At 49.5% G+C, this 69,008-nt stretch overlaps 4 protein-coding genes and 1 long non-coding RNA gene across 6 annotated transcripts in view; all 5 read right to left on the bottom strand.

The window, feature by feature from the left end:
• Positions 1-24,557: 24,557 nt before the first annotated feature.
• On the bottom strand, positions 24,558-26,209 carry HOXC4 (homeobox C4). The gene is made up of 2 exons (XM_086768871.1): positions 25,666-26,209; positions 24,558-25,065 (listed from the first exon to the last, which is right to left on the bottom strand). The coding sequence occupies exons 1-2, from the start codon at positions 26,207-26,209 to the stop codon at positions 24,719-24,721; spliced, it is 891 nt and encodes a 296-aa protein (XP_086624997.1). The 3' UTR covers positions 24,558-24,718.
• Positions 26,210-28,314: 2,105 nt separating this feature from the next.
• On the bottom strand, positions 28,315-43,117 carry LOC147597040 (uncharacterized). Its single transcript, XR_015261281.1, has 3 exons — positions 42,843-43,117; positions 40,120-40,206; positions 28,315-28,489 (listed from the first exon to the last, which is right to left on the bottom strand). It is a non-coding gene; the product is annotated as an uncharacterized LOC147597040 (long non-coding RNA).
• A 668-nt stretch (positions 43,118-43,785) lies between these two features.
• Positions 43,786-45,863, bottom strand: HOXC5 (homeobox C5). Its single transcript, XM_086768876.1, has 2 exons — positions 45,258-45,863; positions 43,786-44,489 (listed from the first exon to the last, which is right to left on the bottom strand). The coding sequence occupies exons 1-2, from the start codon at positions 45,694-45,696 to the stop codon at positions 44,275-44,277; spliced, it is 654 nt and encodes a 217-aa protein (XP_086625002.1). The 5' UTR covers positions 45,697-45,863; the 3' UTR covers positions 43,786-44,274.
• Positions 45,864-47,445: 1,582 nt separating this feature from the next.
• HOXC6 (homeobox C6) lies at positions 47,446-51,381 on the bottom strand. 2 transcript variants are annotated; one of them, XM_086768874.1, is made up of 2 exons: positions 50,107-51,381; positions 47,446-49,343 (listed from the first exon to the last, which is right to left on the bottom strand). In XM_086768874.1, the coding sequence occupies exons 1-2, from the start codon at positions 50,504-50,506 to the stop codon at positions 49,006-49,008; spliced, it is 738 nt and encodes a 245-aa protein (XP_086625000.1). In that variant the 5' UTR covers positions 50,507-51,381; the 3' UTR covers positions 47,446-49,005. The 2 variants fall into 2 exon arrangements, with proteins under 2 accessions (XP_086625000.1, XP_086625001.1); XM_086768875.1 differs by having other exon boundaries at positions 47,446-49,319.
• Positions 51,382-67,100: 15,719 nt separating this feature from the next.
• Positions 67,101-69,008, bottom strand: part of HOXC8 (homeobox C8) — a 4,473-nt gene continuing 2,565 nt past the window's right edge. The window contains exon 2 of the mRNA XM_010128442.2: positions 67,101-69,008. This exon is cut by the window's right edge and continues 68 nt beyond it. Within this exon, the coding sequence (XP_010126744.1) occupies positions 68,784-69,008 (225 nt within the window). The 3' untranslated portion in view covers positions 67,101-68,783.

Here is a 69,008-nt window from a genome sequence, read left to right as displayed (position 1 = left end):
GTCAATGGAAGGAGGCAAGAGACATATTTTGGGAATATTTTGGGAGATTCCTGGTGGGTTTGCAATGAGCACCTGAATTTGACACAAAGGTGCTGGTCTCTCTGCATTGACCATAAAGAGGAGTTTGGGCATGAAGCTCCTCATTTAGGCGTTTAGACTAACATTACACAGATGAAAAGTGTCCATGCGACTCGTTAACACAACAAAATCACACCCCCACCCAAAATAAAAATAGGCAAAGCAAGGACCCAACCTGTGCGATGCCACGGCTGTTTGTGCGAGGAGCATTGAGAGGAACCTGCAGAGATTCCCGCATGCGTAGGGTCGCCCACCAGCAGCCCACCGCCCGCCCGAGGCTGTGGAGGCACCAGACCCCAGGCACCTCCACCTCTTTCCAAAACCAGCTCGGCAAAGTCCCTCTGACGCAGAGGAAGAGCGTATCCCCTTGACTTTGTCCTTTTTCAGAGTCTGCTGACGTGTCAACAGCTAATCCTGCTGCTGTCGGCTTCATTTCTCTTGCAGAACGGCCAATTGGCAACCGATCAATACAGGGGAGAGTTAGTAGGACAGGAGCTAAATAAATCATTTCCTTTGGGAGGCAACGTGGAGAGGACAGAGAGCAGAGCACCTCATGGCCCCGCGGACAGGGTTGACCTAGAGCGTTTGCACCCCACGGTCTCGGTACATGTTTATGTGGTGAGCAGATTGGATGAAAAATCTGGGTAGAAATTAACTCAGCAAACCCCTGTCCCACCAGAGCTTTGCTGGAGATTCTCCATCGCCACGTCTTTGTATTCTGCGCAGCCTCACGCACGTCGGGCCGGCTCCACTCCGCTCCTTGAAGTGACGGAAAGCCTGGGGAGGGCTGGGTAGTTTCTTCCCAAACTAGTTGTGGGTTTTGCGTATTTAAACAGAAAATGTTGGCCTGGATGGGTTATCTCAGCTCCTTCCAGGGTCAATGGAGAAAGGTGGGCCCATCTCTCCCGTCCTATTCATCCCTTTGGAAGATGAATGCGTGGGTGCCCATCTCTCTCCAGGGACAGAAGGAGATCGAACCCGACACCGTGTCTTTGGTCGTGGGACATGAGGTGAAGTCAACCTGAAGGCCCTTCTCCCAGCTCCAAAGGGCGTTGGAGTGGGTCCTGCAGCGGGGTCGTGCCTGCAGGGGAACGCTCGGGCAGGCGGATCTGAATTAACTAAGGGTTTGGGTTTCAAGTGCATTAATTTAAAGTGCATTTGAAGAGCATGCAAAATGCATGCAAAGTGCACTTCGGTCCAAATGGAAGTGCTCCTCCATCAACGGAAGGTAATTTACTGCCTGTCCCCTGGCGTTTCGGGCAGGATCCATCTCTCTTTACCGTAGACGCCCGCAGGTTCGTTAGCGAAGATGAGCTTCTCAGCTCGGCTCCTCCTGAGGAGCATCTCCCTCGGCATCAGCAATTCCCCGCCGCGAACCACGGCTTACGGGACGCAGCAAATGGCTTCCCGCAGTTGCCCCTCTTTCCCGATTGGGGGTGGGAAGAGGATGGACAACGCCTTGGCGGACAGTTGGGCTGGTTGCCCACACTTTCCCGTATGGAAACTTGCCCTGGGAGGGGTCTCAAGATGCCAGTTGACTTCCAGGATGAGGAAAGGGGGATCCATCTCTTTGGGAGAACAGTTTGAGGAAGGAGCAGCCTCCAGAAGGTCAACGCTGCTCTGGATGGTGACCCGGAGCCCGTCCAAAGGAGACGCGTCCCATCCGAGGCAGAGCATCCCCTCGCAGCCCATTTTACGCCGCCACCTCCATCTCTCCCCACGTGGGAGAGGAGCTGTTGAGAGACGGGCAGGGGACAGCCGAGCCCCTGCCCTCGACCCGCCGGCTCTGCCGGCACCGCCGCCTTATTTACAGCCCCAAAATAAACAACTTCCCGTCTCGGAAAAATGCACGGCGCCCTCCCTCTTTTCCTCCGACCTCTCCCCAGCAAAGCAGCAGGCAGCAGCGTTGTTTAGAAAAGAAAACCCGTGTTTGGAGGTTTTTATGGGGCTCATGAATCTTACCGGGAAGCCAACCACCCCGGGCAGGCGGCTCCGAGAAGCTGAGCCGGAGCCGTGAAACATCGTTTTGCGAAATAAAGGTCGGCCCAAGGCGCTGACTCCATTAAAGCCAAGGGCCGGGTGCCAAAATCCAGGCTTTTAAACCCAAAACGCTCAGCTTGAAGCGAGTCCTCTCCTAAAACCTTGCAGTGAGCTGAAATCCCCCAGCTCAGGGAAGTTTTTGTAGGAAATTGGGGTGAAACGGCCCCTTTCCATTTTTTTTGACTAGGGATTTTCGAGGCAAATTTGGTCCTTTGAAGGGAAAAGCCGGGAACACCGCGGGAGCATCTCAAATAGCCGGGCGAAGCCCCGGCGTTGACGTGCAAAGCCAGCGGGGCTTTAAAAAGGCGAGCAAAAAAAAAACGGCGTGAGAGGTAAATCAGCGGGGGCGAGCCGCTTCCCGCGGCGACGTAACCGAAACTCCCGGCTTTCCAGGGCGAGAGAAAGGGTGGAAAATAGTTGAGCTCTCCTAAACCCCAGGACGCTGGAGTCAAAGATGAGCGTGAAACTCAGTAATCCTCAAACTGAGCCCAGTCCTGGACGGAGCCGCAGGGATGAGCCTGGGTCTGGCAAACGAAGAGAGCAAAGCCAATCACTCTAACGAGCAGCGACACGGGGTTTTTAGGAAGGATTTTTGGCTTTGAGCTCCAGGTTTTAAATCAATCTCTTCCCAGTAAAGGCCAGAGAGATGAGCACCACCGGGAAACGCGCAACTCCCCATTGGCCGAGCCGTGGTACCCGGCCGCCCGCTCCCAGCGGTGATTCCGGCGCGGCGCTGGGTGACGGGGACGGCCGCGATAAGCCCGGCCTCGCAGTTAAGCCTTGCCTTTCCCCTTCCAGCTCGACTTATCAAAAAGTGAGGCGAGCTCCCGGGGTGGGAAGGGATTGGGGCACTTTGGGCTGTTTTCCTGGGATTACGTGATTTGCGCCAGTTCTCTCCACTGACTCCAGAGGGAGCCTGGGCCAGCGAGGACGAAGGGTTTCTATCCCGACCGTAAAACCACGCGAAGGGAATTAAACGTCCCCAGCAAGGCCAGGACTAAACCGGCTGGGAACGCACGGGATATCCTACACCGGCACCCCGAAGCATCCTGCTCCGGCCGCGGCCGAACTCAGGATTTATCGGCCGTTTATACCCCATCCCCAATTACAAGTCCCGACCTCGTTAGCTGGACATGTTCACCTCCTCGAGATGATGATCATTTCCCCCTAAGAGCAGCAGGAGGGGGTGAAGCCCAGCCTCCTCTTCCTCCTTGCATCTTCAGAGATGAAAACCGCAGGGAGTGAGGAGCTGGCGGGGGGGACAGCGGGTGCCCCCGCATCCACGCCTCGAGCCCCCCAAAGTCTGTTTATTACGATTAATAAGCAACAAAAAGGAGAAGGCGTGGGGGGGTCGCTCCCGCCTGTTGCTAATTAACGTGGACAGGAGGCTGCAGGCGGCTCGCCCACGGCGCGTAACGAACGCGGCGCAACCCTTGGCATTATTTAATTTAAGAGGAGAATTAATACGGAGACAGAGGGCGATCGCCTCCGCCGCGCGGCTGGGGGGAGGATGCTCCATCCACCTCGCTTTATCCCGAAGAGCGTCTCAAAGGCGATGGGATTTGGGGGGATTGTTGCTGGGTTTGGGTCTTTTTTTTTTTTTTTTTTGAGATCGGTGGGGTGGAAGCCTGCGTCCTCCCCTCGCCGAATAAACGAAACCCGCGCGTCACCCTTCACGCGGCTCCGTCCTCTGATAAAGTCCCCCCCATCTTAATTCCATCTGTAAAGATTAAGCCGGCAACAGGAGCATCGGAGGGCTGGCGGCCGCCGCGTCTCCCCGGGGCGGGTGACAAATGACTTCGTGACAGTAATCGCCAAATTAGAATCCGCATCGCCAGCCCCCGCGCTCGCCCGGCGCAGCCGCCGCGCCGGGCTCCTCCCCGGCAGCGGGTGCAAGGAGAGGTCACGCCGCGGTCCGACGCCTCGCGTGCTAATGCGCCGCCGGGATTTCCAATAAAAAAAATATTTTTAAAAATTCAAAATCGAGTGTTTACTCATTCATTGTCCATTTTTTCTCTCAGTGGCTTCAGAGAGAGCACCCACAAATCCAGGTGAATGCCCGTTGCGTGAAGACGGAGCGCGAATGCGAGGGTTTGCAGCCGGGTGTTTCCCAAATTCGCAGCCCCGGCACCAGGGGAAGCCAAACCCCATGCCTCTCCCCGCGGCATTCCCAACTAAATTAGTAAGGAAGGCGAAAGTCACGCGCTTCCGGCCGGCTGTCCCCCTTTTCCTGCACCAGGATGGCCATACAACCCTGTCCGGATGCTTCCGCCTATGACGGGCCATGGATTTGGGCCATTTTCCTGGATTTTCAGCAACACACCCCGAGTCCCCCGTGGGTTCCTCACAGGATGGGATGTGGGATGCTCCACACACCCATCAGCAGCGTCGGCTGTCAGCACCCGCAGGAGGCTGGGATCTGCCCGGAAAAGGAGGAATTCAGGCGGAATCAGGGTTCACCCTGCCCCACTCACGAGGGGTCCCGGCTCCGCTGGCGTCCTGTGCCTCTCCAGGTGCCTTTGGGGGTGGCTGGTGCGTGGACGGGCGTGCAAAGGGAGGCGAGCCGGGACGACGCTGTGGCACTGAGACGCCTGCACCATCCCCGGCCGTGTGCACCGGCCTGCACCATCCTCGTCTTGCACGAGGACATCGTCTTGCACAGGGCTTTCACCTTGCACATGGCCATCATCTTGCATGTGTCCATTGTCTTGCACACGGCCATCGTCTTGCACGGGGTCATCATCTTGCACGTGGCCATTGTCTTGCACATGGCCATCGTCTTGCACGGGGTCATCATCTTGCGCGTGGCCATTGTCTTGCATGTGGTCATCGTCTTGCACGGAGTCATTGTCTTGCACTTGAGCTTTGTCTCGCCTGTGGTCATCATCTTGCACGTGACCACCATCCTGCACGTGGCCACCATCTTACACGTGAGCTTTGTCTTGCGCAGAGTCATCATCTTGCACGTGGGCTTTCCTTTCACCTGGCCATCACCTTGCACGTGCCCCTGTACACACACATGCAAGGGCTGGGAGCTCTCTCACCTCCTCCCTGCAGCCGTCGGATTTGCACGCCTGAGCACGAGGGTGCAAATCAGCCCCAGGGAGGGGTTGGTGGGTACAAATTTGGGGTCGTGGCAGGGCTGGGGGCAAGGCAGTGCCCTGCGCCCTCTGCCATCGGGCTCGTTAGCGCAGGGAGAAGCCGCCTGTGAGCGCTCGTTACCGTTGTGCGGCAGCGAGGCGCGAGCGCGAGTCCTGTTTGACCTTTCCGCCGTGCGAGGTGCAATCGAGTTAGCGCCGAGTTGTGATTTAATTCCCGGGACGGAGCCGTAATTCGCTTACGGCAGCCATTTTCCGGCGGGATTTCGTGCCGCCGAGCCGGGACGCTCGCCCCGGGGCTGCTCTTATCCCAGCAGCCAGGGTTTCTAAAAGCACGAGATGGTGCGAATCCCCCTGCCCCGTGCAAAAACGCACACGTGGGGGAAACGCACCTGGTGTGCTCATTTTGGATGGGGGGGTAACCAAATCCATCAGGGAGCTGCGTCATCACCCCACGGCATGGGGAAGGGTCCCCGTCCTCCAGCCCCCTCCCAGACACCGAGGAGGGGACGCGGCGACGGCGGGACGATCGCGCCAGGCCGGAGCGGGGCAGCGCGAGGCGGCGGCGGCCGAGGCCGGAGATGAAAAGGCCGGGAGGCCGCGGCGAGCGGGGGCTGTCGGGGTGATGAATGGGGGTGAGCGGAGGGTGAGGCCCCTCCTTCCCCCGCGCCGCAAGATGGCAAAGCCATTCCAAGAACAAGGGAGCAGTGTTCGCCCAGAAAGCCTCCTGCAAAAACGAAAATACACTTCATTCCCGGCAGCCTGCCGAGCCCAGGCTCCTCTCCTCGTTGCCGTGTTGGTTGGGTGTTGTTTGTTTGGTTTTTTCTCTTTTTTTTTTTTTTATTATTTTAATAAAAGTAAATAAGTGCGACGAGGACGCGTAAATGGCGGTGAGAATCGCACCGCGCTGCCGGGAGCTGCCGTGTTATTTCCATCTCTGTTTGCTTGGAAAATAAAAACCCACCGGGAGGAAGAGGAGAGGGGCTGGCGGGACTGGTGGGACTGGTGCAAGCTGGTTTTGGGGAGCCGGCGTAGGGGGCTCCCCGAATGGAACAAAACCTCAGGATCTGATTAAAGATTTTGGGTTTTTTTTTTTGCGAAGCAGCTGAACCCCATGGGTTTCTCTCTCTGCAGATGCTCATTTCCAGTTTCCCCTTCCCACCCTGCTGCATCCCCGGGGGGTTGCTGGGGGGGTCGGTGACCCCCAAGCCGCCCCCAAAGGGCCGGAGCGAGGTGGGAAGCGGCATCACCGGAGGGGCCGAGCACACGATACCAGTGGTTACGCCTCAGCTGTAGGGAATTTTTCATGCCGTAATAGGTTGGGAGCAATTTTCCCGGTTCCCACGGCCTTCCCGGATGGAGAAGCCGGGCAGATCCTCGCAAAATCCCTCCAGGCATGGGATCCGTGGGTGAATCCCGGGCAGCGAGCGGGGCCTGCCACGTACCGCATGGAGACGTGCGGCGTGCTCGGGAGCCGGATTGAAGCTCGTCTCCGCACGAATCATCGTTATAAGGAAATTTAATCGAGGTTAAAAAAGCCACGTAAGGCACAGGAGCGGGAGCTGGGTGGTTTTCCAGAAACTCCCGGCTTTGGGAGAGGTGGGTGGTGGGGGGTGATGAAGGATCCAGCATCAGCCGCATCGCAATGCCGCCCGTCTGCGGGTGCCGCCTGGGTACCGGGAACGGCGACGGCTTCGCTGGGACCTCCGTGACAAATCCTGAGCGCTCCCGAAATTCCGGGCGAGAAGAAGCTGTGGGAGCCGGCAAGCGGTGGAAGGGATTGGGGTGGGGGTTATCCAGGTGTGTCTGGTGGGATGTGCTCCTGCCCCTCAGGGTTTGGGGTGAAAAGAGCCCAAATTGGTCCCCAGGGAGAGGCTGGAAGGGGAAGGGTGACCTTGAGCCCACCAGTGCGGGGGGTCCCGGGCGAAGGCGCAGGGGGGCCTGCGGGTGTGGGGGGTTCTGCAGGGCACCCCCCTGCTCTGCCCCAAGGTTTTCCCCCTCCCGGCTGCTCCAGCTTGGGGGTCCTTCCCCTTTGAGGGTGACCTGGTCCCACGGCAGGGCGAGGTCCCTCTGCGCCCCCCCGGCCGGCGCAGTCGAGCCCCCACGCAGCCCATGAGGAGGGTGAGGAGAACACCTATAGAAAAGGGCCACATGAAACAGGAGACACGCAGAAACGGGGGGACACGCACCCCGCAGACACGCCACGTCACCCTGTAACCACCCCCCAGCTCCGTCCACGCAATGACCTGGCGCGTCTCCACCATTGGCACGTACGTAACGCTGCCCCTACACCTAAGGGTGGGATATAGGGGCCACCGGCACAAATCGGGGCGCACGCTGCCACGCCGCGTGTTGAGGGGTGTCTGCGAGCCCCCACGAATCATTCCTGGGCGCCCCTTGCTGCCTGCAAGCCCAGGGCCGTATGCACCCGCGGGGGACATACAGAGACACGTATGTACGGAGGCTGCCGTGCCACGCGCCCAAATCCGGCCCTCACGCCCGGTACCCGGGGCCACATCCTGCACCGCTTCTTTACCTCGGGGGGTAAATGGGGTGCGCGCACACGCACATGTGTGCACATGCGTGCGCACACGCGTGCACTGGCCCAGAAGGCGAGGAGCCGCCGCTTAAATTTGCATCTTATTCACATTCCAAGGGATCAGCAGAAAGCAGGCGGATGCTCGCTGCACGGAGTGAAAAAAAAAAAGAAAAAAAATATGTATGTGTATATATAAACCCCCCCGTCCAAGCTCTGGGGTGCGGGAGGAGGATGAGGCCGGGCTGGGGGGGAGGAAGGGCTGGGGTGGCGGCGGTGGGAGACGCTGGGCGCATTGGGAAGCGAGTCACGTCGGGTAATTTATGGGCGACGCTTCTGCGGGAGTTTAAGACCTCGGTGCCTTCCATAAACTATTTCACTTGTTTAAAACCCGCCGTGGCGGCGGGGGGGGGCCGGGAAGGAATTTGGGGGGCGGCGGGAGGTGGGGGGGCCAGATTATTTATATTCCCCTTGGGATTTAGGGCTGGGTGGGGGGGGCCTTGTCGCATCCCTGCCTCCGCTCAGCATCTCCCCTCCGACACCCAGCAGCACCCAGGGGGCTGGAGGTGGATTTTTGGGGTGCTGCCCCCCTCAGCTCCATCTCCCCCACCTCCAGCTGGTACCTGAAGCTGGAAATGAAGGGCGGGGAGTTGCGTTCTGGGTTAGAAAACCTTTGGCTGGCTGGGAAGGCGGCGGAGGGAGCGGGGAGGCATTTCCAGCAGTCACACTTGTCAGGCGAGAGCATCTTTTAGCCCTCAGGAGCAGCAAATCCCCGTGAACTCTGGGTGAACCAAGATTGAAGTCATAAATCAGCCCTACAAAAGCCTGCTGCTGGCTGCGGGTGCCGGGCTCCTACCTTTAACGCTTTCGCGGGCGAAGGAGGGGGAAAAAATGGAAAAAAAAAATTAAAAAAAAAATTAAAAAAATAAAATTCACGTTATCTCTGAGCGTGGGGGCCTGAGGATGAGGAGGGAGGGGGATGCTGGAGCCTTGGGAGGGTGAAACGAAGGGGACTCGGTGGGTAGGGGGGGTTTTGGGGTGCTGGGGGAGGGGGGACCCAAGGGAGGGAGGGGGAGGAGGAGGAGGAGGAGGTTGCGGAGAGGTGGGGGAGGAAGGAAAAGAGGTGGAAGGGGAGATGGAGGAGAAAAAAAAAAAAAGCATCGATTAGCGAAAGGAAATAGCTGGCGTAATGGATCTGGAGGAGAGGGCGCTGCGGCGGAGGGGCCATCGATCCCCTAATGGGAGAGAGAACGGGAGCGAGGGAAAAAGAAAAAAAAAATATATATTTATATACAAAAACCTATTAAAAATCGCGGGGAGCGCTGCGTGCGCACGGGCAAGGCGCGGGCTGCCTGCCCCTCGGCCGGCCCGCACCGCCCCCGGCCACGCGTGGGATTTTTTTTTATTGTAACCCCCCCGTCCCTTCATCAAAACTCATTGACCTGAGCATCCCTTAGGCTTGTAGGGGAAAACAAAAATTAAAAATAAAATAAAATAAAATAAAATACCGCTTCTCCCCAGCCTGGGATGCTCGGGGGGAACTTTCCCCCACCCGCGTCCGCGCTCTCGCGGTTAATCGGAGCTGACAAACAAGAAGATGGATAGGGTTTATGTTAATTCGCGATGCCCTTTTCCTCCAGAATTTCGCTGTAAGTTAATGTACACCGGAAACCCCAGCTCGCCCCGCTCGCTAATGGGCTGGGGGATTAGCTGCTGCTAACGCTGCATACCAATGGGCTTGTCTCTGCGGGCCGCCCCGAGATTTATGGCTCCTGCGCCTTCTGGAGCTGTAAACAAGGGAGAAAAAAAAAAAAAAAAACCCACTCCACGCACCGCTTACTACCTGGAGGAGCCTAAAAAAAAATAGAGGAGGGAGGCAGCGCGGCGCAAAACTTGAAATTTTTTTTATTTTTTTTTTCCCCCCTCTTTTTCAGGCTGAAAATTGCATTTTTGCAGCCCGGCTGAGGAGCGCGGCGCTGCAAATTGCCAGCTTGGGTTTGCAGAGATGAAGTGGGGGGGGCTCAGCCCCAGGGAATTTGGGATCCCCCCCTCCCCACAGCTCCCGGAGGAGCGCGCAGCCCCGCGCAGCCCGCGCTGGGGGTGAGTGGGGGGCTCGGGGGGGGGGGGTTGGGGGTGGAAGGGCCAAGAGGAGCTGCGCGGAGGTGCGAGCAAGGGGTTAGAGCAGCTCGGGTTTTATTTTAAATAATTATTTTAATTTTTTTTTTTCAATATGTTTTTATAGAGCAAGGAGGGAGCGGCAGTGGTTCCTCCTCCAGGCATTCCCGCTGCCCCCGGAAGAGGTTGCGGCTTAAAAAAAAAAAAAAAAAAAAAAAAGAAGAAGAAGAATGAACAACAACAACAACAAAAAAAAACTCGGAATGCAGCCAGAAAAAAAAAAAAAAAGAGCAATTTCGGGGAAAATCTTCGCTTTTCCGCCTTTTTCCTCCGGAGCCGCCGCCGCCGCGTTTGCAGCCGTCGGAGCGGAGCGAGGATGCCCGGTTTGGGTGGAAATTTTAAAGATTTGGTGAAGAGGTCGCTGAGCTAAAATGGGGGTTTTTGAGCGCTGCGGGCTGGTAGGTGCAAACCGCGTCCGTGTCGGGGGGGGGGTCGCTGGGTCTGGGGCTCCGCGAGGCCTTAAAAAACCCCAGTTTGGGGCAAAAAAAAAAAAAAACAAAAAACCAAAAAAAAACTGGAGGGTGCGACAGGAACGGAAACCTCGGTGAAGTTTCTACTGGTTTTTATTCTGCCTGGCCTGGGGGGGCTGTGGGAGCTGGCGTTCGGTTTCCCGGCAGAGTTGTGGGGTCTGGGGCGGCTGGAAAAGTAAATTTTAGGAGCGGGACTCGTAGGCGTCACTGCGGATGGATTTTATTTTATTTTCTGCATCGTGTGTCCTATGTGTTTTATGTTTTATCCGTTATCTGGTATCTATAACCTGTAATTATATATTAAGTATTTTATATTTTATATTTATGATATAATATATTATGTACCGTATGTTATATATTCACACGCGCAGTTTATATATAAATATTTTTAAAAACTAGAAAGCTGCTCGCATTGCACCGAGGGGAAAAAAAAAAAAATCCCAAAACTCACCAAAATACTCCAAGGAGAAGCCGGGAATTCGCAATTTTTACTCTTTTTAGAAAGCCGGGTTTTCAGGAAACCCTCTGCTCCCCTCCCTCTCTTCCTGACCAATAAATATTTTTAAAAAGGCCGCGGCCGGGTTATTTTAATCGCCGTTTAAAGCCCAAAAGCCTTATTTTGGGGGATGCGCAGAGCGCGCCTCCTCCCCGTTCACGTCGCCAGTTTGCTCTGGTTGCTCTGTAAAAGCGCTTTGCTTTTCTTGTTTAGGGGAAAGAGGGGATTTAAAAAAAAAAATAAATAAAATTGGGGGAAAAAAAAAAAAAACAAAACCGTGGCAGGGGAAGGGAGGCGAGCCCACGCGAGGGTCGCAGCCACACGGCGCGGTGGAAGCGCTCGCGTGGGATTCACGAAACGCCGAGAACCCCGCGCCCGGCCTCTGCTGCCCAGCGCGCTGCGCAGTTCAAAATTACCGCGCAGTGATGCGCCGACACTGATCGTCTCCGCGGGACCAGCGCGGCCGTCGCGCGGGTTTACGGCTGCCTCTGCCCTTCCACCTCCTCCGGCCCCCGCGCCTTAAATACCCCGCACCCCCCGCCCCGCGCCCCGCCCGGTGACCGGTTCGAGTCCCCGCTCCTCCCGCCCGCCCGGGGGGGCTCAGCCGAAAAGTCCTTTTTTCCTTCCTCCCTTCATTATTATTATTATCATTATTATTATTGTTGTTGTTATTATTGTTGGTTTTGTTACTGTTATTGTTTTAATGGTCTTAATTATGGTTTATTATATTGTTATTTATTTTATTATTCTTTATTATTATATTATTTATTATTATAATATTATTACTGCTGTTATTATTGCTAATACCATTACTATTACCATTGCTATTACAATTACTATTTATAATTATTACTATAACTATTGCTATTACTATTTATTATTATTTATTACTATTACTATTACCATTATCGTTACTATTATAATTTACTTACAATTTACTTATTATTTACTTAATACTTGCTATTATTCGTCCCTGTTATCATTATTATTGATATAATTATTATCGTTATTATTAATATAATAGTTATGGTTACTGTTGCTGTAATTATTATCGTTATTATCTCCCCAAAGCCGACTTCCGGAGCGTCTTTTCTTTCCAAGGGGAGCTGGGAATTCCCGAGCGGCTCTGGAGGAGGGGGGTGCCGGTCTCCGGGCCCAGCGCTGCTCTTTTTCCCGTTTCCTCCCCGTTTTGACATCCTTGATTAATAAACCTCAGCGTCCCCCGGGCTGGGGCGGTGATGGGGCTGGGCCGCCCCGCGCGGGTCGCCTGTCCCGCTGCGGCACGGCACAGCACGGGAAGGCGACATGCATGCGCGCACACTAGGCCCACACGCAGCGCAGGTGCACACGCGCGTGCACGCATGTGCAAGCACACATGTGTGCGCAGGCCGATTGCGCCCGCTCTTCTCCACTGAATTTACATTTCTTTGAGAATCGACGAGGCCTCGGGGGGAACCATGGCCACGGGGGGGGGTTAAAGGTTTTGGGGGAACCTCGGGCACAGCTTCAGCAGTAGAGGGGGGACACGAACCGGCAACCGTGTAGTCACGCAGGGGGAAACTGAGTCACGGCGGCTCTTCGGAGGGACCGAGTCGGGAACAGGCTTTTCCGGCAAGCGGCGTGAAACGGGGATTTGGGCCGTAAAAGGCGGATTGTGGGTACACGTGAGCTGGGATGCAGCACGCGCCGCCAACACGCCCTGGCCCGTGTGCACACGCGTGGCACGACTTCCCTGTGGATGAAACACACGCAACCACGCCCCCAGGTAGGAAAAGCCCACTGGTGCGTCCCCCAAAGCTGCCACGGAGCTTCATCCGTGCACTGGCACAGGCGTGGGGGCTTCATATGCCCCCCCCACCCACCAATAAAAAGGTGCAGCACATGCCAAGGCATCCCGGAGCCCCCAAGCAAAAGCAGCACGTGTGAACACACAGGTAACACGCACACACACGTGTGCACAAGCGTGCACAGAGCATGCGGCCCAAGCGCAGCGGATCCCCCCCAAAAACCCACCCCCCCTAAGCTGTGCACCCAAAGCAGCACCCCCGAAAGTGCAAATGTAGTTCAGCTCCCCCCACAAGTGCACACTCAGGGCAGCCCCTCCCCAAGGTGTCCAGACCCCCCCCCCCACGCACCCTACAAGGGGCACACGCCGTGTAGGACCCCCCCTCAACTCTCCATACATTGTGCACCCCCCCCCAATGCACCCCACAGGGTGCACCCACCCATGCAGACCACCCCCTGCCAAGGCGCACCACCACTCAGGACCTCCCCCCCAGGACGCTCCCATGGTGCAGACCCCCCCCCAAAATGCCCCCTCCAGCCCCTGTTATAGGGGGACACCTCCTAGGGACCCCCCCTCGTCCCCCAGGACCACTGCCCCTGGCCAATACCCCCCCCTTATCATCCGGGCACCCCCCAACCCCACCCCCGGAGTGGGGGGGGTTCTCCCAGAGCCCCGGGTGGGAGCAGCCCCTCCACAGGCCTGGCTGGGAGGGTCGTCAGCCCCCCCTCCTGCAGCCCCCCCCGCGGGGGGGTGCACCAGGAGCAGCTCAACATCGCCCGCTCCACCCCGCACGTGAGCACACGCGTGTGCCATAGTGTGTTTGCCCACCTGCCACACACAGGAACGTGCACTGCACGTGCACACACACGTGCATGGGACACGTGCATGTGTGCGTAGGGGTCACTCATGCAGACATGCTTGTGCAAGCAGGCAGGCGTGCACGCCAGATGTGTGCAGAGGTGTCGTGTACGCGCCTGTGTGCGAACATGCACGCACATGTGTGCAAAGGTGTCACGCTCCTCTGTTTAAACACATAAGCACACACACATGCGCAGGTATCACACCCGTGTGCAACCACACGTGTGCAGGTATCACACTCCTCTGTGCACACACGCACACGCGTGTGCTCAGGTATCACACTCACGTGCAAACACGCGTGTGCAGGTGTCCCACACGCCTCCCAGTCTCCAAAATGCTTTAGCGAGCCAGCAGCCCCCAGCACGCTGACCTCCACACGGTGGGGGATGTCCGGCCACTCTTGCCCCCCCCTGCACGGCACAGACACCCCTGCGCCCCACAGAAAGCCAATTACAGAAGACAATTAACGCAAACGGCGTTTCCCATCCCAATGCCCCCACCACGCTGGTGACAGACAGGCCACGCACCCCAAATAAATGGCTTTAAATTAAAAAGGGGCCCTAAATGAAGCATCCGGGTGGGGGGGGGCACGGACGGCCACGTTATTTCGATATGGCACGAGGGAGCGGAGCCCTCCCAGGCAATAAATCCTCTTTTCTGCTTTATTCCCCTCCCGCAACGAGGGCGGCGGAGCAAAACGAGGTGTCTCTATGGTGCATCCCCCCAAATTTAACCAGGGCTGCCCCAAAAGCTCTCAAATCACCTTTCTTTTGGGAGAAAAAAAAAAAAATTAAATCCTTAATTAAGAGCATCCAGCCATTAACGTTCCTTCCCTGTCCAGGAGATTTGGGCTCTCTCTCTCTCTCTTCCCCCTTGAGTTACATCTAGGGCTGGGGAAAAAAAAAAAAAAAGACAAGAAAAAGACCCCAAATCTCCTCCTCTCCTTCAGCAGCAGCACAATACGGTAGGTGAGCGCGTCGGGCTAATCAAGATAAATATCGTATGCATGGCAGGAGCGTGGCGGGGCCTGCTAACGAGGAGCGGGAAGGGGCCGGTGCTGGGATGCTCCACATCCGCATCGCCATGGTTACCGGGAGCCGCATCCTGCCCTCCAGAGCCGGGGTGCGGGGCTGGGGCGGGGGGGTGGTGGATCGCGCCCAGGCCCGGCCAGAACTTCCAAAACCAGGGCGAAGTGGGCGCAGGCGGGGGAAAGAAAGGCAAAATCCAGGCTTTAGCGGTGTGTAAATATTTCCCTTGGGGTGCTTTTGAGGATTTTCCAAACCAGAGCCAAAATCTCTCTTTTTTTTAATGATTTTTTGGGGGAGCTGTTACGGGAGACAATGGATTCCACCCCGGCTCGCCGCCTCCGGCCTCTCGCTGTGAGAACACGCCTGCGCCGACCGATTCTAAAGAAAAGAGAGTGTCGAGGTGTCGCCTTCCACCCTTCCCTCCCGCCCCACCCGTGGGCACCGTTTCCCCCACGCAGCCCCCGTGGGACACGGTGATGGGGGATCTGAAGGGATTTTGGGGAGGGGAGGGTGGGAAAAAATTGGGGGTCGGAGTGGGGAGAAGGTGAATAACCTGCAGGCCTGGAGGGTGGGTGACGAGCGGCGGTGCCGGGGGAGGGAAAAGGGCTTTAAAACATCTGCAGCGGGATTTACAGCTGGGCGCCGCCAGACACACGCATGATGCCTTTTCCAGGAATTCCCACGGGGAAAGACAGGCAGCATACGCGTGGGCCAGAGAGAGGGCCGGACTGGGCCCCGGGGTCAGCAGCGTGGCTGGGGGGGTCACAGCCCAGCACCCCCGGGGTGAGGGAGGGCGGCCGGACACGCGTGCGCACGTCGTCACGGCTGACGTGTGTGCGGTGCCGTTGCGCTGGCACCGGGTGCGTGTCTGGAGGTGATGGGGGAAGAGTTGGGGTGACACTGCGGTGGCACCTCGCAGCTGGACGGCATCCTAGGGTGACAGCCCACATCTGGGCACCCGGAGTGACATCGCACATCTGGACACTCCCATCCTACAGTGGTACCCCACACCTGGACAGCATCTTAAGGTGACATCCCACATCTGGCCCTCCTCGGTGACACCTCACATCTGGACGGCCAAGCGGGCCAGGACCCCACATCTGGGCACCCTTAAACAGCTGCATCCCAAATCTGAGCACGCTCAAACAACAGTATCCCACACCTGGACACCCCCCCACACACACACAGTACCCCCAGCAGGACACACTCTCACATCTGCACCCCACATCTGGGCATCACCCCACATCTGCCCACTCCAGCCCTGGAGACCCCTCCCCACCTGCCCCTCTCCTCGTGCGTGTGCTCAGCCCCACACCTCGGCCGCGGGGGGGGGGGGGGTTCTCTGCCCCTGACCTTTGCAGAGACCCTTCCCCTTCTTATCTACCCAGATTAGGAGGGGAAAAAAAAAAAAAGAAAAAAAAAAAAAAAGAAAAAAAAAAAAAAACAAGCCCTTTCCTCCCGGGAAGATGCTCTCCAGGCAGCAGAGGTGTTTAGATTGTTGCCCCGGGAAAACCTCAAACCTCTAAAAAAAATAAATTGTGTGGAGCTTTTAGGGCTCTGCCCTGAATTATTTATCCCCCCGAATCAGCCAGACCCCCAAATTCGCAGAGGCAACGTGAGGAGCCCCCGTCCCCCCCATAGCCCTGCAATTCTCCCTCTCCTTACTCCCCCCCTGCCTTTTTTCCCCATTTAAAAACTCTTCGGGTCGTTTTTTTTAGGGCAGCGAGGACTTCTTACCGGTTTGGTTTTTTTTTAATGAAAAAAAATAAAATAAAAAGCAGGAAAAACCTCGGTAATAAACTCACAAATTTCCCCAAGAGGGGAAATGCCTTAGGAATTAACTGAATATTCGCTTTTTCCTCCCCTGCGGCCGTGCGGGGCAGCTGGATGCAGGGTCCGAGGATGGAAGAAAAAAAGTTGTTGTTTTTTTTTTTTTTTTCCCCCGTGCATATCGGCGGCTATCGCGACATGCGCGCACGCGCAGGGCCGCGGAGCCCCGTTTCCAGCTGCGCAAACGACGCCGCTGCATCTCTAATTAGGTCCCCGCGCAATTACATCCCCGCAAACGCTGGGACCCATTAGCGGTAAATGCCCCGCGTATTATTGCTAATAAATATTTCTAATAATTAAAGATGCTCCTGAAGTGCTGAAGCGATTTTTTAACCCCAAACTGGGAAAATACCGAAAATCTCCTCCCCCCAGCATTAAACCCTATTATTATTATTATTACTATTATTATTACTATTACTATTATTATTATTATTATTATCAAACTTGCTCGGCGCAGCCAAGGCAGAGGCCCGTCCTGGCGTTGTCTGGGTAATTTTAATTTTTTTTTTTATTTTTATATTTTCCTCATCAGTTTGCAAAGAGCAAGGTGGAAAGGAAAGTTAAAAGAGATGGAGAGGGGGAAGGGGGGGGCAATAAACCCATTCCCCAGCTGCAATTCAAATCCCCCCCGAGCCCGGGGAAGGAGGATGAGCCCCTTTCCTCCTCCGAAATGAGCTTTTTGAGGAGAAATAGCGGGGTTTTTTTTTAAAAAACACCTCCCAGGCTGTGGCTGTGTTTTATTTGTATTTTATCTCCCCCCGCATCGACTGTCCCGTCCCCGCCCAGCCAGATCACAGGCTGGATACCATTAAAAAATATAATAAAAAATAATTTAAAATATAATTAAAAAAATAAAAATTATGGATTAAATCACTTCCCCTTCCCCCGGAGCCCTCCCTGCTCCTACCCCCGGATTTTTGGGGCCAAAGCATCAGCAGCCACCCCAGCCCCAGACCACCTCCCCCAAAAAAAAAAAAAAAAACCAAAAAAAAAAACCAAAACCTTTTGTCCCTCTGTCCAAAGCCGGGGTCATGACCCAGCTAATGCAGAGCCAACCTGGACGTAAACACTTTATGGGCTCTTCTTTAAATATTTAGAGGCACTTCAAGGAACTGGGATGGGACTGGGAGGATTGCAGAGTATTTGAGGGCTTGAGTGGGGTTTGGTGGGTTTTTTTTTTCTTTTTTATCTCACATCTCCCTTTGCAAAAGGGCCTTCCTCCTCCTCCAAAAATAAACCTGGGCACGGGAATAGGGATAAATAGGGATAAAATGGGATAAATAAGACTAAAATAGAGATAAATAAGAATAAAATAGGAATGCTAGAGGGATAAATAGGAATAAAGTAGTGATAAAACAAGGATAAGTAGGAATAAAACAGAGATAAATCGGAATAAACAGGGATAGATAGGAATAGAAGAGGGAAAATGCAGAGGGGGTATTTAAACTCAGGGGGTATCGTGAGGTTTTAAGGGAGGATGGAGCAGCTTGGGGGTGTTTAAAATTAACAGCGATAAATAGAAGAGTTGTGGTTGTCAGCCCCGCACAGATCCACACGTGTCGGTGCGTACCTGGGTGCCGCGCAGGGACACGCGTGGATCTCCCTGCTGCTCTCCCCGCCCCAGGCACCTCTGCCTGGGGCTTTAATTGTCCCTATAAAACCAGGGGATAATTATAAATCACAAATTACAAACGCACCTCGCCGGCTCGCCCTGCCTGCCCGTGCTGGCGCGGCGCTCCCTATAAGTAAATCCATATGGCTGCGCACCCGCGGAAACACACTTTTGGGTTAGAAGTACCCACTGGGGGAAGGAATAAATGTGTATTTTGAGAATTTCCCTGAAGAGCTACCTCCGCCTCTCCTTGCAGGATTTTTTTTTGGGGGCGGGTTGTTTGGTTTTGTTGTTGGTTTGTTTTGTTTTTTTTTTCCCAGGGAGGGGGGATTAGTTGGGAGCAGGTGGGTTTAATCTGCCAGTTTATTCATGTAAATAAATAAATAAATAAATATAAACCTCCTCGAATTCCCGATTCGCAAACCACTTTCAGCTTGTTTAAGTTTCTGATTGCATAATCAGGGAATTAATTGGGAATAAATGGAGAGCGGCTCCTAAGGAGAGGGCAGGGATGGAGCTGGCGGTGGGGGGGGGGGGCGAAGGGGGAACTGCAGCAGCATCTTGGGAGGTGAGAAGGGTTTTTCTTGTGGGGAGGGGGATGCCCTGGATAGAAATTACCTCTGATTTCCCACCTTTCGGTGCTAAAAATCCGTATTTTATAGTCTCGGGGAGGGGGGATCTGCTGCAGAGCGCTTTTTATTGGAGGCTCCGCTCCTTCCCTTTCGGGATATTTTGCTGTTTCTTACCCAAATTGACGGGCCCTGCCAAGAGAAGGGTGATTTTTCTCCTTTCTGCCCTTAATTTCCCCAGAATAAGGTGGGGAGGGGGGCAGTAACAGCCCCCCCATCTCCTCCAGGGACAGGGCTGGCTTTGAGTGGCAGCTGTCAGAAAACCGGACGGCGGGAAAAAAAAAAAAAAAAGCAAAATAATTAATAAACCCAGATGAAGTTTGGAGAAATCCTTTGCCCCAAAACCTCCTGACATCCCCAGAGGGAGAAATAAGTTTATTCCCCAGCAGAATTATTATTATTTTTTTTTCCGGCTGCTTTTGAGCGGAGGGAGCCGCATCCTCTTCCTCGGAGGAAGGGTAAAGGATCAAAAAGTGTCCTCGGGGCAGCAAACTCCTCGGAAAGAAGGCAAAACCAAGAGAAAAATATATAAAAATACAACTTTCCATTGAGGATACAGCTAAATATTCCATCAGAGCCAGAGAGCGGTCCCAGCTCTCCCCTCTGCTGCATCCCAGCTTCCCCATTACATGGCTCGGGAAATTATGCGATACATATGTTGGGTTAGAGAGCAAGGAAAAATGTTAATTAAGACATGGGAGGAAAAAGTTAATCATTTGCAAAGCAGTATTTAATTTCCTGCGCAGAAAGGGATGATTTATTTATTTACCTATTATTTATTTTGCTCACTCCAGGAGCCTGGAGCTTGTCCCATGCACCTCGATTTTCCAGGGAGAAGCGGGGGGGAATCCCCCAAAACCACCACCAAGACGCCTTGTTTCTCCCCCCAAAAAAAAAATTTTAAAAAAATCCTGTTGCGGTGAAGGAAACATCCAAACAAGCAGGAAAAGGTGATACTGGAAAACTGCTCACAGCACCCCCGCGGCGGCTGCTGGCTGTTTGGGAAGGAAATCCGAGTCGTTCACTACCATAAAAAAAAAAAAAAAATCCCAAAAATGTTTAACTTGGTACCTTGCCCATCAAAATTAATCACAGCGACAGATTAGGAAGTGCATAAAACTGTATCTCTGGATAATGATATAGGAGAGCACAATAAATAAAAGTTGCACGTTGGAGGTGCTGTCAGGTCTGGGGCGAACCAGTAACTCACGCGTTTAACCCCGTGTTTTGCCTTTTTAATTCCAATTAACGCCGGAGAGGAACGGTTTCGACCTACGAGGGGCGGAAGGAAATTGCTGGAAGGACCCGCGCTGCCGCCTGAGCTGCGAGTGAAACCCCCGCTCAACAGGAGAGCCCTGGGGCAGGGGGAAGAAAAAAAAAAAAAAGAAAAAAAGGGAAATCAAGTATTTCCACTGCATAGAGAAGAAAATTCAAAAGTTCTTATAATGCTGAAGCTGCTGAGGACCCTCGTTATCTCCCCAAAGCATCTCTGGAGCTGTTCTTTCCCTTTTTTTTTTCTTTTTTTTTTTTTTCGCTTTCTAACACGCAATACAGGAAGCTAATTTCCTCAGGCTGCTGATGTAAATTTAAGAGGGGTTACCATTCCTGGCAGGCTCTGGATACAAAGACTTCCTCAAGCTTTTTTTTTTTTTTTTTTTCCCTGTTTTATTGCCCGTTAAACCCTTCGTAAAACAACTTTGCAGCCCTCTTAAAACCCGAGTCCTTAGCGAAGCTACTTAAAGAGAAGAGGAGGGGGAAAAAAAAGAAATAACATAAAATAAAGACCGAGCTGCGAAAGGAACCGGTAAAAACTTATCAGGGAACTTCAAAACAAATTGGACTCGAGGAACATAAAAGGGGAGGGGGGGGGGGAATAAAAGCCCTGGCCTCAGATGTTAATTCGAGCCTCCAGAAACACGTTGTTGGTGGGAGTTTTATAGCCCAATAATCAAAGTAAAGCGAATTATTCGAGCTCTGAACAATGCAGCACCGGGGGTGGGGGGCAGCTCCCGCAGCCCCGTCCGTGGGTGCCGGGTCCGGGCCGCCCCGGGACCGGCGGGGCTGAGGGCTTGGGGGGAGCGTTTCTTCCTTCCCCCCCGCTCGGGGCCTGTGTCCGGCTGCGGGGCTGGCGGGCCCTCTGTCCCGCAGCTCCTTGCCACTCGGGTCCTTTTGCACCGCTGCCCACAACCAAATCTCTGACCCCCACTCCCCGCATCACCGCTCCCGCGCATTTGCATCCTGATTTTCATCTCCGCACCTCCCAAACTTTCCAGGACTCCTTTTTGCCCTGCTTTGGGTTAAGTTTGTTTTTTTTTTAATCTTTACATTTTTAAAATGCTTCAAGTCTTTTTTTTTTTTTTTTTTTTTTTTTCTGAAATAGGGGTTACTTACGTGGCTGGGCGCACTCCTGGACCATCTGGGAAGGGAGAGCATCTCTGGAGGAAAAGAGGGGAGAGAAGTTTGGCCGCCACTTCACCCTTCTCTCCCCTTTTCTCCCGGGTTATTTTGGCCAGGAAACAATGCCATAACACGCCTCGCATCTGCCCCAGTCCCCCCCCTCTTCCCCTTACACCCCATTACTATGGCAAAACCCACAAAGCCTCCCAACAGCGGTGGTGCCTCTAAATCTGTGTCCGCAGACACCGGGGGTACAAGCGGGGAGAGGCAGCGGGTCAGGAGGGCTCGGGGTCAGCCCGCTCGCCTCCAACCGCGCTGCCCCAGAGAAAAAGTTGTCCTTTCCGTGAACCCGCCTTTGCCGTTTACCCCAACTTCAATAAACTTTCCTTTCAGCCTCTCTACGTGGAGGCGTCAAGAGGCGAAGAAAAGGCACTGTGGCCGGGGCTGTTTGCGGCAGGAACAGCCATTTTTGCCTTTTCCCCCCCTCCTTTTTTTTTTTACCTTTTTTTCCCCCCAACTTTTTACCGTTTTTTCCCTTTTTTCCTTCCTCCCTTTATTTTCCTTTCCCCCTTTATTTCCCTTTTGTCTCTTTATTTCTCTTTTCCCCCTTTATTTATCTTCCCCCCCTTAGTTTCCCTTTTCCCCCTTTATTTTCCTTCCCCCTTTCTTCTCCCTTTTTTCCCCTTTCCTCCTTTATTTCCCTTTTTTTTCCCTTTATTTCCCTTCCCCCCTTTATTTCCCCTTTATCCCCCTTCTGTCCCCTTTCCTCCCTTCTGTCTCTTTTTTTTTCCTATTTCTTTCCATTTTTCCCCCTTTCTTTGCCCCTTTTCCCCCTTTATTTACCCTTTCTCTCCTTTCTTTCCATTTTCCCCCCTTTATTTCCCCCACACCCCCTTTCTGCCCCGGCCTGTACCCTGCCTTTGCCCCTCCAGCCCCAGTTCTTGGCCAGGGCTGAGGTAGGTGCTGGGTGAGGACCCTCGCGGGGGCAGGACCCCAGCCCTGGTTTCCTGGCACCCAAGGGACCGGTCACCCCTAGGTGCCATCCCCAGCACCCCCCCTCCATGGAGTACACCCAGTCTGGGCTGGGGGTGTACAGAACCCTCCCAACAACCAAAAAAATCCGACCCACAACCCAACCTCCAACACCCCCCCCCCCAAGAAAACGAGGGAGAAATCCAACTTGGAGGGACGCTCTTTCCTCCCCACCCTCCTCCTCCTCCAGCCCAGTCTGTGGCAGTGCAGATGCCCAGCTCTGCCCCCGACCCCCCAGCAGATTTGGGGTGCTGCCCTGCCTCAGCTCTGGGGGAGCACCCACCTCCCAGCACCGGGGGCTGCTCTTCCTCCCCAGATTTTGTACTTTTTCCTGCATTAAATCTCCTTTTCTCCCCTCCCTAGTGCTTTCCCCCCCCGCCCCCCCATTTCCCCCATTTCTTCTTCGATTTCTCACCTATATAGGACAATATTTAAAATATCCCAACCTCCACGGGATAGGCCGAGCTTTGGGTGCTGTTTACTGATCGTCTTTCTATTTTGTTTTATTTTATTTTATTTCAGGGCTGGGCTTTATCCAGCTTCCTCGCCTCAGCTGCGCAGGCTGGGATCCTCTTGGCAAAAGCCAAAATCCCAACACCTTTCCCTGCTCTGTGGAGGAGTGATGTGCCCTGTCGATATGTTTTCTCTTTCCGGTCTCATCCTTACAGTAATATCCCTAAAGCAGGATGTGAAAGCGAAAAAGAAAATTAAAAAAAGCCGATGAGCTTTACATAGAAACTCCCTGGGACGAACGACAACCTTCTCCAGATCCGCATCCCCACTCCCACAAAGGGGTTGGAGACCACGATTTGTTTAATGGCAGCTTAAATCGATGCTGGAGAGAGAGGGAAAAACACAAAATAAATAGAATAAAACCTAAATAAAGGGGCTTGCAAAGCCTCTTCTCCAATAACTCAAGGTCCCAGGGCTTTGAGGGGGGGCACTCGTAGCAGGCCCCCCTCTCCCAGCCCCCTGCCACTGGGGTTTTTAAGCAGCAAACTTCCCAAAGGCCTAAAAAAAAAAAAAAAAGAAAGAAAAAAAAAAAAAAAAGGAGAGTGCTCAGCCCCAGCACCCCCCTCCCCCCCAACCAATACACCCCCTGCCCTGCCAGGGAAGCCCAGACACCCAACCCTGTGGGGGGGACCCAGGTTTTTCCCTCAGATTTCCCCAATTTTACCAGTTTGCAGGCTGCCTGCAAAGGCCGGGAGCGATGAATTACAGTTATTAGCGCTGTTCCTGCCATTATTCTCATTATTGTTGTTGTTATTATTTTAACAGCCTTTTCATCGCCTGGCAAAATTCAACAGGACCCCTTGGCGTGGAGGAGTCGACACGAGCGCGCCACGCCAGAGAGAAAATAATAACAATCCTGATAATAATTAATAATTAAAAAAAAAAAAAACACAACTCAAAACCAAAAACAACCACGAGGAAAAGTTCAAAGCAGGGAGAGGAGCTAAAAGCAGACAACAATTTTCTGCGGGGTGGAAAGAAAATAAAGAGGCTCGACTAACCTCAACCCGCAGCACTTGGCTGAAAATCCAGATTTCTCCTTCCCCCCCCAACCCCCCCAATATTTACAGGCTGGGAGGGTCTGGGATTTAAAGTCACCGGCCACGTCGTGATGTCATAAAAATGTGGAGCTGCGAGTTATCTTTAGGTTTGCTTCAACTTAACTTAAGCAGTAACTGGTGCACATGGGATCCATTGCACATCGTCCCAGCGTTTTATTATCCTTATTATTATTATTTTGGGGCGGGCTGGCGGGGAGACGTGGGGATAAAATAAGTCACCAGACATAAAAGTAAAACTAATTCACACTGACTGGTTTATTGAACACTGGGACTTCCACAGACACACTAAGACTCTTTATTGCAAGTTTACAATGATCATGTAAAATCAGTCCAAAGCCACAAATAACCACGACAAAAAAAAAACCCTAGCTACTGACTTTTTAGAGCCTTCTGCTTTTATTTTTTTTTAATATCTCACTCTTTCTCTCTTTCTCTCCCCTTTTTTTCCCAGTTTCTCAGCAAAGACTCCTCCACCCTCGTGTGCTGTTTCGCAGCTGCTTTTTGTCTGCCTTTTTTTCCCCCCTCTCTATCCGTGATTTTTTTTTTAGCTTTTTTTTTTTTTTTCCCCCACATTGTTACAAAAGAACTTCATCGCTCCTTCCCTCATTGTGCATTTGTGATGCAGAGGGGAGGAGGGGGGAAACCCTACATTCGCCTTTTTTGTTTGTTTGGTTTTTTTTTCCGTCAATATTACCATCATTTCTTCATTAAATTCACCCAAGAGAACATTTACCTCTTCCTCCCCCCCACCCTGCCCTCCCTCCCCATCCCCCAGCTTTGAAAAATAAATAAAACCCTGAAATGGCGTTAAAAAAAAAAAAAAAAGAAAAAAAAAAAGAAAAAAACAAACCCTGCAGGTACAGACACCTGGCCTCATGCTATCTGGCATGCATCTTGGGGGAGACCCGTTGGGTTTTATACGCACAGGAAGAAAAATAATAATAATAATAATAATTATAATAATAAAAGGAAAACTACGAGGGGAAGGGGAGCGGGGGGAAGAACCAAAATATATATATATATATATATATTAGATTCTATAAATAATCCAGAGTCAGTTGTGCCGGGTCTGGGGGTGCTCATAACCTGGTGATATCCTCCGTGCGCGGATCCTGCGCGGGGGCGGGGGGCAGCTCCTCGCCCGCGGCCGCGCTCGCCGGGGCGGTGGAGGCGCTGGGTACCGGTGCCGTTGCCGCCCGTACTTTGGTGTTGGGCAGCCTGTGGTCTTTTTTCCATTTCATCCTCCTGTTCTGAAACCAGATTTTGATCTGGCGCTCGGAGAGGCAAAGCGAGTGGGCGATCTCGATGCGTCGCCGCCGGGTCAGGTACCTGTTATAGTGAAATTCCTTCTCCAGCTCCAAAACCTGCTGCCTGGTGTAGGCTGTCCTGGATCTCTTGGGTTCGCCTCCATTGTAATTGGGATTCACTGGAAAGGAGGGGAAAGGAAAACAAACGGAGAAAAGGAGAAAAAAAAAAAAAAAAAAAAAGGAAGGACAGGAGGAAAAAAAAAAAACAACAACACACAAAAAAAAACACACAAGGAAAATCAGCGTGGATGGAGAGAGGGTCGGGAGAGGCGACTGGAAGAGCCGAAGGGGGGGTGGGGGAAGAAAAAAAAAAAGTAATAGGCTAAATAGGTAATAAAGAACTTTGGGCAGCTCAAGAGTTTCTATTCTAATAGGAAGGGGTTTCCCTGGCTGAAAAGACTGAATTATTTATGCACCCCTTACAAAGCTTTGGAGTTTCACACATACATAACAGAACGAGCCACATGGCTGAGGCTGCCCACAGTAGCTCGGCTATAAAATTTATGGTGGGTGTAATTACCCATTCGGAGTCGTAAATCCAGTTCAATTGTGCTAACCCAAAGACTCTCATGGAAGGGAAGGAAATAAAAAAAAAAAAAAAAGAAGGGAAAAAAAAAGAAGGAAAAAAAAAAAAAACAACAGAGAGAGGCGAGAGGGAGCGAGCATGGTGTGAAAATAAGAGAGCGGAGAGACAGAAGAGGAAAATAAAAGTTGCATACCAGTGCTGACGTGGATTTTTTTCATCCAGGGATAGACTATGGGCTGTTTGGAAGCTGTGCTGGTGGGATGGTCGGGGTTTGGCTGGCTGCAGGCTGGAGGGGCTGGGGCAGGGCTGGTGGAGGAGGAGGAGGAGAGGGCAGCCTGCTCGCAGAGCTGGGGGGGTTTCTCTGCCAGGTGGTGACCTCCCGAAGTTTGGCCGGGTCCCCTCCGCAGCGCGGCCGGGTTGGAGGGAGCCTGCAGAGCCCCGCAGCCGAAGGGGGGTCGCGGCCCGGGGTACAGCTCCTGCTGTGGGTGCGGGTGCGGGTGCGGGAAGCTGGGCTCCCTTGTCCGGCCGTAATATTCCGGACTGTGCTCGGGGATGTAATTATTTTGCGAATATTCCTCGCATGGAGGAAATTTCGGATCGATGTAGTTAGAGTCCATCAAATAAGAGCTCATGATCATTAATTTCTGGAGTGGAAAATAATTTTTCTCGCTTTGTCGTTTTTCTGCTCCATAAAGCCCTCCTACTAGCTGGCGACCCCGTAAAGTTACTTTCACCATGTGACAGCCCCGGCCAATCACACCCGCCAGCCCAGTCCCCGGATAAGGAACCAAAAGCTGCAGCAAAATGTACCCAAATTATGGGGGGGGGGCGTGGGAGCGGGAGTGGGGGGCGCGGGGAGGCGCGGGCGGCTGGGCGAGGTGAGGGGTTCTGGGGACCGGCCCCGCCTCCTCGGGTTGGGGGGGGGACACGCAATGAGGGGGGGGGACTCCCCCTGTGGGGGGGGAGTGTGTCAGGGTGAGTGTGCAAGGGGGAGGGGGAGTGGGGATGGGGGAGGTGGGGGGCACCGGGCATCGCGCCCCCGCGATCTCAGCTGGGAACAATGAGCCCCCTCCTTGGCGTGAGAGTGAGTGTGAGTGGGTGTGTGAGGGTGAGGGTGAGTGTGTGAAGGTGGGGGTGAGTGGGTAAGGATGAGAGCGAGCGTGTCAGGGTGAGGGTGAGTGTGAATGAGGAGGCTGAGGGGCACTGGGCATCCCCCCCGCCATCCCAGTTGGGAACAATGAGCCCCTCCACCCTTGGATGAGTGTGTGAGGGTGAGTGTGTAAGGATGAAGGTCCGTGTGTAAGGATGAGGGTGAGTATGCCAGGGTGAGTGTGAGTGTGAATGGGGGAGCTGGGGGGCACTGGGCATCCCCCCCACAATCCCAGCTGGGAACAATGAGCCCCCCCTTGGTGTGAGGGTGAGTGAGTGTGTAAGGGTAAGTGTGTAAAGGTGGGGGTGAATGTGTCAGGGTGAGTGTGTAAAGGTGGGGGTGAGTGTGTAAGGATGAGAGTGAGCGTGTCAGGGTGAGTGTGAGTGTGAATGGGGGAGCTGGGGGTTACTGGGCATCCCCCCCCCAATCCCTGCTGGGAACAATGAGCCCCCCCTTGGCGTGAGCCTGAGTGCAATTGAGTGTGTCAGGGTGAGGGTGTAAGGCTGAGGGTGAGTGTGTCAGGATGAGTGTGGATGGGGGGGATGGGGGGGCACTGGGCATCGCCCCCACAATCCCAGCTGGGAACAGTAAGCCCCCCAGCCCTTGGGGGGAGTGTGGAAGGGTGCGTGTAAAGGTGGGGGTGAGTGTGTAAGGGTGAGTGGGGAAGGATGAGAGTGAGCATGTCAGGGTGAGGGTGAGTGTGGATGGGGGAGTTTGGGGGGCACGGGCATCCCCCCTGCAATGGAAATGACCGCCCCCACCTTGGGGTGAGTGTGAGTGTGTCAGGGTGAGTGTGCCCCCCTAGCTGCGCTGACCCCTCAGACCCCTCCCCCCCAAACTCTACCCCCAGCTGCCCCCATCTTCCCCCCCCTCAAGACTGGGGAGGGGACAGGGCAGGTTGGGGACAGAGCGGGGGGATGCCGTCCCCCCCAGCCTCCCCCATTCCAGAGGGTTAAACACCCCCAGCACCTATTTTGGGAAGTGGGGGAGTTACCTGGGGGGAGGGGGGCAGATCCCCTATTGACCCTGCTTTAAATGACAGGCGGGGAGGTTTGGCCCCCTCCCGCAACCAGCAGTGCGGGCAGGGCGATGATGGGACCCCCCCCGCCTCGGGCAGTGGGACCCCCTCCAGGCAGTGGGGACCCCCCTTTGGCTGCCCAAACTGCCCCCGCTTTGTTTTAGCCCTGGCCTTTGGGAGCAGAGCAGAATTTGGGGGGTTTGATTTTTTTTTGGGGGGGGGGAGCACCCTGCTTTTCCCTGGCCGCTGCGGTACCGCACCCACGAGGTCACGCGCCCACGCGTGTGCACGGCTCCCAGGCCGCTTGGCCTTCGCTGCAAGCCTTGGCCTCCCCCTGCGAGAGGCCTGCTGCCTATAAATATATATTTATCTCTATTTATATAAAATTTGGGGGGCAAAGCTGGAGGGAGGCGTTAAAAATGGCTCCCACCTCCCCGGCGCAGGTCGGGGAGCTGCAAACGGGTGTCAGGGTTTTGGGAGGGTTTCAGCTCCCTCAGCTGAAGCTTTATTATTTTTATTTTATTATTATTATTTTTTTTAATCTCCTAAAGAGAGGGGCCGAGGCGGGAGGTGGGGTATCCCCTCCTTGTGCTTGATAACAATTATAGCTGAAAATCATAGCTTGCAGGGCATTGCCATATTTTACTTGATAACAATAAAAGTGACACATAAAGTTAACTGTTTATGTTTTATTTATTAGACTAAATGTGCCAGCGGTGTCGAAGGCTTTTGGCTGGTTGTTACAGCTTTTTATGGGGTTGTAAAACGCCATAAATCAGTCACCGCGAAATGGTCGGGGCTCTTTGTGCTCTTGGCGGAGAGTTGTGTTTGCGGTGGCTGCTGTTTCTTCTGGAGAGGAAAAGTCGTAATGGGATTTTATTTTGATTATTATCACCCCCCCACACACACACACACACCCCGATCATCGCGGTGATTTTGTTTTTTACCCTTTTTTTTTTTTTTAATTGCGATTATTATTAATTAACAAGCCCTGGCAAATAGCAAACGCCGCCTTTTTTTTTTTTTTTTTTTTTTTTTTGGACTAAACCCACCTTTGGCAAATGACATCAGCGGGGTTTGAGGCTTTAATGAGGAGCGCTGCAATTAAAGGAAAGGCGAACTTTCCAAGGCTCTGGCATCGCCCATATATTCCCCTAGAAACGAATTTGTGACTGGGAGACGCTCACACAAATTCGAGTCTACAGGGTACATATAGGAGACTTGGGGGCGGGGGGGGTGGAATTTGGGCACTGGGACGTGGAATGAGTCGTTTTCTCTCTTTTTTTTTTTTTTTTTTTTTTTTTTTTTTTTTGTGTGGGGTGGTTTATTGGCTGCTCATTTGCAGGGCTTCGCTAATTGCTGGCCCCGTGCAGCGGCAGAGCCTGCTCCTTCCTAAAGTTGTAAATCCCGGGATTCCACATAGAAACGCCTATAAATGTACCTCTAGAAGGTAAAACCCTCGCTCTTCCCAGCAAGGTTGCGAGGATGAGGAGGGAATGGGGGAGGATTGCAGCTGCGAGGTTGGGGGGGGGGGAGGGAGAAAAAAAAAAAAAGACATGAATAGAAATATATTCCGGAACCCAAAACATTGATTTAAATATATCCAATAAATTCCCTTTCTCCAGCTATACTTCATTCTGCCCAAACACCTCAGACTCAGGCAGGGCTTTGACATTTATGGTTCAGACTGATGCAACAACTTTATTCCAAGGCTGAGGGAATATTGAATAAAGATGGAGAGTTAATAAAGTAATTTTTACCTACGCACATCCTTTGCCCGCCCCCCCCCCCTCCGAATAGATGGTTTTCAATAAGCACCAGCAGAATAAATAAATATCCACAGGTAGTCCTCGTAAGGCTGGGTGTTAAAATAAAAATAAATTAAAAAAAAAAAAAAGGAAAATAAAGCACGAAACAAAACGGCAGCAATCAAAGCATTAAAAAAATTCAAGGCGTGAAGGTCACAAACTGGGCGGCTCTGGGCTCTCTCGCTTTTTCAAGGGGGGAAACGCAACTTTATTTGCACCCTCTGCAGCCCCCACCCCCCACTCCCACCCAAATTTCTCTATTTTTGAGGACTCTCTTCCCCACCTCCCTTCATCCCCTCTGGGTGTTTGAGGGGGCTGCCCTCGGGTTTCTTACATATAAATTAAAAAAAAAAAAATTTTCCCCGAATTTCTTACAAATGCACCAAAAAAAATCTTATTTTCCCCTTTTTGTTGCTTGTGGATTAACGTGTGTGTCCCCCCCACACTTTGCTTTTTAACTGGAGTTTAGAGCTGTGCCTCTTGCTGAAGTGTTGGGGGTTTTTATTTATTTAATCCCCCCTCTTTTTTTTTTTTTTTCCCCTCCCCGCTGTAAAATAAGTCTGCAGGGACGTGTGAAGAATAGTTGTACAAGAATCTGGCTCTTTTGTCTATAAAGCAGCCCTCCCACCGCTCTCCATCCCTCGTCCCCCCACCAGCACAACCGTGGCGAGAAACACTTCGAGAGGGACAAAACCCAGAGAAACGCAGCACCTCGGCGGGGAAAAAAAAAAAAAAAAAAAAAGGAAAAAAAAAAAGAAAAAAAGGGGGAAAAAATTAAAAATCTTATTTTGGGCTTTAATTCCTTCTCCTGCTTTGGATGAGGGCTGCGAAATATAGATGTGGGTGCCGTCGCGGGGATGTTTTTAAGTACAAAGCGCCTTTTTTTTTTGACAGTACTGAAGAAAAATAAGTATGCATTGTCTCTCCGGATTCATTGTGTTGGCTATTACCATACTGACCGTTTGGTAACCTGTACCTCAGCCCATTAGCAATCTGTGCTTTCCAGAAAAAAATGAAGTACCTATCTACTGGGGGTTTGTTATCCCGTGTTTAATAATAATGGGAAAAGCGGGGAAAAAGCTCGCGGTGGGTGAACTCTGCCTCCTGGAGAGGCGGGAGGGGGGCAGCGATTTTGGAGAGGAGTTGGATTCCTGCCTTATTTTAAGGTGATTATTGCACAATCAGCGCTAGGAGAACTGAACAACCTCTATGTCTACATATCTATATATTTTATTTTATTTTTTTTAATAGTTGAGTTCTCTCTGCCATAGGCAATGACACGTAATTAATTACCTTTTCATTTTTTTCCCCCTACCAACTTGAAAGCGGTGAGCGCAAAGAGGACATCTCCTTTTTGTCCCTTCCTAATGCAAATAGACAGGGTCTAATTTATGCAAAGAAATATGCAAATGTTTAATTGATTTTTTTTTTCTTAAATCTGTTGTCAGTAAAAGTAATGAATCGGCCTAAAACGATTTTAATAAGCGAAGCCTGTCACCCAAAGTCCTAGCCTTCACATTTTTCTTCCGAGCCTCTTTCCTCTCAAAGAAACTAATAATGTAAATATTTATCCCTTCATTTTAACGTATTAAAGATGAATCCCTCTTGTTTGCGAAAGAAGTAAAAAAAAAAAAAAAGATAAAATAAAATATGCAAACCAGTTTCTCCATCTTTCCCTCTCCCCCCCCCCCCCTTCTTTCTCACCCCACCCAGGAATTCAATTTTCTTCAAATCTCGTTGAAAGTGGCTTTTTAAAAAGTGGGCGCATTTTAATATTGGTTAGACAGCGTGACCTGAATTTCACCTCAACTGTTTGACTTGATCCAATAGGTCACTGCCAAGGAGTTATTGATGGGGGAACTCCATTGAAATTTCTCTCCTCACAAATGGCCTTTAGATCTTCTAGCGAGTTCAATAACTAGTTATAATGTAGAAGGGGAAAAATGAAGCCCAGAGGCAAACTAATTTGATGTTTCATTTTTATGCTGGAGAAATTGTTGGTTTTTGTTCCTCTCACCTCCCGCTCTGCCCCGCTCTGCCTCTCCAAAAGGGGAAGGGATGGAGGGGGGGGTATGTGGAAAAAAAAATTTAAAATAATCTGGTTTGAGCGAAGCCCCCTCTGAGCCGAGGTTTTCCTGTGCTAGAGATATCTGCTATTTTATTTCTAATTTAATTGGCGCTGGCGCTTCAGCCCGGGAACTCCTCGGGACTCGGCGGAGTGGGGAGCCCAGCAAGAGTGAAACTTGCTGCTTGGTAGGAAGCACACGGTTTTGTTTGTTTGTTTTTATTTTTTTATTTTTTTCCTGTTTTTTTTCCTTCTTTTTTTTTTTTTATTTTTCACACTTTTTCTTTTTTCTCTCTTTTCTCTTTTTTTTTCTTTCCTTTTTCCTTTTTCCTTTTTCCTTTTCCCCCCTCTCCTTTCCTTTTTATAAATATTTTCTTCAGAACAAACCAAAAGCACCAACAATCAAGCTACACCTCTCCCCTCTCCAACTTCTGCGGTTGAGCAGGCCCGGGCAGTCCCAGCTTTATCCCGCAGCTCTGCTCCCCCAGCAAACCAACCCTTCAAGACATGAGCAATAACCACCACCACCACCACCCCCCCCACCCCCCTCAATTTTCTTCCCGGGGTTTTTAATTTCTGTGCTGGGTCGTCCTGGTTGGTGTGACCCCATCTGGGTTCTCCCCTGCTTTGCTGGCCTTGGGGGGGTTTCTCTTTTTTTGTTTAATTCAGAGCCATTTTCTTTCGGGCTTAAAATATTTATTTGAGTTGTGTGGGGGGGGTTTATCGGAGCGGGGGGGCAGAGGCAGGCAGAGGATGCTGTTCAGTGACGGATGTACAGGAGCTGAGATTTCTCCTTGACTTTTTTTTTCGCAGACAAAGCCTACTTCTGCTGACCCACCGGATAATCACTGAACCCTGGGTTAAGTTGAAAAGAAAACATTGGGCTTGTATTGGGAAAGGGCGTGTTTTGGGGAGGGGGGGGGAGAGAAAGTGAAAGTTGCAGGAGAAAGTACGCAGCTGGTTTTGTGTGGGGTGGGAACAGGCACAAATCTGGGGCTGGTCCCTCGCGTTGGGGAGAGCTGAGGTGGGAGCGGTGCTTGCTGCTCTCACCCCGTGGAAATCTGCCTCCAGGATGGCAATATTCATAATTAACATCATATCCCGCCCCCCCCCCCCCGGACAATCTCGGGTTGCAAATCCACTCCACGATCCCCAGCCCTTCTCGATGGCTTGGGCCGGGGAGAAGTGCAGGGGAAAAAAGTTTCTGTGTAGGAACAGAGGATAAAAAGTAAGGGGTTTTTTTTTTTTGGTTGTTGTTCTTTTTTTTTTTTCTTCCCCAGAAAGTGAATCCAGCCCCAGCTGAGAGGGTTATACCCCGGAATTTGAGGAGGGGGGAGCCCTGACCCGCTGCTGCCTCAGCCCTCACTTGCAGGGATGCAGAGTCCCTGGCCTGGCACCGAAATGGGGTGGAAGGGGACGAAATGAGAGAAAACTCCCTCTTTTTGGTGCATTTTGGATCCTCCTGAGCGAAGGCGAGCTGCTTTCATCCCTTTTTAACACCCTTGGCAATTAAAAATCAATCCCGAGTGGGGCCTCGGGGGACGCGAGCCAGCACTTCCTAAGCAAAAAGCAGTCCGAAACCACGCAGAAAACCCTCTTTCCCCCACCCCACGGTGTTCACGTGGCAGCGTGGCTCTGAGCAAACTCATCCCTGAGCCCCTCGACCCCCGGGGGTGCCGAAAACCTCAGATCAACACCCCCTCCCGTTATTAACATTCCCCTGGGTGTCCCTTCCTCTGGAGGCAGGTCGAGGAAAAGCGGGATGGAGAAGCGGACGAGACGCGCAGGGTGTGACACGAGTGGGAGTGGGGGCCAGGCAGCATCCCCAGCCCCGCAGCCGGTTCGGGTTTAAAACTCTCTCTTTCAAGGGGGAAACGCGCTTCTTCAACCCGGCCTGGCCCGGATGCGCGCAGCTCCGCGCTCCTGTGCGCAGCCCCAGCCCTCGCAGCTCGCAGCCAGCCAGGGAAAGTGGGGCGGGGGGTGTCCCCTCCGCACCCGCAGCCCGGCGACCCGCTTGGCCGAGCCATCACATGTATTTAAATCTTAATAATAATTGCAATCATAATAATAATTATTATTATAACGGCCTGGGAAGGCGGCGCGGACACCCCGGACCCCGAGGGAGCCTTGTTTGGGTGGGGAAAAAAAAAGAGATTTAACGCTAGGAAAGGCGCTCCCCGCTCCTTTTAATGCTTATTTATTTTTTTTTTTCACTAGGGTACTTTCAGTTTAATCTTTCGCAGTGCAATAAACTATTATCTTAGTTAATCCCCAAGGCGAATCCATCAAAACCTTTTAATAAAACGTTTCGTGGCTTCCGCGGGGGCTTCCAGCAACAGGGGCTGAGGAAGGGTGAGCCTTGGGGTTTTTTTGGGGGGGTTTCCCTAAAATTTCGTCTTAGCCAAATGGGGGGAGAGGGTGTCCCCACCCTCGGCGGGGCCATTAGGATGCTGGCGGCGTGGGGAGCTGCGGGAGTCATCACTCACGGCCCCGGGAGCAAAGGGAGCCGGGCTGGAACAAGAGGAGCCGCGAGGATGATATAGAGAAGCAGGCCGCTAGCATCAATCCCGGCCTGATAAGAGATCGCCTGCCTCCCCGGGGAAAAAAAAAAAAAAAAAAAAAAAAGGAAAAAAAAAAGAAAAAAGGGGGAAAAAAAAAAAGAAAAATATATAAAAAGGGAAGAAAAAAATGAGGGGGAAAAAAAAATCACAGTCCTCTGGCCCGGGCCGTAGAGATTCAGGGGGAAAAATTGCCTTTTCCCAAAGCAAGGGTGCTCCCGGTCCTTCAGATTTGGTGGGAAATGTGGGAAAGGTGAGCTGATTTTTAGGGGAGGAAAAAAAAAAAAAAAAAAGAAAAAAGAAGGAAAGCAGCCCTTCGCCCCGAGGACACGGTGAGCGTCGCCGCAGCTCCCCAAAATCTTCTTTGAAGCCCCAAATTTGACCCCAAGCCTCGCGTTTGTGGCTTTAAGTGAAGAATCAGGCGCTGGCGCGGCGCCGCATGCCTTCCATAAAATATAGATTTGTTCATCCTCCACTTCTCCCCTTGCACATGACCCACGCGCTCCGGCCCCAGCCTATTTTTTAAAGCTTTCTGTTTCGCCACCATATTTCAGAGAATTAATTCCGACAAGAGCCAGGTACCGAAGAGGAGCGGACACAGATGTAAGGTGTCAGCTCCACTCTGCAGGTAAATATTTTCCCCTTTCCCAACACGCAAAAAGGGTTTTATTCCGCCTCGGAAAGGAGAGAAAGGAAAACAGCAGGGGGGAAAAAAAAGGATTTTTCTTCAAGCAGGACACGCGTGGACACGCACAAGAGCAAGCACCCAAGTGGCGTTCCCCCACCCCCCCCCAAAAAAAAAAAATCCAGAGGGAGAAGAAACTCCCTCAGGTGGGAAAGGGAAAGCAGAGAAGCCCCCTCATCGCTCCCCAAAAATCTCTCTCAGCATCGGGGACGGGGGGTTGCAGGCACTGGGGGGGCTGGTTTTTGGATTACATCGCAAATTTAGGGGGCATTTTGGCGAAGGGCGCTGTTTTGGTGGGTGCTGAAGGGCGAAGGGCTCGGGGGGGGGGGTGGCACTGGCGGGAGGACACACAGGAGATATCTCGTCGTTAATTACAGAAACTCATCAAGCTCAGCCCGCAAAGCCCTTGGTGGGGGCTCTGACAGAGGGACGGTGTGGTCCCCCCCAAAGGAGAGGGAGGTTGAGCTCTGCAGAAGCTGTGTCTCCCCCCAGAGCTATGTGTCGCCCCCCCCCACCAAGGTCCACGCGGAGGGTCAGGGTGAGGGGGTCTCAAAAAAAAACACAGGAAGAAGTGAATGGGGAAAAATGAGGAGGGGGGGGAACCACACACAACCCCCCCCAGGATTGCCAAGGGGCTGCTCTGGTTTTCGCCCGGGGGGGGGGTGTGCCTTCGGTTTGGGGTGGAAAAGCAGAGTTTTGTAGGGGTGGGGGGATAACAAGGAGAAGAGAGAAAGAAAGACAAGGTGTCTAGAAAAAGAGAGAATGAGAGAAATGTGGCAAGAAAAAGAGCTGGAGAGAGAGAGATGGGAAGAGAGAAGGCAGAAAAGGAGAAAAGGAGAGAAAGAAGGAAAGAACAAAGGAGAGAAAGAAGGAAAAAATTGAGAGAAAGAAGGAAAAAATGGAGAGAAAGAAGGAAAAACATTGAGAGAAAGAAGGAAAGAAAAAAGGAAAGAAAGAGGAAAGAAAAAAAGGAAAGAAAAAAGGAAGGAAGAAAAAAGGGGGGGGAAGCAGAAAAGTGGGGAAAAAAAAAAAAGAGGAAGAGTAGCAGAAAAAATTGAACCAGGGACAGAGGTGTGTTCGCGGCAGAGGAGACCCCAGCTGCGGTTTGCGGGTTTTGGGGGGCTGGCAGCTCCCCCCCGCTGCCTTCACCCCCCTCCCTGGGCACGACCCACCCCCCCTCCCGGACTGGGAGCCACCGCGGCGGGACGAGAGGAGCGGGCGTCTTGAAAATAAAATAAAATACAAAATAAATAAAATCAGTGTTATACCCTGCTGCCTCCCTCCGAGTTGTATTTATTTACGTTTCCTAAACCTACAGGAAATAAAGTTTCTTTTTTTTTTTTTTTTGCAAGCGAGCAGCCGCTGCCCTCACCCAAACTCCAGCAAACTCCCAAATCCTGCCCTGGACGCGAATAAAAACCGAGGTCAACAGTAGCCGCTCCCCCTTCGCTGGTGATTATTTTACTGCTGAGAGGGAATCAGAGGAATCCGCTAAGTGCCAAGAAAACATTTAAATATATCTGTGTCTGTTTACACAAGTGTGCGTGTCTGTGTGCACGCTCTCCCACGGACTGCACGTATATAAATATATATATTTATCCACACTGATCCACGCGTATAATATAAATATGGGCACAAATACAGCAGAACAGGGAAAAAAAAAAAAACAAACAGCAAATAAATTGTATGTAGGTGGAAATAAAATGGGGTTTTATTTCATGTCTGGCCAAACCGTGTGGCTTTCCCCTTTTTCCCCCTAAGGAGAGTTGGGATAAAGAGATATAAAGGATGTGGCGGAGGGAAAGTAACTGGTGTGTTTATTTTCTTTCATCCCTTCCTTCCTAAACAGGGAAAGTGGACGGGGAGGATGGATATTCCCAGCTCTCTGCTGGGAAAAGGGATCGTGTCTGCCAGGCGAGAGAAAAATCGCAAATAAGTCCCTCTCCGTGAAGAAAAAAAAAAAAAAAAAGGGGGGGGGGGGAATCGATAACTCGGGATTCAACTCTTGACCGGGAAAACCCAGATCAAAACATCATTTGATAGAAACACGCTTTGAGGCGCGGATAATAAATCAATAAAATCAATCCATCAATAGGATCTGCGGGGACAGGCGGGCTGCTGGGGGGAGAATGGGAGATGATGGTTAGAAACTCTTCCTCACCTCGGGGAGAAAAAGAAAAAAAAAAGAAAAAAGAAAAAAAAAACCCAGATGATGGGATGGAAACATCGGGCTGCACCTATTTCAGCCGGATTTCCTCCATCCTCTCACCCCCCTTCCAATAACTCATTTTTTTTTTCCCAGCTGCGTGCGAGGAAATTACATTCCCCAGACTTTTTTTTTTTTCCTTTCCCCTGTCCAATTACGCAGAAAATTATTTTGCTTGCTACTAGGACGGGGGATTTCTTAGGAACGCTGTCTTTTTTTTTTTTTTTTTTTTTTCCCAATCCCGTAATTCACACCGCAGGCAGCTGGAAGCTCTCTCTTTCGCACACGGAAACGGGAGCGGCATCTGAACTCAAATTAACTGATATTTAAGCGAAAATCCCCAAATATCCGGAAGAAATGTCTCCAACCCGGCATTTATTTTTCATGACCTCCCCCCACCCCCATCACCGAGAGGAAGAGGTGGGAAATTCGAGGTCACAGGGAAAAAAAAGAACAGTTTCACGTCGGAAGCAAAAAAAAAACCTTCTCCCCCCCCCCCCAAATCTGGGAAACACTCGTGTTTCTGCCACAGTTGGCGTGGACACGCGTGGGAGAGCATGCCCGCTTGCCTCTTCACCCCCTGGTGAAGCTGGGGGCACCGCTCCCCCCCAAAATCCCCTCTTTCCTTTGGATGCTCCCAGGTTGTGAGCGACTTCATGTTATCCCAGAGCACTTTTTTTTTTTTTTTTTTTTTTTAATTCGAGTCTCGCGAGGGCTTTCCGTGGGTTGTTGGGGTCATGGTGGGGGGGACAGGGGGAATCAGAGAGCTCCTGGATCCCCCCAACTCCTGCATGTTCCCAGCTCCCCAGGCTTGGAGTAGGTTTTGGCGATTTTATTTATTCATCCCCCCCCAGCACATTTTCCCACTATTAACGCCCGCTTAAAAAAAAAAAAAAAGGCAATAACTCGGATTTTTAGCATTTTTCCCCTTTCTATCCCACAGCACCCAGCCAGATTGCGTGGAGGAGGGGGGCGAGAACAGGATACTGAGACCCCGGGGACCCACCCCCAACGGAGAGCCCTGACTCGGGGGCAGCGGCCTTGTCCCACACGTGTGTGTGTGTGGGGGGGGGTGTGTAAAGAAAATACTGATTATTTCCGATGCTATTTTTTTATAGACCCTCGCACCCCCACGGTGGAGCCCTATAGAACCCTACAGAGCCCTATAGGGTTCAGGCAGATGGATCTGCCCCCGAGGGGGAGACACACACACACACACTTTCCCAGCGGAATTGGGGGGCAAAAATTATTCTCCATCTCCATGATGGAGACTAACCCCCCCCCCTCCCCAATATGCCTCCACATTGGTTTGTGCAGCCCCCAGCCCTGGTGCAAAAAGGGGGCGGCAAGGGGCGGGGGGGGCTCTCAAGTCCTCTGCAGAGAGCAGCCCCACCCCAAATCGCTGAAACCCATCCTATCCCCAAAAAGCTGCGCCTGCAGAGCGGGGGGGCAGCCCTGTCCCCCCCCTCTGGGTGGAGAGTGGCTGTCCCTGAGGTGCAGAGGTGGGTTCCAGCCCTGTCTGAAAAAGAGCGGGGGGGGGGGGGCCACATCCCTGCGAGGGAGCTGTTGGGGGAAGCTTAGCACCCCCAGAACCCTCCCAGCACTCCCAGAGCCCCTTGGGACCCCCAGAGTCCCCCGGCACCCAGAAAGCCCCCCCAGCGCCCTCAGAACCCACTCAGCAAGCACAGAGCCTCCCCCCAATCAACCACAGAGCCACCACCCACAGGAGAGATTGCATGCATGGTACATGGGTGTTCATGTGTGTGCAAGGCCTTGCATACGCACAAGCACTCATGCGAGGGGCACACGCAGGCCCTTCTGAGCACGTGTGCGCACGTGTGTGCACACGCAGAGGCGTGCTTGCGTGTGTGCAGTCATAGGTGCGCGTGTGCACACTTGCATGTGCGTGCACGGGTGCTGGTGCCTCTCTGCCTGTGCAGATCCATGCCTGCCTCTGCACACACGCGTGTGCAGGTGTTCGTGTTTGCACGTGTGCTTGTGAGAGTGCATGGGTGTGCATGTGCACTCCCAGGTAGAAACCCCTCCAGACAGCTCCTACCACGCCGGGAACCTGCGGCCTGCACTGCCCCCTCCCCAAATACAACACACGTGCCCCCCCCCCCACCGTGCATCCCCCGCAAATGCCAGGCCTAGAGGATGAGGCCTTGCAGGAGGGGGGGGGCACAAAGCATCTCCCCCCCTATCCCCGAGAACAACGGGGGCCCAGCCATTGTCTGGGAGGGGGTGGGGAGGGGTGCCCCATTGCTTTCCGTGGGACCCCTCCCTTCTTGGGGGGCACCCCGGGGTGGGGAGCAGGGAGTGAGGCCACCTCTCCCCCCCCCTCCACTTTGGCTCCTCGGGGAGGTTTGGCCCCAAAGGGCCCCCCCGGGGTGGGGGTCCCAGCACCCCAAGGGGTGCCCAGGAGGGGCTCCCCAGCTGCCACACATGCCCCACCTCCACGCGTGACAACCCCGCACTTCACCAAACATTCCCCACGGGGGCCCAATCTCTTCACAGAGCCTCCCCTTCCTTGCGTGGGCCCCTCCCCACGCGTGCCGCTCAGCGACCCCTCCCTCCGCACACCTGCGCCGGCCCCGCCCGCCCCTCCACGCTCCTCCCAGCGCAGAATAATTCTATTTTCCTATCTTTTGTTGTTGTTGTTGTTGTTGTTGTTTTAATTTATTTCCCTTTTCCCCCCTCTCTTTGCAAACTCAGCTCTCCCCTCAACCACAAATAAATCTCTCCCCCCCTACTCCAAAACTCCAGCATGGGGTTGAAACTTCAGGGATACCTGGAGTTGGGGAGGGGGGGGGTTGCCTGCCAAACCAGTAAGATGGGGACTTTCTTTGGCCTTATCTCCTCTCCAGAAGCCCTGGGGATGTGAGATGGGGGGGTTGGAGCTGTGATTCCTGCCAGATAAGCTCCTCTTCTGCAGCTCGCCCCTTTGCAAAACTCACATTCCAGTTCAACCTTCCCCCCTCAGTAAAAAAAAAATAAAAAATAGATAAAAATTCCTCATCCCCTTTCCCACGCAGTGCAAGGGCATTTTCAAAACCTTTCGCCATCCCTAGAGCCGTGATAAAAATGAAAAGGGCGAAAATATGTTTAAAAAAAAAAAAAAAAAAAGAAAAGAAATTGAGGAAGAAGAAAAACTTACGGGGAGGTGCCGCTCCGGGAGCCCCGCAGCCGCCGCGCTCCGCACTGAGCCCGCTCCCGCTGTCCCGGCGTTAAACAGCTCTAGCAGCTGCGGTGGTGGACAGTTAAGATTATATATGATGTAAATATATTGTGGGTTTGTCAGCTCCCCCAAACCATAAAACTTAGTTTAATGACATCACGTGCTTCCCTGAGAGCCATTCAGGGCTTTTGCTTAGGGCCATCCACATAAATAACCTTCAAAAGTTTTAAACTACTAAATTCACGTAGAAGGCATGAGTATTTCTGCTAATGTTCTCGGTGAAAGTAAAAGAGCTTTGCTTTTTTATATATATTAAAAAAGAAAAAAAACAAAAAACTCCTGGATTATACTTATATATATATATAAAAAAAAAAGGAGGAACTTTGGCTCGTTTGTTGTTTTTGGGCCATTTTAAGTTCTCACGGGGTTGCCACGGCTGCCGGGGCGAGGTAAGTCCTTTTCTATTTCCTTCTTGAGCCTTTGGGAAGGGATTGAGCAGCCGAGAGGGGAAATAATTGAAAGAAAGAAAAAAAAAAAAAGCAAATCTCATTCAGACAGCACCAGCAACAACACCCACCAAACACCCAGCAGTCCCCCCAAAAATGCCCCCCGAAGAAGAAGGGGTGGGGGTGCAGAGACCCCCCCCTCCCCGGGGCGGAAGCCAATAATTAATCATAAGCAGCTGCACTCCGCTCCTCAGGGTGGAAATGGCAAAGTTTGAACTTTAAAGTGTTTTTTTTGGGGATGTTTGGGTTGGTTTGTTGTTGGTGGTGGTTTTTTTTTTTTTTGTTGCTTTTTTTTTTTTCCCTTGGCGCAGCTGAAACACGCGTGGTCTGGGAGCTAGTTAACCCTTGCCTTGACAAAGCCCCGCCACCTTGACAGCTTCCCGGTTAAAAGCGAGAGGAAAAGGTGATGTTGGAGTGCGAAATGTAAGAATGTAATCGGAATAAAATACAATAACCCAGAGACGCCGCAATGATCCCGGGGAGAGAGGGGAAGACATTGCTTAAGAGAAAATTGAACGGAATAACGAGCAATTACCAGTACACGCCAAGAGGGGTTTGTGCCTGAATAACCAGTCAATAGGTTTACACAGCATGGGGAAAAGATAAAAACCGAGAGGAGAAAAAAAAAAAATAAATTGGAATCTCTACCGAGCCCTCCCAGCCTTCCTGGGATCACCCCAAGCCCCGTCTTACGGGGCAAGAAATAAATATGGGGGGCGAGCCCTGCTTGGCTTTGCAGTATTTCACTCCAAACCGACCGGGAAATGACAGCGGAGACAGAAAAAAAAAAAAAAGAAAAAAATAGTCCGCTGATTGATAAACGACAGGAAAATTAAATATCTCTGCAGCCAGGACCCAACACCCGCGAATAAACAGCCAGCAGAGAAAAGAAGAAGGGTTTAACAGCCCCGGGCGATGCCCGATTTGAGCCCATTGTGCCCCTCCGGGCGGCCGGAGCCGCTGCTGCGGGGAAACTTTTGTTTTTTCCCAGGTTCAGGAAATTGTTCCCTTGTTTCCCGTGTGTAAAGGAAATCCTATAAAGTTTTATGGAGCTTTTTTGGCTTCTCCCGGCGTTTGTTTTCCTCTGGAAAGGGCTGGCGAGGCCCGGGGGGGAGCTCACTCCCCCCGCGTGTCTGGGACCCTCTGCAGGCGAAAACACGGCTCGAGCCCTATGCAAATACACGCGTGGATGGGGGGGCACAAGTGGGTTTGGGGAGGGGAGGGAGGGTTGCGCCCACTCGACCCTTCTGTGGGTGGAAAGCGCGTGGGGGAGGGCACGTAGACACCCGCCACGAAGGGGTTCGGGGTTTTTTCTTCTTTTTTTTTTTTTTTTTTCCCTCCTTCTTGTTTTTCGCCTCAGCGCCTGTGCCATATGGGCTGTGGGGATGGAGAAATCCATATGGACCGAGGTGTTGGCCCCCGGGATGTACGGACACGCTGTGGAAGGCGTGGGTCCACCCCGGGGGCAGAGCCACTGGGCCCCTCTGACTCAGGAGAGACAGAAAATAACATATACACACATATTTTTCTTTAAATCTTAGCAGAGACAGGAAATAATATGTATATTAAAATCTTAGCAGAGGTATAAAATAATATATATGTTTAAAACCTTAGCAGAAACAGAAAACAAGACATATATTTTTTAAAGCTATATATAGTTATACATTTAAAAAGCCAAGAAGGGGGATGCAGGCGCCCCTGGGGGCTGCTCCCCTGGGGGGGGGGGGTCAGCAGGGCCTGGAGCTCCCCCCCCCCCTCTCCAGGCAGCCCCCCACCCCCGCTCCCATCCCCATCCCAGTCACCTCCAGTCGGGCACTGGGATCTCCTTCCCGCGTCCAGGTGCTGCCCAACTTGCAGCAAGAGGCAGCAGCTGCCGGATTTTGGGGTAAAATCGGTTTATGCCGAGTATACATTGGAGAGAGAGAGGGGGAGGAGGAGAGAGAAACAGAGAGAGGTCATTTAAACCCGATATTCCTATTAAAATGCCATCTGCCAGGCCAGGACACCAGCCTGGAATGAAAAACCTGGGAGAAATAAAGAGAAAAAAGAAGTCCGAGCTGGGACAGGGAGCAGCTCACCTTCCTCAAGGCCCAGCCAGCACTTCATCACCAAATTAAAAAAAAAAAAAAAAAAAAAAAAACACCCTTTTATTTCCCCTTTCCCCACGCTCTGGGAAATAGGAAAAGCAGCACGTACCTTTTTCGGGGTGGGGGAGAAGGGTGCTCTAAGCTAAAGCATCCCTTCATCCCTCCTGAAATCTGCTGGGATTTTGGGAAATAAATAATACTATTGAAAAAAAAAAAAACAAAACAAAACAAACCAGAAACCCACAATATTTTGCCAAAGGAGCAGAGGAGCAGCGAGCTGCTCCAAGGCGGGGAAGGAGCACAGAAATATGTGCCCGGCGAGCCAACTTCTGGATTATTTCCTGTTTATTCCCTATGACAAAATAGAAGTTTCATCCCCCTTTCGCGGACTAATAAATTTAATTCGAGTACACCATTAGGAGGGGAAAAAAAAAAAAAGAAGGAAATTACTGCAATGGACTGGATTTAGACAGAGATGTACAAACTGGGGTTCGCCTTGGCTTTTTTTTTTAATAGATATCTCAGCATTTGGCAAATCTACATTAATTACGCCACAAATAAATACACGATAATATTAAGTCCAGAAGGGTTTTCTCCCCACCCCCCACCCACCCCCATGCTGCACTTTCCTGCCCGGAGATTTCGGAGGAGCCGCGCAAACCGGTGTCCCCCCACCCCCGCCCCGCACTCGCCCCTTCCCAAGTCCATTCGTTTCTTTTATATGCAAATAATAATAAAACGGTGCCGTCCCAGCCCCAACGACACCACGCGAACGCACAGCAGGGACCCCCCCGGCCCCTCTTCCCGCGGTTTTATGAGGGGATTTGGGGGGTTTCCGAGCCCCAGCGAGGGGCTTTTCTTTTTTTTTTTTTTTCTTTCCCCTGTGAGAGCCAACGCGGAGGTGCCAGAGCATCTTTCCTGGGCAATTCCCAACAAATTCCCTTCTCCCACCAGGGCGAGCAGAAAGCAAGGCTGGGACTTCAAAAACTCACTGAGTTTGGGGTTTTTTCCCCCCTTATTTTCCTTTTTTCCCTCCTCACCAGCCCGGGTTGTTTGTTTGTTTGTTTTTTTTCATTTTTCATATGAATACTGCGATTTTTAGAGCTGAGACGACACGACCAGGCCACCTCGCGGATTTTTTTTAAGTCTTTTTGGTGTTGTTTTTTTTTTCTTGGTAATTTTTTCTTCAAAGAGCGCACAGGTCAGGACGCTTAGTAACAACCTAAAGAGCGGTACACTATTTTTTTCCATGAAGCTGACAGTGAGGATGGTTGGTTTTCTCTCTACCTCCCCTTTTTCTTTTTTTTTTTTTTGCATACTAATTAGAGATCTCCTTTGTCTGAGGGATTTGTGAGGGTACAGACCAAAGTCCATCCAGCAGCTCCCTCCCTCCCTACCCGAAAATCCAAGTTTCCTCAAGGTAGCTTCCACCAGAAGTGATGGAAAAAAAAAAAAAAACCGAACAAAAGCCAAACACCTCCAAAAAACCCCAAACAATCCAACAAATTAAAGCGGGGACCCCCCATCTTCTGCAATCCCACCTAAAGAGCCTCTTTGCTTTTCAACTTGGAATCTTTCTTCCACTTCATCCTCCGGTTTTGAAACCAGATTTTGATTTGTCTCTCGTTCAGGCAGAGGTTGTTGGCGATCTCAATGCGCCTCCGCCGGGTCAGGTATCTGTTAAAATGAAATTCTTTCTCTAGTTCCAGAGTTTGGTAGCGGGTGTAGCTGGTTCGGGAGCGTTTACCATCCGTTTCTGAGGGGGGAAAAATAAAATTTAAAAAAAAAAAAAAAAAAGGAAGACACCGCATGAAAAGCCAAAGCAATTCTGGATGGATTTTAATTTTTTTTATTATTATTATTATTATTTTCAATGGTGAAACCCGGTTACAAATCTAGAATACACAAAAGTTTGCTGGAGCTGTGGGCACGTAGGAAGCGGAGCAGCCTGAAATCCTTCATTTCCCCAACACCTTCAGCCCCCCAAGTCCCCCCCCGTCCTTTCCAAAGCCCAGATCAAACGCATGTAGATGAGCCAGGACGGAACCTGTTTCCTCTCGGACAATAAGGAAGTGTACAAAGGAGGGAAATATCTTTTCTTGGGGATCTTGTCTCTCTCTCTTTTTTTTTTCTCCTCTCTTCAACCCTGGGAAGGTGGAGGGGGAAAATCTCTCCACGCTTTCCCTCCCTTTCGCTTCTGGTGTCTTTTTTTTTTTTTTTTTAAGCTCACCCTCAAAGAACATGTGTATTTCAAGTTATTTTTAACCCCCCCTTCCCAAAAAAATGGAATATTGCCTTTTATACACGTTTTGTTTCTATGATCCAATTATGCTGTCATAAATTTGGGCGTATATAGCCTCTAAGCCTTTTAGTGGACAGTTTTACGAGCAATTGATGCCTTAGTCGTAAAATTTACGACCTCAGGTTTTTTATTATTTGCCCCGTATGGCCTATAAAAACCCAAGGCAAAAAAAAAATCCTGTGAAACAAAAAAAAAAAAAAATTCAAGAAGTGAAAGTTTTACCATGGCTCATGTGCAGTTTGGTCATCCAGGGGTAAATTTGGGGAGGTGGTTGCTGCTGCAGTTGGGGTCCTCCTTGCTGGGCGCTTGGCACGGGCTCGGCTTTGATTTCCCCCGCGCTCCGGGATCGCTCCTCCAGCGCCGCGTTCGCACTCTTCTGGGTGTAAATCCCGGGATTTAGGGACGCTCGCTCGTCTCTGGCCAAAGGGTGCCCCGGTGAACCCATGGCCGCGCAGGAAGGGCGCTCGGGGGGGGCTCGGGGGGCCGCAGCAGCGCCCGGGGAAGTGGGAGCCCCGGAGGGGAGCGGGGTGCGGGGCTCGGAGCCGCGGGCGCGGGGCGGCTGAGCCGCGGGGACGCTCCCGTAATTTCCATAACTTTGCATGGCATAGGCAGGGACGGGGGGACTTTGCTGGTAGAAGGGGTTGGCGACGTAAGAACTCATGGCGGAGGAGGGGAGGAAAAAAAATAAATTAAAAAAGGGGGGGAGAAAATTTGGGGAGGGGAATTTTTTTCCTCTTTTCTCCCCTTTTCTTTTTCTTCCCTCTTTTTTCTTCTTCTTCTCCCTCTTTTTTTTTTGTTTTGTTTATTCTCTTTTCCTATTTCCTTCTTTATTTTCTCCTCCTTTTTTCCCCTTTTCCCTTCTTCTTTCTTCCCTCTTTTTCCTTCTGTTTTCCCCTTTTTTCTTCTTTTTCCCTCTTTTTCTCTTCTTTTTCTCTCTTTATCTTCTTTTTCCCCTCTTGTTTTTCTTCTTTTTGTCCCTTTTTTTATCTTTTTTTTTTCTTCTTTTCCCCCCCTTTTTTCTCTTTTTTCTTCCTTTTTTCCCCTTTTTCCCCACTTCCCCTCCCCCCCCCCTTTTTTTTTTTTAACCCGACCGCTTTGATTAGGGTGATTTGTGGCCCTTTGAAGTTCAGGGGTGGGGGGTGCGGGAAGGGGGGGGGGTGCGTTTTGTTCCTCCTAAAGTGCAGAATTTATAGGTGGGGATTCTTCTGTCCTCCCCCCCCCCCACCTCTAAGCGCTGCCCAAATACGGGGGGGGAGCGTTAAGCGGCGCCACGTGACGGCGCCGGCCACTCACCCGTGCGGGGGTGACCCCCGGGGCCGGTTATTGATGGGCGCCCGCGGAGGGGGCCGGGGGGGGGTGGGTGCGGGGGGGCGGTGCGGGGCGGTGCGCGCGGCGGGGCGGCAGCGGCACCTAGCGCTGCTCCGCGGCACCGCACTGCCCCCCGCCCCGGCCCCCGGCTGCGTCCGTTTGTGCCCTTTTTTACTCTTGCGCGCGCCTTTGCGCGCTTTCTCTCCCAAAATCGCAGCTGAGCTGGTAGACGGAAAAAAATCCAGTTTTTTTTTTTTTTTTTTTTACTCTCTCCTTTTTTTTTTTTTTTTCTCTTCGATGGTGCAGCCAGGAGGGGAAGCTCGCGGCGCGTTACCTCCGCATCGTTTTTAATTTGTTGTTTGCTTGTTTGTTTGTTTGTTTTGACGGCGTGAAGGCTGGCCGGCGGGGCGGGAGGAAGGACGTGCCCCTTTCCCCAGTTTTTGGGGCGCGGGGGCTGCTCCTCGCGTGTCGGCTCCTCCAATGCGCCGAAGTTTACACCCCTGCCACCTTTTCCACCCCCCCCGCTCCTTTCCTTCGCGATTTATTGCTGGCAGAAGCCTGGATCCTCCTTGTCTGCCGCTCGCTGAAAAAACCAGCCCCTCTCTTCAAAGGGGAAATAAATACCTCCAAATCTGAATTTCCAGCCCTCCCTTCTGCTCCGGAGCAGGATTGGGAGGGGGGAGGCGGTGGGAGAGGGGCAGCTCCGAGCCCCCACAGCCCTCGGCGGGTTTTGCCTTGCAGATCTGGGCGCCTTTCCTCTCTTTTCTATGTCGGTTTTTTTCTTTTTTTGTCCTTTTTTTTTTTTTTTTTGGAAACTCAGACCAGTTAACACCCAGGGAGCCTCCTGCTCCCCGGCCAGGTCGTCACCCTCTTGCAAAACGCTTCTTGTCCGTGCTGTTTCCTTGTTTTCTTTCATTTTAAGATTTCTTTTTTTTTTTTTCCCCGTCTTTCCTGCGCCTTGCAAAATTCGCCTGCACATTCCAGGCTGGAGACGAGCAAAGGTTGGGCTGAAAAATCCTCCCCAGGCTGCTTTTTTTTTTTTTTTTTTTTCCTCCTTGTGATGTCACTTTACACCAAATCCTGGTTGTTGCATTAAAATAAAAAAAAATCAAACTTGAAGGCAACTGAGCTGCTTCCAGGGAAATATCCTCCCTGGCTAAGTGCTGCCTACTGAACAGCCCATCAAATATCAGAGTAGTGACAAAGAAGCGAGAAAAATGCAGGTTTTTTTTTTTTTAATCCAGCCTTCGCAATGGGTTATCCGAGCTTGCGATCCACAGCAGCAGGGTTTGTTTCCCAGTGTTATATCCACAATTTCCGTCCTCCTAAAGATGAATTTCTGGATAAAAGTGACTCCCCCCCCACCCCGGAAAGGTTTATTGGGTCGAAATAGAGTCGAGGGGCGGGGGGCGGGGGGAGGGTGGTGGGTCCTTGCGCAGAGCTGGGGGACTCTCAGCTGCGTAGAGCTCAAATTAAATCAAAATAATAATAAGAAAGCAGCAGAACCTTTGACCTGGTGTTTGACTGAGGAGGGTGCAATAAGAAATATATACTGTTTTCAACTTTGGAAATCCATTTTTAATCATGAAGCGAGAGGTATGGCATAGATTCCTGATGCCACCGAACAATACAGTAACAAGACTTATTCAAGGAGACAAAGCGAAATGTAGGTTTTTCCCCTTTTTTTTTTTTTTTTTTTTGTTTTTTTTTTTTTTTGAATACTCTCGAATGAGAGGTACGAAGCGAGGGAGAAAAAGGAGAGAGGGAGCTGATTTTCAGGAACAACACACAGAAGATAAGTGAACTTTCTAACAGGCTGTTATCAACACGAAAGGTTTCAACTGAAGCTCAGAGGCCATTCTATAAACTTTAAAAATAATATTCAGTTTTTATTAAATACTCAACATAGTCCTCTGGACATGACCTTTATACATGAGAGGGTGTAACACAAGGGTTTTTTTATTTTAATTTTTTTTCATTTTCTACTGCTATAGAACTCCATTCACTTTATACTGTGGAACATTACAGTGCTAAACATAAATATAAATACAGGTACCACAAACACAGTTAAAAATATTCACACAGAAACTGTCACAGTTTGTAGTATGCGGTGATGAGCCCAGGTATCTGCTTAAATACGAGGAGGATGCTCTTGGAAATGCGATATTTGGGTGGAGGGAGCTTTCTCAGGGAAAACAGATTTTTTTTTTTTTTTTTTTTTTTTCCTCCCCACCAAGGGAGGAAGAATTGCTCTGGCTGCGGGGTGGGGTGGGGGGAGGAGGAGAAGCGACTGGGCAGGGTCCAACCCGGCACAGCGGAGGGTGGATGCCCAATTTTTAATTTTTTTTTTTCTTTTGAGGGGGGGCGGAGGGATGAGGAGGAGGAGGAAGGGCGTGTGGGGTTTGAAACAGTCTCATCCCGAGTCAGATAAATAGCGATGGAGGAGATGGGTGTGCGGGGGTCACTGGGGAGAGCTGGGGGGAGGGTAGCAGGGGGGTGTCCACATTTCCACCTCAGACTTTATTTTTTACTCCCCTCCTCTATTATTATTATTATTATTAATTTTTTTTTTTTTTTTAGGTAGCCAAACATTGTGCCAGTGATAAATAGGGAGGGGGAGGGGGCCGGGGAGGGGGGGTCCTGCCGCCGAGCTGTCACTTTTTCACTCCTTCTGCTTCTCCTCCTCTGTCTCTTCTCGCTTCTCCTCCTTGGCCAAGCTGTCGGCGGGGGCTGCGGCCGCTCCCCCCCCCGCCCCGGAGAGGGTGGAACTCAAATTACTTTCTTTTTTCCATTTCATCCGCCGGTTTTGGAACCAGATTTTGATCTGCCGCTCCGTCAGGCAGAGAGCGTTGGCGATCTCGATCCGCCTCCGCCGGGTCAGGTACCGGTTGAAGTGAAATTCCTTTTCCAGCTCCAGGGTTTGGTAACGGGAATAAATCTGGCGGCCCCGCCGGCGGTCGGCCCCGTAGCCCACTCCTAGGGATGCCGAGACAAAACAGACTAAAAATCGTCAGCCCCTCCCGGGAAAACGCGGAGAGGGGGGCGGACAGACAGACGGACAGACAGACATCCGCCACCGCGCAACCCTGCGCCCGCCCCACTCCTCTTCCCCCCCCCCCGCCAGCCCCCTCCCCAGCACCCCCCTAAAAAAAAAAAAAAAAAAGAAAATCAAATATCTCAATTTTTGATATATATATATTTTTTTTAATTTAATGAACCCTGCAGCATTTTCTCCCGGGTCATTTTCTCCCAGGATGCTGCTTCCCTACCCCCCTCCTTCTTTTTTTTTTTTTTTTATTTTTTAACCCCCCCTCTTTTTTTTCCCACATTATTTCTGCCAATTGGAGGATTTAGGGGTGCTGGGGTGGGGGGAAGGGAAGTGAGATCTTCCCCCAGCCCCACTTCGTGCGGGGAACCCGCCACCGCCGCACACTTCCCGCACCCGTCATTAAAACTTATTTTCTTTTTTTTTTTTTTTTTTTTTTTCACCCCGGTAATATTTTGTGCTTAACTCCCGAGCAGAGCTCGCTGCACTTTATTATAGATATTTTACACTCTCGAAGTCTTTTAATTAGAAAGAGCATAACAAGCCATATTTGCTTGCAACAACTTAACAAATAAAAGGCCTGTAGCTGCAACTGTGAAGGAGCTATATTATTGTTTTTATGGGGCCATAAAAAGTCGCTCAGCCTGTTCTGCTAGGGAGAAGGTCGTAAAGATGGTTCAGTTTATTTAATTTATATCTCCGAGCTGTAAAACTTACCACTGTGGGAGTTCATACGCTGCATCCATGGGTATATCTGAATGCTAGTTTTTTGTTCTTGCGAAGTGTTCCTGTTTTGGTCACTGGTAAAATCCTGTGCGATTGATGTCTGTGTGTTATGTCCCATAGAATTTTGCCTGCAGCTAGAAAGCATGTCTTTTTCTTGGTAAAAAGCATTAGATCCATAGTCATAAGGTCCTCGGCTGGAGCTAAACACAACATTATCTTGCGGTGAATAAAAAGGAGAAGAATAAATCCGGTTTTGAGCAACGGCTGCTCCATAAGTAGAAAAATGCCTGACAGGGTCATAGGCGGTGGAATTGAGGGCTACGTTGGGAAGCACCTCTTGGCCACTGGTGAGATGGCAGGACAAGGACGGGTTTGTGAAATAGGAATTCATAGCCTCCTCTACACCTGGCCGGGTGATTTCTTTAATATTTATTTCTGTCTCCAGTTTGTAGTCTGAACTAGATTGTTATAGGGAAGGCTCTGCTCCAGGACAGACAAAATGACAAAGTCAGCTGACCCGGGGGGAGCCAATGGGGAGGCGGGTGTCAAAAAGGGAAAAAATTGCTTTTGCTTCTGTTGATTCCCCAGTTGAAACTAAGTGGGCATGGAAAGTAAGTCCTGCACCCCCAGACCTCCCCCCCACCCCCCCGCGCAGCCCCGGGGTGCAGGGGATGGGGAGGGAATGGGGGGTGGGGAGGGGGTGGGGGGGTCCCGGAGCTGGGGCTGGGGGGGCAGCTGGGCTGGGTTTTGAGGGAGGGGGGGTCTGGGGATCTTAAGCCAGGCTTAACTTTTCCTCCACCCCCCCACCCCCCGCTTCACCCCCCTTTTTTTGCTGATGGACGCTGGGGTGTGGAAGCACCGTCTGTGTGTGTGCGTTATGTTGCTTGTGTTTTGTTGCCTTTTTTTTTTTTTTTTAAAGAAATGTTTGCTTAATATCTTGTAATAAAACAGCTCAGAATTCACAGTAATAAATCTCAGATGTCCACAGAATATTAAGCCATAAATTACCCTCCTTTTTTTTTTTTCCTTTTTTTTTTCCTTCTTGTTCTCATGTGGCATTGGTCAATATTATGGCATCAAATGGTTGTGTTCCTGATGAGAAAATATTACATAAAGAGAGGGGGGAAAACATGGCGACTTCCGAACTGATAACGTGTTTCAGAGCCTTCCCAAAGTGTGTCTTGGGGAGGGGAGGGGAAGAAAAAAAAAAAAAAAAAGACATCCAGAACAGCAACACCCAACATTGCAAACTCACATCAGCCTGGAAGTTAGATTTCTCCTCTACTTTGACATTTCTCCCTTCAAACGTTTCCCTGCTAATTTTCAGTGCTACAGGATATTTACATTTGCAACAACAACTACCACAACAGCCAAAAAAAAAAAAAAAAGAGGATTTCTGTTTGTGCTGGAGAGCAATGGGGAGCCTGGGCTGGGGACGCAACCTCGTGTTTGGGTTTGCAGCAATTTATAGTTGCAGATATTTACAACTGATTGGGAAACTTCTATGGCAAATATTTAGTTAGATGAAAGTAGGGATTATATTCTATCTTCTCTGGGTAGTTTGCACCTAGGACTAATTGAAATGAAGACAGCTAATCTAATTTTAATTTCAATCTAGAGCCATAAATTGCCCCTTAAATGTAAAACATACCTGCTGATCTGTAAATATTGGGAGGTATCTTTATCATTCTGCTGGCTTGCTATTTAAAAATTCAATTATGGCAGGGAAACCCTGGCCTCCTCTGTGTTGTGGTGGTGGTTTGTTGTTTTTTTTTTTTTTTAAAGCCTTCATCGTGTCCACGTTTTTATTTTAAACGTGAGGGTGTGGGGGGCTGGGGAGAGGGAGGTTTGTGGGTGCACACTCAAATGGGAAACTAAGAGTGTTTGTTTGTCTTGCTCCCCATCAATAGACTTAATTCCTTTTTTTTAGCGATGTATCCCTAAAAGATTTTAGCTGACAAAGAAGAGTTGGGGGGGTGTGTGTGTATATTTTTTTCCCCAGCTATAACAGGAACCCGGATGCCAACGGATTTTATGCTCTTTTTCCTCTGTGTAACAAAGCAAAGTAATCAATGGTAGCAATAAAACCATAAACGAGACTACAACTGAAAAAAAAAAAAAAAAAAAAGCCCGTGTATTCATCTTCTATAACGTTAAGGCTTCCCCTGAGTGTCACTAGGGGAAAAAAAAATAAAGTTTGGGACCAAAAAGGAGACGGCTGGGAGTGTGGACCCTCTGAGAGACCCCCGTGCCCGGCTCCCACCTCCGCTGCCCACCTTGCAGCCCGCCTGGCATGGGGGGGACGCGGGGAGGCTTCACAGGCGGTTCCCCCCAAAAAACCAAACTTCAGCTCGCTTTCGTTTCCCTTTTCCCCCTCTTTCATCAGAGCCTGCACGGGGGTTTCTGGAATGAAGGATAGAGGCGAAAAGAATAATAATAATTAAAAAAATATAGGAAAGCAATGAGATTGCTGGGGGTATTATTTTTTTTTTTTTTCCTGCCTTCTGCTTAAACCAGAGGCACTCTGAGCTGGGAAGCCCTGGAGAGCCAGGGATGTGTGGTAAATATTCTTTACCATGAGCACCCAAGTCCTTTCAGGGCAGGGTTACTTGGGAAACCACCGCTGAGCGCACAAGCTGCTCCTAGATATTAAATTGTTGCAAAGAGTCCAGAAAAACAACAGAAAAAAAAAAAACACACACACAAAAAAAAAACAGACGAGAGGGAGAAGGGGACGAACGGGGGCCTGGCGTTTATGGGCGTCTGGTCTTCCCTCCTGTACTGCTGTAATTTGGGGAGGAAATGAAAAGGAGCTTTGCTGGGGCAGATGCTGCACCTATGGAAGAGCAACCTTGCCAAAGTTTGGAGGAGTTGCTGGAAGGACTCATTTTATTTTTCCTTTCTAATTTTTATTTTTATATTTAAAAAATTATTATTATTTTTTGCTTCCCCCTTCTTTTTCAGTGTGTTTTTTTTTTCCTTGTTCTTTTTTTTTTTTTTTTTAATATAGGTGCTCGGGGGCTTGTGGTATCGGAGACCTGTGTGATAACCGTGTGACTAGGAGTCGAGAAAGTTAAGTGTTTTATTACTTCTCTAAACAGAGGGCAAGTCTTAAAAGTCTGGTCGATTTATAGTGAACAGAAACCAGCTGCCGTAAAGAAACTTAAAATAGAATCTGCTCCCCACGTTAAAAACCAGGTTTCTGGCGAGAAAAGGAGAGAAAGAGGAGGGGGTGGAAAGAAGAAAAAAAAAAAAAAAAAAAAGAGCACAACCACCCCAAAAGCTCCTGCAAATACCAACGAGGCATCATTAAAGTATGTTTTACTCCTTGCAATTCCTCAGCTTCACGTTTTGAACGCACTGGTTATATTTTTTCTTTCCCCCCCATTGATATTTTCTAGCAGTTTGGGGATTTCACGAAAGTATTTCATCAAGATATGTCACTACCAAAAAGGTATTTATTTTTTCCCCCATGAAAACGTGTAGAGGGAATATGTGGGGCGCTTTCTGGTTAAATTGGTCTGCAAACAATTATGTAAACTCATCAGCAGAAGCAAGAACAGATGTTTTATTAAAAGTGCTACACAGCGGTAGAAATATGTACAAGTCTTCGAGTAGCTCTTTAATAGGAGTTGCTCTTTGTTCCCAGAAAAGAAAAGCGCCCATAGAAATCTGAAATAACATTCACCACTCATAAGCCATATTCCACACACCCCCTTTTTTTTTTTCTTCCTCCTCTCCCCCCACTGATGCTCACACAGAAAGGGGGGGGAGAAAACATAGAAAGAAAAAAAAAAAAAAAAAAAAACAAACGTGTCGAGAGATTTCCTCTCTCCTCTGAGTTATAATTAGCGAATTGATGAACTGATTTAGGGAAGCTAAAAAAAAAAAAAAAAAAAAGCTTAAAAAAAAATGCAATCCCAACACATGTGTTTTCTATCCCTCAGTAATTACTGAAAGGAAACAAATCTAAATCGCTGTCCCCCCCCTTTCCCCGAACAGATCCCGCTACTGGGGCTACGAGCCCAGCCCCGCAGCCGCTTTGGGTTTGGTTTGGGGTTTTTTGGGTTGTTCGGTGAGTTCGTTTTTTTTTTTTAAATTGGGGAGGGGGGTAGTCTTTTCCTCTTTAATTCCACCCACGTTGCCCACTCGGGGCTGATTCCGACTTGGGGCAAGAGATGTGCCTTCTCCCACCCCTCCTTCCAAGCGTGTCGTGGGTTGGGGCATGGAGCCCCTCTGTGCCCCCCCTCCTTAAAAATCAACATTATTTAGGCAAAGTGAGGGTGCTTTACTGGACGCTGCTGCTGAAAAAAAAGAAGGTCTCTTTTGGGATGCCCTGATGGGGGGCACCCTCAGCCTTGTGGTGCCCCCACCCCAAATGCCTACACCTCTGCGTGTACAAGGCCCACGCGCGACACTGGCAGCCGGCTGCGCTCCCGCCTGCCTCTGATTAAATCCTCTAGGAGGTAAATACAAGTGACGCCATTAAAAGCCTTTTTATTTAAACTGATTTCACCTTCTATCTGTTCTATCTGGGATCTCTGCCTTCCCCCGCTTCCCTTCGCCTTTTTTTTTTTTTTTTTAGCTTGACATTTATGGCGCACGTGAGCCCTAATTATTTATTTGGGTCCTTCGCTGGGAATTTATTCCTGCTCTTTACAACAGGGTTTTCCTAGTCAAACATTGCTTTTGCTGTAAATAACGCTTAGGAAAAAAAAATTAAAAAATAAAACAGGAATAACAACACCCACCCCCCCAAAAAAGGGGCAACAGGATAACAACAATAAACTCGTGGAGGTTTATTTACCTCTCCCCCCAGCCTGAAATGCTCGCGTTGTTTTGGAGCCGTCTCTATTCTCTGTAATTACAACCTCGGAGTCAGAGTCTGGGCAGCTCTTAATTAAAAAAAAAAAAAAAAAAAAAGACAGAGGGAGATGGAATCTCTCCTTCCCCTGAACACTTCTATTCAGAGCTTCATAGACTATTTAAAGTTTTATTCTGGCGGTGCAGACACTGCGTTGGGGAGAGGGTGGCCTATTCGGGAGGTTTATTTGCTAATTAAAAGGCTTTTTTTTTCTTTCTACACCAAGATGCACAAAGCCATAATTAGCGAAAACACCCGTTTCCTCTCATATCTTTGCAAGAAAAAAAAACAAACAAACAACCAGCGCCGTTTCTGCTTTTTTTTTTTTAATGTAAAGCCCCACAAACCCCTTCTTATGCCCTAGGTGGATAAAGAAAAGTATTTACCACCCTGCATCGCCCGTACAGTTGCCCAGACGAGTAATTTATTTGCTTTTTCCTATTGATTTTTTTTTCCCCCCTTGCCGCGTGGTGGAGGGGAAATGGCCTTAAACGTGTTGTTGTTGCTTTTATTTTATCCTTTGGTTGCTTTAGGAAAGTGCACTAAAAGTTCAGGGCGACTCCCTTCAAGTTGTAACGCTCAGCACGGAAAAAAAAAATAGAGATAATATTGATAAGGGTGAGGAAAAAAAGTTGGTGCTTTTTTTTTTTTTTTTTTTTTCCTTTTCTCGCTTGCAAAACCTCTCAGCCGCCGCACACATTTCCAAGGGTTGGAAGGGGGAGGAAAAAAAAAAAAAAAAAAAAAAAAGGGGAATTCTGGCAATTGTCAAAACACATGTCTGCTAACCAGGAAACCGGGAGGTGTGTGTGGAAGAGAAATTAATCTGTTCCTACTTCTGAAATTTATCCCCTCTTCTTTCTGCCGAGCCTTGAAAGCGCTTTCTGGCACTTTTAAGCGTTTATTTAGATTTTTTTTTTTCCCCCGCGTTGATATCGCGACGAGGAGGAGGCTTTTAATTCTCAAATATTCTTCTTAAGGGAAGGGGGTGTGTGATTTACTTCATTATTTTTTTTTCTCCTTCCCAGATTTATTGGTGAATCTCAGCCCAACAAAAGAAGGCAGCACCGAAATCTCCCCGCGGAAACGGGACTTAAATTGCCAAGTAACCACGCTGCAAAAAGTTAAAAGCGGCGAAAAAAAGCCGGAGGAGAACTCCCCCTCCCCTGCAACACAGCCTCAATTACATTAATTTGCTGATTAAATGCACTTCTGAATAAATCTCATCAGCCGTAGGAAGGGGAGTCCTAAAAAAAAAAGCGAGAGGGGAAAAAAAAAAAATTCCAAATATTTTAGGGGATGGAAAATCGTGGAGTGGTGCTTTGTTTATAGGGAGGTGTCTGGCGGCTGCGGAAACATTCCTGGTGCTCCTGGGCTAAAAGGGGGGATAAATGAGGGGGGGTCAGTGCAATCGCATCCAGGCAAATACCCTTTTTGCCCCCAAAACGGGGTAAAACCTGCCCAGGTAGCAGGTAGCAACTTTCTCGGGGGAGGAGGGGGGGGGATTGAACAACTCTGCTTTCCAGCTTTTAATTAGTATGTGGGGGGGGTTGTTTGTTTTGGGTTTTTGGTTGTTTGGTTGGTTGTTTTTTTTTTTTTTAATGTGGATCTCTCTTCGTGGCGAAATGAAAATATTGCCTAAAAATGCCTAAAAATAAAAATATTTACAGTGGCTCTTATGACGTCACGCCCGTCACGGACGAGACTTTGTGGCGTAAAATCACCCCCCAAAAAAAGCGACGTTCTGCTGCTCACACGCTTGTATCTATACCTACCGCTGTATGGACATACGTGTAGGGGTGCAATTACTGCCGGGTGTCGAGATTAAAAATAAAAAGGAGTGGGGATGTTATTGCGTTCTGCAAGGATAACTCAGGAGTGAAAAATTGTTGTCATTAACTATAGGCAGTTTTACCCTTTATTATTTGCAGATATGAAGGCAGAAATTTAATCATAGGTGGCTCGGAAAAAAAAAATAATTCAGGAAACAATAATAGTTGCCTTAATGATGTTTTTTTTAGAGGCGATCACTTAGGCAGAATTAAACAATATATTTGGAGACAACCTCTTGAGCACTTTGTTGAATTTATACATTTACATCGTCTTTAATCGAGCAACAATTTAATATTTCAGGATTTGCTTAAATACACTCATATTTTCAGGGGGAAAATACCGTTCCCGGGTTGACATGCCTTATCTGTTTTTATGAGTTCACATACATTGGGATGATTTAAACCCCGGTAACACAGAACGAAAGGAATAAAGGAAAAGGCAAAAAAAAAAAAAAACCAAACCAACAAAACCCCTGGAATTAGCCGAAAGTGCTAGTGAGGAGTTTCAAATGGCTTTGGGAAAGTTGGGGAAGTTTGTGGATGGGGAGAGGGGGAGGAGGACACACGCATCTCAATGTAAAACTTATTTTCAAAGTTATTATTATTTTTTAAAATCTATTTAATTCTTAATGGCACGATAAAGTTTTGCAGGGCTTTGCGCCCTCGCCCAGTCGAAGGGAGGGGGGTGTGTTTCCTCTCCGCTCCCCAGCCCCTGTCTCCCGTGGCCCCGCCGCCCCCCCCCGCAATTACTCAGAAAGGGTGGGGGTAAGAGAGAAAAAAAAAAAAAAAAAAAGCACCAAATTGCAAAAAATTGCAAGTTTCTGTCACTTGGTGGCAGTATACAAAACAAGTAAACAAAAACGGGCAGAAATTTAAACACGCAAAAAGGGGGGAAGGGGAAGAGGGGGGCCCCACCTGTGGGACACTCTCCCTCCCTGTCCCCCCGCATCCCTTGGACCTTGTCTGGCGGGGGATTTTAGGGGGGTTTAGGTTTTTTTGTGTGTGTGCGGTTTTTTTTGGGGGGTCGTTTTTAGTGTGTTTTTTTTTTTCTCTTTTTTTTTTTTCGCCTTGTTCCCAGTCTCTCTTTCCCCCCTCCTTTTTATTTTCCCTCTCCCCGCCCCCCATTGAAACGCGGGGTCCTCAGCCTGGGGACAAAGGCTTTTACAGCAAGGTGTGTCCCCTGCCACAAAGGCGACCCGCGCAGACTGCGTCCAGACACCGCAATTTCGGGGATTTCTGCCTTTTATTGTGTTTGTGTCTGGGGAGAAAGCAGGGAGGGGGCGGGGGGGAGACGGGGCCGCTTCTCGCCTTCCTCCCTCTCTGGGGCTGGAGGTCACGCCACTTCCCCCCCTTTAAAAAAAAAAAAAAAATCGCCCTCTTCAATTTTGGGGTGCTTCTATCCCGATTTCCTCACTTTTCCACCCAAATCTCGAGCTTACACATCAGCTCCCCGCTGCCAGCCCAAATCCGATGGGGAAAGGCCTCTTTTTTATTATTTTTATTTTTATTTTTTTATGTCCCTGCCCTCAAACAGTAGCACTGAAAATTGAATTTTTTTTTTTTTTTCACGCCTTTTTCTCATTTTTTTTTCCGGAAAGGGTGAGCTGCAAGGATTAACTCGCTGCCAACAACAATAACAAGATCTCCAAATGTCTCCTCCAAAAGACAAAACTCTTGATCCCTCGCTGTTCCGCATCATCTTTGCCCAAAGTATATTTCCCCTTCTATGACTAATTTTTAAATCTCCCCTCGCTTTTTCTTCCCCTCCACACGCAGAGCTCCGCAAATTTGTCTCTCGAGGGAAAATAAAATAAAATTTAAAAAACCCAGAACCACAACACAACCTCCCTTCGCTGCACAAAGCTCCGAGTAGAAATACAGAAGAAAAAAAAAAAAAAAAAAAAACCAAGCCAAAAAAACCACCACCGTTTTTGGGAATTAACCACAAAGAAACGGACCCGCATCGCAAATTGATCTGAGCATCACCACACCCGCACCTAATCCCGGTGGCGGTTGCTTATACAGATATAAAATTTATTATTTCTGGTGGGTTTGCTTAATTCGTTTCCCCAAACCGAAATTCCTCCACGCGACAAGTTGGGAAACCGCTTCTTTCTAATCATTTCTTTGTAGTTCCAGGTTTTTCGAGGCTCTTACAACACGGCGGATTTGCCAGAATAAACCACCCCCGCGCTCTGTATTTATATAAATTTGTTCGTAACACGCTTTTAGAGAATCTGCGATAAACGCCCACGCGCGGGGAAGATCGTCTCCAGTGGGTTTACGGTCGAGTATTTATGTGCGAAACGTGTATGCCTTCAAATCAAATAAATTCCTTTTGCTGCCCCGATTATTTTTACGTCCTTCACCCGAGAATAAGCTCGTACTCAACACCTCGGAATAAAACACCCCTATAAATAAACCATCCCAATAAAAATCCTGTAAATAAATTAGGAAGCGTTTGGGACAGTGGAATTTCCATTTTAAAAATTCTATAGGATCCTGTTTTTTTTTTTCTCTACCCACTACGTCTGTCGAATAAAATATATTCTTCCCTGAAAGTCAATAACATGTGGCAATTTTTCTATAGAAACTCTGATGTTACAGACACAAGCAGCAATTTATTTCCTCTGGTTTAAACCAGGATTAAAAAAAAAAAAATAATCACAACACACATCTCGGATAATATAAATCATTCCGCTATTCCTGCTCGACATCCTAAAAATGTTTCTCCGCGTCGCGAGTGTCTGAAGGGTGACAATGCGCCCAGGGAAAGGAGAAAATTCCTATTTTTGGCAGCTGCTTTGGGGGGTTCCAGGCCTGGCAGAGGGAGATTGGGCGGGGGGCGGCGGTGGGAGCATCCCGGGAGCGGGGGGAGCAGACAGATTTCAGGCTGAAAACAATAAAAGATCCCATTTCTGTAATCATGTGGTTCCAATAAACACTCATTGTTTGCTCATAAAATGTCTTTACGACCAGCCGCGGGCCGGGCAGAGCCTCCCCACCACAGGATTTTCCCAGCCAGCAAAAAAAAAAAAAAAAAAACAAACCATGGTAAAACCGTCTCTTTCCCTCTTTTTCCTTCACCCCCCCCCCCCCGCACCCCATCCCCGAACCCTCGATTTATTTCGTGCTCGGAAAATAAAAACAAATGGGGGAACTGCCTCTTGGCTCGAAAGCAAGGCGCTGCGAAAGCGGAGGGGGAAAAAAAAAAATTCCCTTTCGCAGGGAAAGCGCAGGGCTCGGTTTTGTTCAGCCGATAATTTCCAGCCCCAAAGGCAGGCGCAAGGATTTACAGGATTTCTCGAAAGAAAAGGGAAACCAACTTGGGGAAACTTTGCGCTTTTTTTCCCCCCTCCCATCTCTTTTTCTTTCTTTTTTTTTTTTTTTCCTCCTACTTAAACTTAACACACAGAAATCACCCAAGAGCTTCACAATCCGCTCTCGCTGGTTAACCTCGCTGAAAATTAAACCCGAGGAGGCCATTTTTGTTTAAAAAAAAAAAAAAAACCAACACCAGAAAGCTATAACAACAACAAAAAGCAGCAAGTGAGGAGCCCCCCTCCTCCTTCCCTCCCCCAAATGCCGCGTCTCGCCAGCCACACACTGGGACACCCCCCCCAAAAAAAAACCGCTTAGAATAAACCAGAAAATTGCCATCACCCCTGCTTCCCCTCTCCCCCAGGGTTTATTTAACGCCCGCCCCTATATTTCTGTACATCCAGCCCCATACGTGCTCGGGCTGGCATCACCAGCAGCAAATCTCTGCTCACACACACGCTTCTTTTTTTTTTTTTTTTTTTTTTTAAACACAGAGGATTTACCAAGAACGGAAAATAAATATAACCTCGAGAGGAAATGAAGTCACTACATTATTTTTTTTTTAAATATACATATATAGATGTTTACACGGCGCCGGTAGAGAGGGAGGGAGATAAGATCAGCTGATGGACGGGTAGGTGGGTGGGTGGATAGGTAGACTGGGAGGTTAGGAGGGGAAGGGTCAGGCTTTAAATCTCACCCGTTAAACCGGAATTAAAGTTGCTGGAGGAAAGAGTAAAAAAAAAAAAAAAATTAAAAAAAAAAAAAAGAAAGGGGAGGGACCTGCATACAACTGGAATATAAAAGCCAAACACCGCGTTAACCACTTCGCGTTTTATTATTTTTTTTTACGACCTGGAGCTGGCTTCAATGGCTCCTTGGCAAGGAGGAGGGGGGAAGCTCCACAAAACGCAATATAATTCCATCAAATTCAATAAAATTCCATAAAACTCAGTAAAATTCCATCAAATTCAGTAAAATTCAATGAAAGCCCCTTTTCCGGAGAACTTTGCAGCCCCCCCCCACCCCGCCCCGCGTTGCGAGTGAAGCAAAGACGAAGCTCCCGGGATGCAAAGAGTTGCTCGTTAATCACACACACATACACACACCCGCTTAATATTAATTAATACCCCGGGAGTGGAGCACGCAATCCCGCGGAAGAAGCGCGGGGAGAGGGGGGGAAGCTGGACGAAGGGGGGGTTGAGTGAGATGGGGGGGCAGCTGGGCGTGCCAGGCCGGGCCTCGCGCCCGCAATTAGCAGCGCAGCTCATTAAACCCGGCAGCCTTGGCCGCCCCACCCGCTCTGCGCCGGGCCGGCCCCTCCGCGCATGCGCTCCCCCCCCTTTTTTTTTTCTCTCCCAGGAAAAGTTAGGAGGATTCATTTTCCCATCTATATACATTTTTATTTTTTTTCGCCCCCTTCCTCCCCTCTCCTTACAACTCGCCCCCCCTTCCCCGCGCCCCCCGACCTGCCTCCCCGCACCCCGAATATGACATCAGCAACAGCAATTGTTGTTTTTTTTTTTTTTTTCCCCGAATTAACCGCATTTCTGCCGCCCCGCAGCAGCTTTCCCTCATATCCAAGCTACACCCCTCGCTCGCACAACGATGCATCATTATCCTTAACACCCGGGCTATGGATCATTAGTTACACATTTTAACCAATAAGGGAACACTTACCAGAGGCTCCTGTCTCCCCCTCTCCCTCTCTCCCACTCTCTCTCTCTTTTTTTCTCTGTCTCTCCCTCTTTCTGATGCACTGACGCTGCAGCTCAGCTCCACGGGATCATTAAAAAAAAAAAAAAAAAAACCGAGGAAAAAAAAAAAAGATTAAAAAAAAAGGAGGGGGTAAAAAAAGGATGGAAACAAAGCAAAACAGTTCTTCTCTGGTTGGGGAAAGGATGGGAGAAGCTCAAAGAGGAATCTGTCTCTCTCTAGGGTTGGGTTGGTTTGTTGTTTTTTTTTTCTTGGCTTTAAAAAAAAAAAAAAAGGTATTTACAACTGCTTGTGCCCCCTCATCGTCGCGTCCTGCAAAGGAAATGCATCGCGTTTTGCCCCTGGGGGTGGGGAATAGGAGGCGGCAACCAGACGCAGCAGTAAACTCATTAATGCCAAAATGCCCAAAGCAACCAAGAATTCCAACCCCAAGGAGACGAGGGAGGGGGGGTAAAAAAAAAAAAAAATCGAGATTTTTTTTCTAAAAAAAAAAAAAATCATCATCATCATCACGCTAATAATTAAGGGGGGGAAAAATACCATCCTACCCCTGGCACTGCTTGGACTGTTAAAGGAAAGACTACTGCGAAAGAGTCATAAGAGAAACCACAATAAAAAGTTCACGTTCATGGATGGAGTCCACATGACTTCCTGTGGCCAATCCAACTTGTGATTCAGTCGTAAACTTTTATTGCTCAGCTGTAAATTTTCTGCAAACAACCAGGAATGCGTTGCATTTTTTTGTGACGAGTGCAAATGCTCTCGTCTGTCGCCATGTTTATACAATTCTGCTTTAATATTCGGATTTTTTTTTTTCCTCTGCGCCCCCCCCTTCGGTGTCCCCCCCTTTTTTATCTTTTAAGCGACTGCGTTAATATAAAAAAGGGTGGGGTTTTCTTTTTAAAAATTATTGTTATTTTAAAGATAGATTCGGTTTAATTTAATTATTAACTGCTCGGATTAATTATCAGGTGGTTGTTTTTTTTTTTTTTAATAACTGAGGAGATTCGGCCTTGGCGTTATTAGTCCCCGTGTTGTTAATTAATTGGAGGAGGGGAGATGGGGAAACATGGAGGAAGAAGGACAGCGAAGATAAAAATGGAGCGCAGTGGATTTGAAAAATAGATACATTAAATGGTGGGGGGGTGTAAATTTTAAAAGCATTTCATTAATAAGCAAGGACAAGGAAAAAAGTAGGGAAAACGACCATTTCTGAGCAGCCCAATGTCCCCTCCGGACCCTCTCTGCCAAGGGTGTGTCCGCTGCAAACCAAACCTTCCCAGGGCAAAAAAATACCTCTTCCCACCTTTTTTTCCCCCAAAAAAACCCCTCCCCACTCCATTCCCGCAGAGCCCAGTCTTGCCGAACCCAGCCCCGGGGGGGCACCTGGAACCGCCCGAATTACACCCAAAACTTCAGCCCGAGGCGCAGTACTGACCCAGAAACTCCTGCACCCCCTTCCTTAAATTCCCCCAACCCACCCAGCTTTATGGTTTGCCGCCGGGACTCCTCCATACGCGTTTTTAAAGCACTTAAATCTTATTTTTCTGTGCTATTTTCCCTCCAGCAAGCCCCCCAGCCCTTTGTTTTACCACACCACGGTGTCGGGGATGCGCTACTTGACAAAAGCGGAATTATGATTTTTTTGTTTTTTTAAGCCCTTTGATTTTGTTCTTTTTCTTTCTTTCTTTCTTTTTTTTTTTTTTTTTTTTTTTTTTTCCTTTTCCCCAAGCCAGAGGGGTCCGTGTAGACGGCCGGGAAATATTGATTCGGAAGGGGAGCGACATTTTTCTGCCGTGTCGAGGCCTGCTTCGGAGGCACCGCGTGAACCACAACCGGTGTAAAAAGGCGACCGCAAAGCCCAGCCCGCTCAGATGGGCTCCTCCACACCAAACCCTGCAAGGAGCCGCCTTTCTGCTCCCCTGCTCCTCATAGAAAGAGATTTCCCCCCAACTCCCAACCCCAAAATCCAGCTCCCACGCGCGCCCCGCACTCCTGCAGCAAGAAAAATTATGATTATAAAACATTTTGCCGCAATTTTCCCTACCCATTTCCCTCTGTGCCCGCACATTCTCAAGGAGAGCATCATTTTTTTTTTCCCCAGGTATTTCCACGCCTTAATTTAATTTTAATTGAGGAAAATAAATAAAAAAAAAAAAAAAGGGGGGGGGAGGTCTCACTCCCTGCCTCTTGAATTTATTTATTTTTTCTCCCCCTGGCTGGCTGCGTGTCTGTCTGCCCAAACAACACAAAGGTTGTAATACAACCGGATGGAAGGGAAATTACTTTATTCACTTTACAAACCACCAATAAATTTTATAACAGGTAGTTAAAAGTTACGAGGGGGGAAACTACGACCACAACAGCTTCCCGAGCACAATGGAGATCCCAGTTTTTCCAGCCAGCGGACAAGATAATAAATTCCATAATGGGAAGAGGAAATTTTGATCCTGGTAGGAAGAAAGTAACCTGGGCGCACATTTACTGAGGAGGATTCCGAACGATGGGTTTTCTCCTTTCACCCCCCTCTCTATAAAACTGCCCACCCCCAATATCAGCGAGGGTATGGGGGGGGGGTAAAAAAGCTGTGAATTTGAGGCGGGGTAAGTCTGGGATGCAACAATAAGATGAATGAAAAAAAAAAAGGAGTAAAATTCCTTTTTTTTTTTTCCCCCCCCACAAACATAACTCACAAAGTTTTCCCCCACACACACCTTCACCCCCGCGCATCTTCCTCCCCTCCTTCCTTTCTCGCCTCCATTCGCGCGAGCAAAAAAAAAAATATTAAAAAAAAAATTCAATACCCGATAAATTCGTTGTCTCTCAAATATAATCCGTGCCCATTTCGGAGTATAAAATCTAAACGAATTTTTTCGCCTAATGGCTGCATTATGGCACGGCGGCGGCTGTGATTAGAATAATAAATTAAGGGAAAATAAGCAATATGCTCAAACTCAGCTTTTCGAGGAATTATATTTTTCACAAATCACAAATGGAGATCCGAAGGAAATTTGATTGGCTAATAAAAAGCCTGGAATAGGACGATATTTCTTACTTCAGGCGGGTAGATGAGTCTAATTTCAGTAATACCGAAGCTATGATCATTTCTGAATAAGCCACTTTGTGGAGAGCGAATCTTCTCTCAAATTACTTTCCCCCATAAAACGGTCTCTTCTCTTTTTTCTCTTGAAATGATGGAGTGATTACAGAAATAACTGGATGTCATCTGAAGATGCGACTCTCTTGGGTTGACTACGGAACATAAACATTTACCCCAAAACTAACTGCTGCGGCTGTAGTTTCAATAACTTAACTCCAGACCCTTTTGATAGATAAATGCCATTCTCCAGTATTCGTTCGGATGAAACTACTTAGATTTGTGGATTTAAATATGATGGATAGAGTGCGGATGCAGCTTCTTTTTCTTTTATTATTATTATTTTTAAACACTTTGATAAGTTCTCCCTCTCCTACCTCCCTTCGTTGGGAGGATATTTTCTATGCAAAGCCTTCACCGCGATTTTTTCTTTTAAGTGACATAATAGAAAATATTTTATTTTCACTGATTTCTGCGTATTTTTTCATGCCTGGGATGAATGAGCACACATCCATCCTATGATAGTGAAGGAGGGGGGAAGAAAAAAAAAAACAACCCGTGTTGTAAATAACGCTCAAGAAAAAGCTCTGTTAGAATAAAACCGCTCTGGTTTATGACTGATAAACCCGCTTACCTTCCGCGCCTGCCCTCGACATGGAATAGTCTAGAATAAACCTTATCGGTGGTTTTTAAACGTATTTCTTGGGAGATTAAGGCCGGTGAAGGAGGACACGACAGGCTCATCCCTACCCGGACCGGGATTTTGAGCGGCTGGGGAGTGGGCACCCACGGGAGCTGCGCCCACGCGGACGCTCAGCCCCAGCCCCGGGCAGGATCTGACCCCGGTGGTGCCATTTTCGGTGCATTGTCCGCCCCCCCAGCCCCGTTTCACCTTCGTAGGAGTCCCACTCGCGCTGCAAATATGGGGGGAAAAGGGAAAAGAAGAGGGTGCGGGTGCACCCACTCGAGTCCCCTGTTCCTGCGCGGTACTTGGTTTTTTTTTTTTTCGTTTTTTTTTTTTTCTTTCTTCCCCCCAGCTTTCCTGGGCAGGATGGAGCAATTTCAAGCCCTGAGGCATTTAAATCCCTTAAGCTTGGTGGGGTTTTGGGTTAAGAATGTCAGAAACCCACGGAGGAGCCTTGGGCTTCCCTTATCTCCCAAAATCTGGGTAAACATCCCGCCTGCTCCTGCATCCCGGGGCTCCAGACGATGGAGACCATTTATCAGCAGTGGGGAAGAAAAAAAAAAAAAAAGAGATAGACCCGGTTTTACAGATCAATAGACCTCGTTCAACGAAAGGAGGCTGGTGGGGAGAGAAATGTTTGGAAAGTTCGTCTGCTGTCTGAGAAGTAGACGAGAGACTTGGAGGCATCACCGCCGGGTTTTGCTGTAAATAAAATATAATAAACAATAATAAAAGGTAATAAACTATAGTAAAATATAGTAAATAAAAAGTAGAAATAATAGTAATAGTAGTAGTAGCAATAATAATAATAACAATAATAATGGTAAAATAAAAGGACGTGTTACGTTAGGATTGGTGTCCATGGGGAAGAAGGTATGAATTGGGGGGCGGGGGCGAGAGTAAGAGATCTTGCGCCTGGGAGGGGGGAGGAAAATTATAAATAAATAAACTGCTTTATTGCCAACTACTCCCCGTTTTTTTTCTTTTTTTTTTTTTTTTTTCTTTTTTTTTTTTTTTTTTTTCGTGTTTCGCGCTGTTCCGCCCTCGGAACCCGGTGCCCACCCCTCACGGCCGGGCTCAGGCAGGTTTCTGCGCCCACCGGTCCTCCTCCACCCCCTCCAAATTTCTCCTCAACGATCGCTTGCGAGCGCCGGATCGCAGCGGGGAACGAGGGAAAACGGCGGCTCCTGCCCCATCGCCAGCCCCACCCGGGCGGTTTGTTTTTTTTTTTTTTTTTTCACCCCAGAGTTAGGGCTTTACCCTTCCCAGTTCTTTCAAATCGCAAATTCCATTCGGGAGAAGTAAAAACCCAACCTCACACCCCTTCTGCGCTTTATCCCCCCCCCAGCAAGAAACCTTCCCCCCAGCAAAGAAAGACTTGAAGTGCTGGAGTCTTTGCGATCTTTAATTTTATTTATTTATTTATGTTTTACTCCAGTCAGACAATTAGCAGCGACATTGCCATTTTTTGACGGGGAACCCCCCCACAAACACACCTCCCAGCCATCTCCGCTGCCTGTGGCTGAGCCAAGATGTTCCGATCTCCTCCCAAATAAAGATGAGCCTTGGTTTTTGAAGCCTGCCGAGGATGCTGTGAAGGATGAAGTATCAGCCAGAGCCCACTCAAGGTGGTGTTTGCGTGTGGGTGCTTTTAAACAGAGGCAAGGCAGTCCTTTTAAAATCTTTTATTATTATTATTATTATTATAGTTATTATTATTTACGTAATGTCTCACGTATACAATACAAATCCACGGTGTCCAGAAATGTGTATTTTTTTTTCTTTTTTTTTTTTTTTTTTCTGGCGGTAATTGCTACATTCAAAGTTTGAACACGCAGAACTATGCTTTTACATAAAACAAATGACGATTTTTTTTTTCGTTCGAGCATGTTGCATTAACAGATAGGTCAAGACAAATAGATAACTATACATTCAGTGCAATTTAGTTCTACACTACTTTATAAGCACAATAAAATAATACAATACTGTGCGTTCTCAACTAGGCAGTTTCAGTTGTTGGGATTTTTTTTTTATTTTTTTTTCCAAGAAAATAAGCAGCAACAAACGACAATAAAACCGCATTACAAATACTCTCAAAGCATGACTCCTTCTATAGGTAGTGATAAAGTACAATACAAGGTTGGTTTTTTTTTTTAATTGTATTTTTATTATTATTTTATGCTACTTAGTAGCTTGCATCAGGGCAAAAACACAGCTCTCTTCCTCTTAAATAAATTCTGACCAAGTAAAATTTAGGATAAGTAAGCCCCTTGTTGATAATTTGATAATTATTGCAGGTTTTCCCTTTAGGTAGTACGTGAAGAATTTCGAGTGCTCACACAGGCAAAGGGTAAACAGCGCCTATAGAAATAAGGGAGGGGGCGGGTTGCATATTTTGGCCTATCAAGGTATATACAAGCCTCAGTCCTATAGAAACGGGGGGGGTTATGGCGGGGGGGGGGGGGCTACCAGGTATGCTCACCCTCCAAACTCCTCTTCTTGTCGGGCAGGGGCTGGGGGAGCGGCTCCCCACACCCCACCCCACACCCCACGGCGGGGAGCAGGTCAATGGCTTGGTGGGATGGAGATCTGCACGGACAGACAGACAGACAGACACGGCACAAACACGCTGAGGAAGCCCACGGGAAGTGGGGGGGGCGGGGGGGGCCGCATTCGGGAGAGCCAAAACCCGAGCTTTAAGAGGGAGGGGAAAAAAAAAAAAAAAAAAAAAAGACAAAGTCAAAGCTGTCCACATCAATACGTATCCTGCGCCCATCCGAGCGCGCAGCTTCGCGGGCAGGAGCGGAGGGGACGACCAGTGACATTTACTTCCAGGCTGCTGGGGGTGGCTTTGCTTTGCTGCATCATTTAATTTTTTTTTTAATTATTATTATTATTTTCCCCTCCCTGCTCTTGCAGTCAAGCTAGCTATGGATTTATCGAACTAAAATTGCAGCTATTAAAAAAAAAAAAGGGGGGGGGGGTAAAAAAAAAAAGTAGGGGAAGTTTCTATGACAATAAAAAAGGCTACAACTGTTTGACAGGTAGTTACTGCTGTGTGAGCCTCTCCATTCTATACTCTATAAAAGCAAATGACCGTCGTAAACATCTCGATTTATCATCTGCCATAAAACGAGACTTCAAGGGGCTGAGAACTCAGTCCTTGCTTTCTTCTTTTTCCTCCTCTTCTTTTTCCTCTTCTTCATTCCCTTCTTCTTCCGTTTTCTCCTCGTCCCTGGCCCCCGGCAGCTTATCTTTATTGTTTTCTTTTTTCCACTTCATCCTCCTGTTCTGGAACCAGATCTTCACTTGTCTCTCGGTCAGTCCCAGGGCGTGAGAGACCTCGATCCGCCGCTTCCGTGTCAAATACGGGTTGAAGAG

Source organism: Chlamydotis macqueenii, chromosome 29, assembly GCF_036417535.1.
Source record: "Chlamydotis macqueenii isolate bChlMac1 chromosome 29, bChlMac1.mat, whole genome shotgun sequence".
In the NCBI taxonomy this organism is placed as follows: domain Eukaryota; kingdom Metazoa; phylum Chordata; class Aves; order Otidiformes; family Otididae; genus Chlamydotis; species Chlamydotis macqueenii.
This window is presented reverse-complemented; position numbering and strand designations above follow the sequence as displayed.

Bases quoted from the DNA above. Each gene is read 5' to 3' on its own strand.
- HOXC5 (XM_086768876.1), bottom strand. From the start codon at position 45,696: ATGAGTTCTTACGTCGCCAACCCCTTCTACCAGCAAAGTCCCCCCGTC. The intron at 44,490-45,257 runs GTAAAACTTTCA...TTCCCCCCTCAG, and splicing joins CAAACTGCACATGAGCCATG to AAACGGATGGTAAACGCTCC.
- HOXC6 (XM_086768874.1), bottom strand. From the start codon at position 50,506: ATGAATTCCTATTTCACAAACCCGTCCTTGTCCTGCCATCTCACCAGT. The intron at 49,344-50,106 runs GTAAGTTTTACA...GACGATTTTTAG, and splicing joins GCGTATGAACTCCCACAGTG to TCTGTTTTGTCTCGGCATCC.
- HOXC4 (XM_086768871.1), bottom strand. From the start codon at position 26,209: ATGGTGAAAGTAACTTTACGGGGTCGCCAGCTAGTAGGAGGGCTTTAT. The intron at 25,066-25,665 runs GTATGCAACTTT...CCTCCTTTCCAG, and splicing joins AAAAATCCACGTCAGCACTG to TGAATCCCAATTACAATGGA.